At 34.7% G+C, this 72,089-nt stretch overlaps 1 protein-coding gene and 1 pseudogene across 1 annotated transcript in view; one reads left to right on the top strand and one right to left on the bottom strand.

The window, feature by feature from the left end:
* The first annotated feature begins 33,820 nt into the window (after positions 1-33,820).
* On the top strand, positions 33,821-34,248 carry LOC114036368 (annotated as a pseudogene).
* A 31,774-nt stretch (positions 34,249-66,022) lies between these two features.
* Positions 66,023-72,089, bottom strand: part of TINAG (tubulointerstitial nephritis antigen) — a 226,306-nt gene continuing 220,239 nt past the window's right edge. The window contains exon 11 of the mRNA XM_027852893.1: positions 66,023-66,157. Coding sequence (XP_027708694.1) covers positions 66,023-66,157 — 135 coding nt within the window. The remainder of the gene's footprint in view (positions 66,158-72,089) is intronic.

The following is a 72,089-nucleotide window of genomic DNA, read 5'->3' as shown; positions in this document are numbered from 1 at the left end:
TAATTCAGAACAAATATTTACAATGAATAGCAAGAAAAATGTAAACATTGATATTTGAAGTTCTCATTGTCAATTATGACATCAAGATTAATGCTGTAGTAAATTCATATTACAGAATTTTTACTTTAAAATAAACTATTTTTATAAATTGTAAAACAATAAGTACCTCAGTATCCTCATCTGTAAAATGTGAATAAAGATAACATCTACCTTCTTGGGTTGTTATGAGAATAAAATGAGATTAAAAAAAAGTAAAAACCAAAATAGACTTAAGTAAAAGAGGGAAGAAAACTACATCTTGCTAAAAAATAAAAAAAGATACCATAGACAATGAAGCAATATCCATACCTAACATACATGCACCAAGTGGTATAGCATCTGCATTCTTAAAGGAGAAGTTAGGTGAGTTACAGGAAGAAATAGAGAGCAAAACTATACTAGTTGGGGACCTCAACTGTTTCCTCTCAGAACTCAATAAATTCTGAGTTGCGCTTCTTGGAGCCAAGATGGGAAAATAGGGAGTAAGTTGCTCTCACCGTCCCTTATTAACCTCTGAAACCCCGGAAAATATTGCCCCAGGAAAAACCCTGGGAACAGCAGAACCAGCAGAAAAATGAGCTGCACCACTATAGTAGCCCAGGAAGTTTTGAGGAATTAATGGGAAAGACTCCTCTTGCCCTGGGGGAGGGGGAGCAGTACAGAATGGGAGGCATCCCAGCAAGCTAGCAGAAAGCCCAACTCAGCATACCAAGGGGAAATCTTAAAAACCGGGTGGTGGAGCAGGCAAGCACCAACACAAGGACCCCCAAGTGCATCAGAATGGGCAGAGGAATCACTGGAAACTGGATTAGAAAACCACCACATGCCAGGGCATTCTAAGGCAGCCAAGTCTCCCAGTGCCTCAGCAAAACTCTGGGAAGTGCAGCTCCAAGGGGGAAAGCTCCAGGCTGAGAAACATCCTGCAGTAGTGAAACATCCATCTGAAAGGAGCTAAAGAAGCAAAAGGAAAGGCCTGAGAGAACAGACAACCTCCAGAGACCAGACTACCCAATCCTACCCCTAGAGTTTCAGTGTTGCTAATTCCAGCCCAACACTGCCAGAACACTACAGCCTCCAACTGCCAGGATCAGAGACCCCAGTACACCAAGACCTAGGCTCCCAACACAAGAAGCTTGGGTCAGTGACCCCTGCTCCCCAGCAGGAGAGCTCAATCTTTTTAAAGGCCAGGAAACAAGCAAACACCATGAGCAAAAAGAAATGTACTATAGATTCTTATTATGGGGATGGTGAACATCAAGGCAGAAATTCTGAAGAGGACAATGTCAACAAACCCACATCTGGAACCTCAAAAGGGATTATGAACTAGTCTGAAGCCCAAAAAGCCTTCTTAGAAGAGCTCAAGAAGGACTTTAAAAGTCAAATAAGAGAGGTAGAAGAAAAATTAGGAAAAGAAATGAGAGGTATGCAAGAGAGAGTCAATACCTTGGAAAAAGAAGGACAAAAATTAACTGAAGAAAACAACTCCTTAAAAAGCAGAATTGGCCAAACAGAAAAGGAAATAAAAGAACTCACTGAGCAGAAGAATTCTTTAAAAATTAAAATGGGCCAAATGGAAAAGGAGGTGTAAAATCTAATATAAGAATACATTTTGTTAAAAATTAGAATTGGGCAAATGGAAGCTAATGACTCTATGAGAGAGTGAGAATGAGTCAAATAGAAATAAAAGATTGAAAAAAAAGATGAAAATATAAAATACCTAATTAGAAAAACAATTGACCTGAAAAATAGTTCCAGGAGAGACAATTTAAAAATTATTGGTCTACCTGGAAATCACAATGAAGAAAAAGAACCTGGAGAGAATCTTTTAAGAAATCATCAAGGAAAACTGCCCTGAGGTCCTAGAACCAGAGGGGAAAATAGCTTTAGAAAGAATTCACTGATCACCTCTTGAAAGAGATCCCAAATTGAAAACACCAAGGAATGTAGTAGCCAAATTAAAAAATTACCAGGTCAAAGGGAAAATAGTGCAAACAGCCAGAAAGAAACAATGTAAATATCATAGAACCACAGTCAGAATTACACAGGACCTTGCAGCTTCTGCATTAAAAGATCATAGGTCATGGAACATGATATTCCATAAGGCAAAGGAGCTTAGATTACAACCAAGGATCAATTACCCTGCAAAAATGAGCATAATCTTTCAAGGGAGGAGATGGACATTCAATGAAATAGGGGACTTCCAACCTTCCTGATAAAAAGACAGAGCTCTACAGAAAATTTGATCTTGAAATACAAGACTCAAGAGAGACATAAAAAGGTAAACAGGACAGAAAAAACCAAGAACATGTTATTAGTAAGGGCAAACTGTTTACATCCCTATAAGGGAACATTACACTTGTAATTCTTGAGAACTGTATTGCTATTACACCATTTTAAAGGGGTATACAGAGAGAGAGTGGGTATTAGTTGACTTTGATGTAATGATAAAAAAAATCTAATTAAGTGAGTTAAATGGATCTAAGTAAGTGGATTAATCTGATCTAACTAAGGGAATGTACTGGGAGAAAAAGAAAGGAGAAGGCAGACAAGGGTGAATTAAGTTACAGGAAAAGGCACAAAAATCTATTACAGTAGAAGGGAAGAAGGGAGGAAGATGAGTATTATTTGAATCCTACTCTCACCAGATTTGGCTCAAGAAGGGAATAACATAACCAGTTAGGTATAGAAATCTAACTTGTCCTATAGGCAGTAGAAGGGTAAAGGTGAAGAAAAGGAGGGGGCTAATAGAAGGGAGGGGGACTGAGGGAGGCTGTCATCAAAAGGAAAACACTAGTGAGGAGGGAAAGGGAGAAAGGAGAAATAAAAGCATAAATGCGGGGAAATAGGCTGGAGAGAAAGACACAGATAGTAATCATAACTGTGAATGTGAATGGGATGAATTCATTCATAAAATGAAAGCAGAGAGTAGAATGGATTAAAAACCATAATCCTACAATATGTTGTTTACAGGAAACTCATTTACTCATTTGAAACAGAGGAACACATACAGGGTAAAAGTCAAAGGCTGGAGTAGAATATATTATGCTTCAGCTTAAGCAAAAAAAAAAAAAACAAAAAAAAAAAAACAAAAACAAAACAAAAGCAGGGGAAGCAATCCTGATCTTATACAAAGTAAAAGCAAAAATAGATCTTATCAAAAGAGACAAAGAAGGAAACCAAATCCTGAAAAAAGTCACCATAGACAAAGAAGTAATATCATTACTAAACATACATGCACCAAATGGTATAGCATCCAAATTCTTAGAGGAAAAGTTCAGGGAGTTACAGGAAGAAGTAGACAGCAAAACTATACTAGTTGGAGACCTCAAATTCTCCCTTTCTGAACTAGATCAATCTAATCACAAAATAAACAAGAAGGAAGTTAAACAGGTGAACAGAATATTAGAAAAGTTAAGTATGGTAGACCTCTAGAAAAACTAAATGGGGATGGAAAGGAATATACTTTTGTTTCAGCAGTACATGGCACATACACAAAAATTGACCATGTACTAGGGCATAAAAATCTCACAATCCAATGCAGAAAGACAGAAACATTAAATGCATCCTTTTCAGATCATGATACAATAAAAATTATATGTAATAAAGGGCCATGGAAAGATAGACTAAAAATAATTGGAAACTAAATAGTCTAATCCTAAAAAATGAATGGGTCAAACAACAAATCATAGAAACAATCAATAATTTCATTCAAGAGAATGACAATAATAAGGCAACATACCAAAACTTATGGGATGCAATGAAAGCAGTTCTTAGGGGAAGTTTTATATCTCTAAATGGTTACATGAATAAAATAAAAAAAAAAGAAGAGATAAATGAATTGGGCATACAACTAAAAAACTAGAAAAATAACAAATTAAAAATCTTCAGTTAAATACCAAATTAGAAATACTGAAAACCAAATGACAAATTAAGAAAATTGAAATTAAGAAAACTATGGAACTAATAAATAAAACTAAGAGGTTTTTATTTAAAAAAATAAATAGATAAACCTTTGGTTAATTTAATTTAAAAAAAGAAAGAAGAAAACCAAATTACCAGTATCAAAAATGAAAAGGGTGAATCCACCACCAAGGAAGAGGAAATTAAAATAATAATTGGGAACTATTTTGACCAACTGTATGCCAATAAATTTGACAATCTTAGTGAAATGGATACATATTTACAAAAATATAAATTGCCCAGATTAGCAGAAGAAGAAGTAAAATACTTAAATAACCCCATCTCAGAAAAAGAAATTGAACAAGCCATTGATGAACTCCCTAAGAAAAAATCTCCAGGGCCAGATGGATTTACAAGCAAATTCTAGCAAACATTTAAAAAACAATTAATTCCAATACTATTTAGACTATTTGGGAAAATAAACAAAGAATAAGTCTTACCAAATTCTTTCTATGATATAAATATAGTGCCGATACCTAACCCAGGAAGAAATAAAACAGAGAAAGAAAATTACAGACCAATTTTCCTAATGAATATAGCTGCAAAAAAATTTAAATACAATATTAGCAAAGAGATTACAGTAACTTATCACAAGAAAAATACACTATGACCAGGTAGGATTTATACCAGGAATGCAGGGCTGGTTCAATATTAGGAAAACCATCAGCATAATTGATGATATCAACAACAAAACTTATAGAAAGCACATGATTATCTCAATAGATGTGGGAAAAGGTTTTGACAAAATACAACACCCATTCGTATTAAAAACACCAGAGAGCATAGAAATAAATGGACTCTTCCTTAAAATAATAAGTAGTATCTACCTAAAACCTTCAGCAAGCATCATATGTAATGGGTACAAGCTAGAAGCATTTCCAATAAGATCAGGGAGAGGGGATGGGGAGGGGAGAGATACAAGGATGTCCATTATCACCACTGTTATTCAGTATCGTACTGGAAACATTAGCTTTAGCAACAAGAGAAGAAAAAGAAATTGAAGGTATTAGAATAGGCAAAGAAGAAAGAAAGCTATCATTCTTTGCAGATGATATGATGATATTCTTACAGAATCCTCGAGAATCAAGGAAAAATCTACTTGAAAAAATAAACAACTTTGGCAAAGTTGAAGGCTATAAAATAAGCTCACATAAATCATTGGCATTTCTACATATTACCAACAAAACCCAACAGCAAGAGATAGAAAGATAAATTCCATTTAAAGTTACTGTAGACATTATAAAATATTTAGTAGTCTATCTGCTGAAACAAACCCAGGAATTATATGAACACAATTACAAAACAATTTTCTTTTTCTTTTTATTTTTTAGTTGGGCACTGGGGGTTAAGTGACTTGCCCAGGGTCACACAGCTAGTTAAGTTTTATGTGTCTGAGGTCGGATTTGAACTCAGGTCCTCCTGAATCCAGCACCAGTGCTCTATCCACTGCGCCACCTAGCTGCCTTCACAAAACAATTTTCAGAACTCAATAAATCCAACCAAAAATAAACAAGAAAAAATTAAGGAGATAAATAGAATATTAGGAAAGTTACCCATGACAGACCATTGTAGAAAACTGAATTGGACCATTTTTCACAGAACAAGGCATGTACACAAAAACTGGTCATATAATAGGGTCTAAAAACCTTAAATTCAAATGTAGAAAGGCAGAAATAATAGATGGATTCTTAATGAATTTTAATGCCATGAAATTACATTCAACAAAGGGCAATGGAAAGATAGAGTAAAATTAATTGGAAACTCATCTAATCCTAAAGAATGAATAGTTCAAAGAACAAATCATAGAAACAATCAATAATTGAATTAAAGAGAATGAAAACAATGAAACAACATGCATCCAAAGCAGTACTTATAGGAACATTTTTTTCTCTAAATTTTTAAATCAACAAAATGGAAAAAGAACAAATCAGTTATTTGGGGATGAAACAAAGAAACTAGAAAAAGAACAAATTAAACATCCCCAATTGAACACCAAATTGGAAACTGAAAAGCAAAAGTGAAATTAATAAGATGGAAATTAAAAAACAAAAACAAAACTGTTGAGCTAATACATGAACTTAGGAGCTGGTGTTGTGAAAAAATAGTAAAATAGAAAAGTCATAGTTTAATTTGATTTTTTTAAAAAGAAATACTTAGCATCAAAAATGAAAAGGGTGAAATCACCACCAATGAAGAAGAAATTAAAACAATCATTAGGAAATATTTTGCCCAATTATATGCCAATAAATATGACAATCTGAGTGAAATTTATGAATATTTATGAAAATATAAATTTTCCATATTAACAGATCAAGAAATAGAATGCCTAAATAACCCCATTTTACAAAAAGAAATTGAACAAGCCATTAATAAACTCCTAAGAAAAAATCCCCAGAACCAGACAGATTCACTAGCGAATTCTACCAAACACTGAAAAAACAATTAATTCCAATACTATAAAACTATATGGGAAAATAGGCAAAGAAGTTTTATCAGACTCCTTTTTTTAAAGATTCATTAAATTATTTATTTTTCATTTTCAACATTCACTTCCACAAGATTTTGAGTTCCAAATTTTCTCCCCAAAGTCAAAACAGCTTGCATTCTGAATACTCTTTCCCCTAATCTGCCCTCCCTTCTCACCCCCCCCATTTCTTTTGTCCCCTTCCTCTTCTATTTTTCTGTAGGGCAGGAGAGATTTCTATAACCGATTGCCTGTATGTCTTATTTCCCAGTTGCATGTGAAAACAATTTTTTAACATTTGTTTTTAAAACTTTGGGTTCCAAATTTTCTCCCTTCCTCCCTCCCCACCCACCCTCATTGAGAAGGCAAGCAACTTGGTACAGGTTATACTTGTATAGTCATGCAAAACACTTCCATAGCAGTCATGCTGTGGAAAACTAACTAAATTTCCCTTCATCTTATCCCACCTCCCATTTATTCTATTCTCTCTTATGACCCAGTTCCTCTTCAGAAGTGTTTGCTTCTGATTACCCCTCCCCCAATTTGGCCTCCCTCTACCATCCCCATGCTCCCTTATCCCATTGAGTGTGTATGTTATTCCCTCCTTAAGCCAAATCCAATGAGAATAAGATTTACTCATTCCATCTCACCTTCCCCAACTTCCCTCCATTGTCAAAGTCTTTTCTTGTATGTTTTATGTGAGTTAATTTACCCCATTCTACTTGTACCTTTCTCCTTCTCCCAGTATATTCATCTTTCACCACTTAATTTTATTCTCCAGATATTTCCTTTTCATCTTCAACTCACCCTGTGCCCTCTATCTATCAATCTATCTATACATATAATTTTTCCCCCTCCAACTACCCTAATACTGACAAAGGTCTCATGAGTTACAAATTTCATCTTTCCATGCAAGAATGGAAAGAGTTCAACCTTAATAAGTCCCTTATGATTTCTTTCCTGTTTACCTCTTCAAACTTTTCTTGAGTCTTGTATTTAAAATCAAATTTTCTATTCAGCTCTGGTCTTTTCATCAAGAATGCTTGAAAGTCCCCTATTTCACTGACTGTCAATTTTTTTCCCTGAAGGATTATACTCAGTTTTGCTGGAAAGGTGATTCTTGGCTGTAATCCTATCTCCTTTGCCTTCCAGAATATCATATTCCAAGCCCTGCCATCCTTTAATGTAGAAGCTGCTAAATTCTGTGTTATCCTGATTGTGTTTCCACAATACTTGAATTGTTTCTTTCTGGCTGCTTGCAATATTTTCTCCATCACCTGGGAACTCTGGAATTTGACTACAATATTCCTAGGAGTTTTCCTTTGGGGATCTCTTTCAATCTCTATTTTGCCCTCTGGTTGTAGAATATCAGGGCAATTTTCCTTGATAATTTCTTGAAAGACAATGTGTTGGTTCTTTTTTTGATCACGGTTTTCAGATAGTCCAATAAATTTTAAATTCTCTCTCCTGGATATATTTTCCACATCAGTTGTTGTTCCAATGAGATATTTCACATTGTTGTCTATTTTTTCCATTCTTTCAGTTTTGTTTTACAATGTCTTGATTTCTCATAAAGTCACTAGCTTCCAATTGCTCCATTTTAATTTTTTAGGAAGTATTTTCTTCAGCGAACTTTTAAACTTCTTTTTCTATTTGGCCAATTCTGCTGTTGAAGGCATTCTTCTCCTCATTGGCCTTTTGGACCTCTTTTGCCATTTGGGTTAGACCATTTTTTAAGGAGTTATTTTCTTCAGTATTTTTTGGACCTCCTTTTACAAACTGTTGACTTGCTTTTCATGATTTTCTTGTATCACTCTCATTTGTCTTCCCAGTTTTCCCTCTATTTCTCTTACTTGCTTCTCAAAATCCTTTTTGAGCTCTTCCATGGGCTGGGACCAATTCATATTTTTCTTGGAGGCTTTGGATGTAGGAACTTTGACTTTGTTATCCTTTTCTGGTTATATGTTTTGATCTTTGTTACCAAAGAAAGATTGTATGGTCTGACTTTTTTGAGCTTTTGTTTCTTCATGATCCCAGCCAATTACTTAAGTTTAAAACTCTTTGTTAAGGTAGGGGTCTGCTTTCAGTGTGGAGGATGTACTGTCTGAAGCATTGGGGATTTTGCGCAGCTGTTTTCAGAGATACTTTTAGGGACCTGGAAATTTTCAGATCTTCCAAAGTGATATAATCAAGAGTGAGGTGTTAATTCCTTTCCTGGCCTGTGCTCTAGTCTATGAGTGACCACAGGCTCTGTTTTCTGCCTTGGAATTGTGAGAAAGATTCCCTCTCTACTGCCACTACATGTTCCACCATGCCAGTACTCTTCCTTGCCCCAGGATCACCACCCAGAACTGTGACTCAGATCAAGCACAGGCAAAGCAAGAGAATCCTGCCTCATCACCAGCAAAGAGATCCCTGCAATCCCCCTCTGCTCAGTCACCCAATTCCCCCTCAGTCTGTGGGCCGAAAGCTCTGGAAGCAGCCTCTGCCATGGGGCTGTTCTGGGACTGGGACTAGGACTGAGTTTCTCTTTCACAGAGGTTACAGACTTTTCCTACTGACCTTTCAATTTGTCTTTGGCATTTGTGGGTTGAGAAGTCTGGAAACCACCACAGCTGCCCAAGATTCAATCTTCTGAGGTCTGCTTCAGGTTCACTGAGACCCCATCTTTGCCTGTGCAGCCCATGATGAACTGAGCTCCTCTCCCAGCCTTGTGTAACAAACTTTTCCAATCAACCATCTATGTTGTCTTGGGCTGGAAATTTGTTTTACTCTATCTTTTTGTGGGTTCTGCTGCTCTAGAATTTATTTAGAGTCCTTTTTTACAGGTAATTGGAGGGTTTTGGGGGGAGAGCTTAAGCAAGTCACTGCTTTTACTCCACCATTTTGGCTCAGCCCCAGACTCCTTTTATGACACAAATTTGGTACTGATACCTACACCAAGAAGAGCTAAAACAGAGAAAGAAAATCATAGACCAATTTTCATAATGAATATTGATGTAAAATTTTTGAACAAAATACTAGCAAGGTTATTACAACAATGTATCACAAGAATTATTTACTATGACCACACAGTATGTGTACCAGAAATGCAGTATAGGTATAATATTATGAAAACTATCAACATGTTGACCATACCAATAACAAACCCAGCTGAAATCATATTATTACCTCAATAGATGCTGAAAAACCTTTTCACAAAATATAGCACCCATTCCTATTAAAAGCATGAGAGAGCATAGAAATAAAGGGAGAACTTCTTAAAATGATAAGCAATATCTATCTAAAACCATCAGCAAGTATTATCTGTAATGGGGTATGCTAGAAGCCTTTCCCAACAATATCAAAGATGAAGCAAGGATGCATATTATAAACACTATTATTCAATATAGTACTAGAAATGTTAGCTATAGTAATAAGAGAAGAAAAAGTAATTGAGGGCATTAGAATAGGGAATGAGGAAACAAAACTATCACTCTTTGCAGATGATATGGTAGTAAACTTAGAGAATTCTAGAGAATCAACTAAAATTATTTGTAATAATTAACAACTTAAGAACAGTTGCAAAATATAAGCTAAATCCAAATAAATCATCAGCACTTTTATTTGACCAACAAAGTGCAGCAGTAAGAGATAGAAATAGAAATTTCATTTAAAATAATTGTAAATAAAGTAAAATACTTGAGAGTCTACCTGCCAGGACAAACATAGGAACTATAAGAACACAATTACAAAACACTTTTCACACAAATAAAGTCAGATTTAAACAATTGGGAAAATGTCAAATGCTCCCTAGGAGGATGAGCCAATAAAACAAAAATGACAATTCTAAGGTAATTTACTTATTCAGTGCTACACCAATCAAACTACCAAAAATTTATTTGATAGTTAGAAAAAAATAGCAAAATTTTAAAAAGGTCAGAAATATCAAGGGAATTAATGGGGGGGGGGGAAAGGAAGGTGGTCTAGCAATACCAGATTCCAAACTACATTGTAAAGCAGTAATCATCAAAACCACCTGGTACTGGCTAAGAAATACAATGGTGGATCAGTGGAATATATTAGGTACAAAAGACACAGTAGTCAATAACCATAGTAATCTCATGTTTGAGAAAACCAAAGACCCCAGTCTTTGGGATAAAAACTCACTATTAGGCAAACACTATTGGGAAAACTGGAAAAAGATAGGAAACAAACTAGATATAGATCAGTATCTCACACAGTATATAAAGATAAGGTCAAAATGGGTGCAAATTTAAACGTAAAAAGTAACACCATAAGTAAATTAAAAGAGCAAGGAAAAGTCTACCTGTCAGATCCATGGGGAAGGGTAGAATTCATGACCAAACAAAATATAAGAGCATTATGAAATATAAAATAGATAATTTTGATTATATTAAATTTAAAAACTTTTGCACAAACAAAAACAACACAACCAAGAGTAGAATGAAAGCAGAAAGCTGGGAAACAATCTTTACAGCAAGTGTCTCTGATGAAGACCTCATTAATTCTCAACTATATAGAGAATTGAGTCAAATTTATAAGGATACAAGCCATTCCCCAATTGATAAATAGTCAAAGGATATGAACAGGCAGTTTTCACATGAAGGAATCAAAGCTATCTATAGGCATATGAAGAAGTACTCTGAATCACTTGTGATTAGAGAAACACAAATTAAAACAACTCTGAGGTAGCACCTCACACCTATCAGATTGGCTAATATGACAGAAAAAAGAAAAATGATAAGTGTTGGAGAGGATGTGAGAAAATTGGGACACTGATAAACTGTTGGTGGATTTGGGAACTGATCCAACCATTCTTGAGAACAAATTGGAACTACATTCAAAGGGCAACCAAACTGTACATTTGATCAAGCAAAACCACTACTAGGTCTGTATCCCAAAATCAACAACAACAACAACAACAAAAAAGGGAAAGGACTTATATATGCAAAATATTTATAGTAACCCTTTCCATGGTGGCAAAATATTGGACATTGAGAGATGCCCATCAATTGGAAAATGGCTGAACAAGCTGTGGCGTGTGAATGTAATAGAGTATTGTGCATTTATTGTGCAATAAGAAATAATGAGGTCAGATTTCAGGAATACTTGGAAAGATATGTATAAACTGAGGCAAAGTGAATGAGCAGAATCAGGAAAACCTTGTACACAGTATTAGCAATATTGTGTGATGATCAACTAGGAAGGACTCAGCTCTTCTCAGCAACATAATGATCCAAAATAAGTAAAAGGACTCATGAAGAAAAATGCTATCCATATCCAGACAGATAAAGAACTGATGAACTCTGAATGTAGATTGAAGCTTTTTTTTCCACTTTATTCTTTTTTGTGTTTGTTTTTGTTTTATCTGTTTCTTCTTAAATAACTGTGACTAATAAGGAAATATGTTTTATATCATAGCGCATGTATAATTTACAACAAACTATCTATCACTTTTAGAAGCAGGGAGGGAAGGGAAGGAGGCACAAAAATTTGGAACTCAAAATCTTGTAAATATGAATGCTAGAAATTTTATTGACATGTAATTGGGGGAAAATAAAATACTATTAAAATGATGATGTTGATGATGATGAAGATTATTTCACAATATGGCATCAAAGGATGATTTTAGTAGGGGCAAACTTGTGGAAACTTCAGGTTTTTTTTTTTGGAAACTGAGTCCCTGGCTTTGAATCCTAACTTTGCTACTGGGTAAGCTACTTCTCCTCTCTGGATCTCAGTTTTCCAATGTGTAAAGGGAGGGAGTTTGACTCAGTGTCTTCTAATGTCTCTTCAGATTCTATATATTTTATCCTATGATGGTAACAATGACAAAAACATGATGTGAAATCCCACCATACATGTAAACTCTCTTCCTGACTTTAACATTCATAGTTGTGCCATTTTTCTTGTCCTGGACCTATAATTCCATTTCTATGGGAACTTAATGATGAATAAAATCCCTCTACCTATGTAGATTGAACTTGCTTCAAAACACACTCTTAGAAAGTTGCTTGGGGACACAGCCATTATATGTAAGGGGCAAATGAGAACTCAGGTCCTGACTTCTAGGTTGTAGTGGTAGAAATCATTTCAATAAATCAACAAATCAATCAACAACTATGTATTAAGTGTCTGCCTTTTAAAAAGCAGTATGCTAAGTGTCAGGCATACAAAAAAGGCAAAATCTCAAGCCATGCTGTCAGAGAGCTCATATTCTAATAGAAGAGAAAATATGCGAACAAATATCTACATACGAGTGTAAATGTGAGGAAATCTCAAGTCTCTTTTAGTTAGATGGTCTGTTAGTGTTGTATTGCATTGCATTTCTCAACCTGAAGCAGCAGACCATCCTGATTTAGTCTTGGCCTACAATGCCAGTCCCATAGACATTACAACACTTTTGCTCTCATGATGTCCATGATACAACATATTTGAAACTATTTTCTCTTTAAAATCATGCCCTTTAAATATTCCAGCAACCTTGAGGTGATTTCATTGTTTTGGATAATCGGATTACAAACCACAGATTAGTCCTTTACTGAGAAAGAAATGTAAAAAGCCTAAAAACTATGAAGTTTTTAGAATTAACATGAGAAAGTGGGGGAAAAAAAATTAGCTCTTGAGTTAGAAGGCCGACCTCTTACACAAACTACATATATGACCTTAGGCAAGTCACTTCTCCTCTTTAGTCTTATCTTATTGTCTCATTTTCCTCTTCTATAACATGAGATATTTAGATTAGAGGGCCTCTGAGGTAACTTCTATCTTGAGATCTAGGATCTTGTGATTTCTACAGGGAATTCTGAATATTCTTCTTTTATTGTTTACAAACTCTCATCCACTTAAAATAGAAATTAGTAAGATAATTTAAGAGTTTTTTGATTTCTAAATAGGCTACAAGGAAGTGTCTTTTCTTTAATCCTACTCAACTAAAATAGTTTCTATTTGGGAAACTTAAGGACAATTTCTAGTAAATGTCAAATAAGTAATGTGATTCAGATGTTATTTTAATAGGCCCTGTCAAATGTTTTTCAGGGATAAAACAGAATCTAATAATAATCACTAGTTAAAGTTTAACTTCATTAACCAGGACCAAAATAACTGAAAGCTTTAATTATTAAAATGTTTTTGTTTTGTTTTGTTTCACCTTTTTTTCTTGGCACTCAATGTTTTGAAGAAGGAAGCAAAACATAATTTAAAAACTCATATACTTGATGAAATAAAAATAGTTATGTAATATTTTATATTCAATGAAAACTACAGAGATAACTGTCAAACAAGTTTGTGATTCTAATGTTAAACAAAGCAGAAAACATACTATCCATTGTTAAAGGGGATCCCCTACCCAGAGTCAAAGAAGAAGAAAGGTTCTCTATAAATGGAGAGATTCTCTACACAAACCTATCAGTGAATGAGATTGTGCTGGTTACATCACATCCTAGAGCACTACTTCTTAGATCCCTAGAACTCAGAAGAAATCAGCCATCAATCCTCATAAAAGACTGTGGTCAGCTGCTTTACTAAGTCCTTCATGGGAATTTCTTCATACTTTGAAGGGTTAATGGATAGTACACATATTTTTGTCCTTACATTACATTTTGTACTTACATTACCTCTATTGTCTGTTACTTCTTTTCATCAACTTGCCTGGCTGGAGGAGGGGGAGTTTTCATGGGATTGGTTGAGGCCCCCTCCCTTCTATCTATAATCACCTACATTTCCCACACAAATCATTCAATTATCAAATCATTAACTATTAAATGTATCCTATTTGCAAGGAACTCTGCTACGTGCTGGGGTTACAAAGACAAAAATGAATTAGTTCTTGCTACAATCAACTTGCAATCTATCAGGGGTGGGGAGAGAGAATATGTTGCAGAATATAGAGATTTGACTTCAATTTTGATAAGATATTTAGTAACAGGATTTTAGTATTGGGAGGGAAATTGAGAGAATCTAGTTGAAAACTCTCATTTTCCAGAGAAAAAAATGAACAAGCAAAGAAATTAAATATCATGCCCATAGCTAATTAGAATTTAAGCTAGGATTAAAATCCAAAGTTCCTATTTTCCATGGCAGAGCTTTTTCCATTTTCCCCTGCTCCTTTTTGTCTAAATGATGTTTTAGGAAGAACTGTAAGAGTCTCAAACATTAAAGAAAAGTTTGATTTTGTAATGCATTTAGAGTCAAGAAAATGGACTGGTCCATTTTAGAAAGATTTTCAATAGCACGCATTGAAAAAAATTGCTTTTTTTCTTTTTTTTTTCTTTTTTTTTGATGCTTTCTCTGCTGACTGGAAAATCTGATTCACCAACCTGCATTATCCAAGCATTCCAGTTTATCAAGATGTCCCTATATTAGAGTTCTTTATTTTAAGGATGATAATATAAAATTTTAAACTAACATCAATATAACTCCACAACATACTTATAAAATATAAATAATGAGGGAAAGTCAGGAGAGCTCTGAAAATTTAACATATAGATATGATGTAGCTTAAGGTTTGACTACAAGTTGACAAAATTCTTCTAAGACAGGAATGTGCCATCCATCTTTGGTTCTTCCCAGCACTTATCACAGTGCATCTAGCGATCCATCTCTCCACCTGGATCATCTTCCCATCTGCCCTATCTCTGCTGCCTGACTTCTCCCAACTTGTACTAGCTTCCTACACACAGATGTCTTAACCCATTATTCAGTCCCTGAGGAAGTTAATTGTTAATGAAAATTAGTATCCATCCCATATGGACATGCCCCAAGCACTTGGGCCATGTTACCTTCTGCCCATCTGCAGATGGGATCCCTCCCTTGTTCTTTCAACCTCTTGTTTGTAGGCCCAGTAATGAAAATAATGATAACATTACTTCTGGAAAGGTCATGTCATTGAATATTCTTTGGTAACTTCATATTTCTTTGATCACTCCTCTGATCAAAACACCCCTGCCCCCAGATCCTATTGTTCTGTATATGTTGACTCTATTAGAACAAAAGCCCCTTGAGGGCAAGTACTATCTCTTTTTTTTTTGTATTTTTTTTTAGCTCTAGCACTCAGCACAAACCAGACATACAGTAAAAAAAACAAAAAACAAAAACAAAAAACAAAACAACAGATCTTCCTTTTTTTCTTCCTTCCCTCTTTCCTTCATCCCTCCCTCTCTCCCTTACTTTTTTCTTTCCTTCTCTCCTTCCTTCCTTCTTTTCCACTTTCCTTTCTTTGTTCATTTCTTCATTCCTCCTTTCTTTTTTTCCCTTCCTTTCCACTTTCCTTCCTATAGCATAGTTAGTACTTAATACATTTTGAGAATGTTCAATTAAGTTGCATAATAATGTACTTTGTGATAACAAGCAGAATATTATACTTCCAGTATTGTCTTAGCTAATAACTATGTACCTTCATATAATATACATATTAATGCAAATAAATCTGTGATATATTTTATTTTCAGTAACTTCTATGGGAATTCCTCCTATTAATTCAAATAGCAAAACATTTATGATTTGGTAGATAATTCTTGGGGAATTAACTGAGGCACACAATGGTAAAATGAATTGTCCAGGGTCACATAGATAGCTCTTAAGTGTCACTGGTGAAAAGTGAATCCCAGTTTTCCTGACTACAAGTCTAGAACTCTGTTATGCCAGATTGCCTTATAGATGTTCCTACTAAAGATGAAATTGGCAAAAATAAGGAATAGGTTAAATCATCCTACTTCCTATAAGAAATCACTTATGCTCTATTTCAATCTCCTCATTTATTTAAGAAATGCAGATAACAGTTAATGAAACTAATGTCTAACTAGGAAGCACATTATTTCTTATTCCTTCTTAATTGAATGTAGACTTTTTTTCTCATCCATTCTTTCCCACTGTCTCAAAACCAAAGTATATTATCTGAAACATTGGGGTAACAGTCCCTCCCATAAGAATTGCTTTGGGTGTTCATATCTTGGAAGGATGAAACATGAGAATAGAGACAACTGTTGGAGTTCCTAATAGAACCTAAATATAAAGTTCAGCTATTTCTGAATTGTCAGGAAATGAAGTTAATTCCAAATTCTGGTGTGTGTGTATGTGTGTGTGTGTGTGTGTGTGTGTATATATATATATATATATATATATATATATAAAATATGTGAATTACCAATTTTCAGCAATTCAAATATCTTTAAATATACTTAAAATCAAAATTGACCTGACCCTAATTTAATTTTTCTTTGATGATACAGAAGCTACTCACAATGCCTCAGGCTTATTATTATCAACATCAATTATCATTGTACAGTACTGGCAAGAAAATTCAGGTTATATGAGTTGAATAAGTAAGACTTCATTGTATAAATCCAATTAATTATTCTTGCTTGATTTGCAGTTCTGCAGATGATATTTTTTGCTTAACCTCATGAAAAAAAGGAGGCAGATGGATTTTTTGATATTTTAAAATTAAATGTAAGCTAATTATTATAAACAGTTGCATGGGCACCAATATTTTAAATACTTTATAAAACTTTAGAAGAAAGAATGATTGCCTGATGTGATTACAAGCCGGAAAAAGTGGTCACATCTTAATATTTTGGTGGACAAGACAATCGATAAAATAAATTCCTAGAATGATATTGAAATGAGCTAGCTTGTTTAGTCCCATTGATTTCTACTTTTCAATCTAATAATTATAATTATGGCATTATTTATTGAATAATAATTAATAATTTCAAAAGTGTAAGTATCTAGAGGCAGCTAGGTAGCACAATAGATAGAGCACTGGCCCTGAAGTCAGGAAGACTTGAATTCAAATCTGGCCTCAGACACTTACTATATGTGTGACCCTGGGCAATTGACTTAACCCTGTTTGCCTCAGTTTCCTCATTTGTAAAATGAGCTGGGAAAGGAAATAGCAGACCTTCCAATATCTTTGCCTAGAAAACCCCAAATGGGGTCACAAACAATTGGACATGACTGAAACATAAAAAATCTATCCATGGTTTTACTGTAATGGATATTCCCTTCACCAAGGCAAGTCAAAAACCCCTCCACATGTGAACCAGTAACACAGACCACCTTACTGTTCCTAGAAAAAGATATTCCATCTTCCAACTCCAGGCATTTTCAGTGGTTGCCCATCATGCTTCAAATGATCTGCCTCCCCATCCCCTTCTCTGGTCTTCTCTGGCTTTCTTCAAGTCCTAGGTCAAATCTCACCTTTTCCACAAAGTCTTTCTTGATACCCATTAATTCTAGCACCTTCCATCTTTTCATTATTTCTAATTTAACACACACATACCTATATCTGTATATGTATATATATATATATGTATATGCCTGTGCATATGAATAGGAATATGTATCTACACACACATAATTGTGCCTAATTATTTCTATATTGTTGGTCTCCCACATTAGACTGTGAATTCTTTCAGAGCACTGATTGCGCTTTTCCTTTCTTTGTATCCTCAGTGCGTAGCATGGTGCCTGACACATAGTAGGCACTTAATAAGTGTTTACTAACTGACTGGCTATTTCGTCAGATTGTTTCATGGGTTACTGGTATCTAAAGTGTTATTATTTGGAAGCCAGTCTCCTAGAGATGAGTTCACTGATTTTCACTATCCTTTCCAGCTCTTAATCCATGAGCTTATGATACTAAAATCTTAAAATGATTCATCATCTATTCAGTCAATCCAGCTTGGTGATCAAGACCTGTCAGAAGTTGTATTCCACTAGCATAAGTTGAGAACACAGAGTCATTTCTATCACATAATGAAGGCTTATAGAATAATAATTTATACTTATAAAATAGTTTACAAAGAGTTTTCTTCACATCAACCTTATTTAGTATATTTTGTTGCCCACTTTGAAGAAACTATTTCACAGAAGTTAAATCCACAATTACATAGCTAGAAGAAAGGAAGAATGGTTTAGTGGAAGGAAGGAAGGCAGGAAGGAAGATTGATTCTGTAGCTAGAGGATTTGCTTCAAATCTTACCTCTCTGATAGTTACTACTGGTATAGATGACTTTGGACAAGTCATGTGACCTCTGTGGGACTCATTTTCCCCATCTGTAAAATGAGGAAATTGGAATAGATAACCTCTGAGGTCCCTTCCAGCTCTGGAGATATGATTTGCTATGAACCAATGTCATGAACTGAGTCTTATGACCTCAAGTTTAGAGCTCTTCCTGCTACATCTTGATTTTTCTGCAAGAAGTGGTAATTGACAGACTGGTGGTGAAACAGTACAAAAAGCAGAAAGATAACTTTTAAAAAAAGCATAACCTTCTGGGACCATTTAGTGTCAAGGCAAATCACTGAAGAAACTATTGAGTTAATGCATAATACAATAATTTATATTGATCATAACTTTAGGTCATCATATTCAGTGTAAAGAGACTTGTAATTCAACATTTATCAAAACATTGGACTACAGATCTTCCTTTCTGCTAGGGGTGTGTTAAGATTCCCTTGTGTCTGTACTCTCTTACCACATTCACTGAGAGAAATGTGGTAAACAGAGAAGCCAAGTTCCTCATTGGAGCCATGACCATGACTACAGAAATGACCCTCTCTCACTTCCCTAGCAAAAAGGTACTCTCAAGAGTTGGTGGGAGGCTTCAGGGTTTTAATTCAGCAAGCAAGTTGTGGTAAAGTATATAGAAGAGAATGAAAGCTGCTTGAAGCAGAGGATATTTCTTTTTATTTTGGGGGGGGGGGGGAAGTTCTATCCCTAGAAGCTAATATAATGTGTAGCACATAGTAAGGGATTCTCAAATCTATTTATCCTGCCTTATCCTCTCTGATGACCTTCAGTTTCTCATTTCCAATTGCCCATTGGACATCTCAAACTGGACATCCCACAGACATCTTAAATTGAATTATTTCCAAAACTGAGTTCATTATCTTTCCCTTAAAACCTTCTTAGCTTCCCCATTATCTTTAATACTATTTAGAGCACTTCTGTCTTCCCAGTCTCCCAGGATGACAACCGAGATGTTATCCTGTATTTATTACTCTCAACAAATACTTGTTGGACTGACTGGATTTCATCTGGAAAACCCAAAATTTTCCACTTTATGTACTATGGGATAGGAATTACTCCAATTATTTCATTAGTATGCAGAATTTTGAAGTGAGAAAATTTTCTATCTAGTAATGCACCTTTAAAACTTGCAATCTTACACAGAAGAGCATTGAGAGGTTAGGTGACTTGCTCAAGATCACACAGTCTGCAAGTGTCAGAGACAGGTCCTGCAGGGAAAACCAGAGTTCAAGGTCATATCCTTATCCACCACACAAACTTTCTTTCTATGTGGAATCTTATTCACAAATGTAAGTAGACTTCAGATCAAAAATAAAGAGTATTTGAAGTCCAATCCAAAATCATTCATGCAGTTTTCAGTAAACATAATAGGAAGAAGCAGTAGCTTAAAACATTTTAATAGAATGACTTATACCTTGAATAACTGAGACATGGATTGAGTTGTTTGTTTTGCTTTGTTTTATTGTTTTTTGCTTTATTTTGTTATTAGCATTGTGGCTTAGCACCTATTTTTTTATACTGGCCTTTCAATTCCATGCTGAGCGACACCCAGTGGCATTGAGCATATATGAAAAATTTTTGCAAAGGAAGATGAGTTTGTACCTCATCTCCTATGATCACTTGCCTGACCCCCACCAACTCAATAAAGTTGGCCAGTGGAAGATATCATAGAATTTCAAGACTTGGAAGTATCTTAGAAATTATTTCAGAGTATTAAACAGTAGCGAAATCAACTAGCATTTATTCAGTGTCTCTTATGTGCCAGGTTTTGTGCTGAGTGCTGGGAATATAATAAAAGGCAAAAATAGTCTTTGCCATCAAGTAGTTCAGTGGATTAAGGAACAGCCATCTCTGATATTATTTCATCAGAGACAACATAAAACAACTATGTACAATAATATACAGAAAAAGTTAGAAGTAAACTTAGATGGAAGATTAGCATTAAAGGGGACTGGGAATGGATTTTTGAAAAAGGGGAGATTACATCCGAGATTTGAAATAAGTTGGAAAGCCTAGTGGTGTAAATGAGAATAAAGAGCATTCCTGGCATGGAGTCTATTCAGTGAAGAAGCATGGAGTCAGGAGATTGGAGTGTGTTCTTCAAGGAATGACATGGAGGCAAGTTTCATTGGCTGAGAATAAGTACATGGAGGGCAGTATCAGGGAACAGCAAGTAAGTCAGCTTGGCTGGAGAACAGTGTGTCAGAAGAAGTAATCTATATTTTTTTTTTCCTGAAAAGATAAGATGCAGTCAGATTTTGAAGCCCTCTAAATGACAAAGGAGTCTGAAATTTGTCCTAGAGGCAATGAAAAGTCACTTAAACATGTTGAGCTGAAAACGGATATTAGCAGACCTGATAGTTGGGAGTATCAATTTGATGACTGGGTTGAGGATAGACTAGAGAAGGGGAAAAGATATGAAGCAGAATGAACAATTCAGAGGCTATTAGTAGTCCAGGTGAGAGGTGAAGAAGTCCTGACCTAGGGCTATGGATTTGTGAATGGAGAGAACAGGATAAATAAATGTTATGGACATAAAATTGTCAAGACTTGGAAACTGATTGGCTGTATTGGGTATGGGAGAGTGAGGAGTTAAGCATGACTCCAAATTTGAGAACCCTGGTAACTAGTAGAATGATGTTTAAATGTGTTTAATGTGTTAGTTGGATTTTCTGAACTGTTTATTTTGTTGGAAAGTTGTTTTTTTTTAAATTTCCTGATCTTTTTTGTTTTCTAAAACAGATATCTCTCTCTAACTGATTATCTTTCCTTTCCATCTGTTCTAGCATTTTATTCTTTGATTTATAGTCCTTATGCTTACTCATATCTTCATTAGTTTCTCTGTTACTGATAGAATTAAAGCTTCTAAGGCATCTATTTTGAGTTTCCTTTTCCAGTGTCTAAAGTATGGCTTGGTAGATTTTTCCTTCTCCTTTCCTTCTTTCTGTTATGCCCAATTCTTAGAAAGATCAATTTCTAATGACTAGTATGGAAATATTTTATGGAATTTCACAATGTATAACCTATATCTGATTGCTTACCATCTCAGGAAAGGTTAAGAGGAGGGAGGGAGAGGAGGATAGAATTCAGAACTCGAAACTTTAAAAAAAGTTGAAATTGTTTTAACATGTAATTGGAGGGAAATAAAATATATTATTAAAAAGAATGATTAATTTCTGCAAGAGATAGAAATGATAGAAGTATTACCCCAAGGTAGTAATTTTATCCCTGAATGTGCAGTTCATTCCTATGTACTATCCTTCTCTTAAGCATTTTCTTCATTAGCCATGAAATATCTCCTTTCTGGGTGAATGTCCTCCAGCCATTTTATGTAATTAGCTCCCACTACTGCTGGTTCCTCTTTCCCTGACTCTGGATATTGTCCATGGAGTTACAACACACTCTGAGGCAGTGGGCTCTCTAAACACTCAATCCCTCCATAAGATGCCAATCATAAGGTCTCTATTTCCCATTATAAGATATCTATCTTCCCATGGTAGTGTTTTTATAGTGCATCACACATTCTCCTCTGTCTTTTCCTGTTCCTTTTATGTGTCCTCCAATTCTGTGGTTTAACCCCACTAAAAGCAATGATGTGGAGTGTTGTAAAGTTTATTGCATGGTGTTTCAGACCTGCTCCTATACTATCATTTCTATTTATTTCCTTTACCCTTCTCTCCTTTTGTACTTTTACAAAGACATATTTTAACTGTCCCTCTGTTGCTAGTTTATTGTTGTCTGTTGTGGTTTCTCTTTTTATTTTTCCCTTTTTTGTGATTTTTTTTTTCCTTCTGATTTCTTTGAATGTTGTATTTGTCTACTTTTCTTTTGTTTCTTTTATCTGAGGCACGATGAAATATAAAATTTCATATCTGGATCTTTTTTTTAGGAATGCTTCAAATTCCTCTTTTTATTTTGAACAATCATTTTTTTTATTGGTGATTAAGCTCATTTTGCTGGGTGTTTCTTTGGTTTGCATCTTGAGCTTCTTTGCTCAAAACATTATTCCATTCACAAGAACACTTTATTCCATTCCTTTCTTTGGTCTCTATTGGATGCAATATTCTTGAATTATTTTAATTTCCTTTCCTTAATATTTAAAAGTCTTTATCATTGTGGCCTGCAGATATTATTGTTTGTCATTAGAATTATTAAATTTAAATACTATGTGTCTTGGAGTTTGAAGTATAAGGATTCTTTTTTTTTTGAGATAATCTGTAGATTCTTTCAGTTGACACTGTTTGCTCAGAAGTTCCAGGCAATTTTTCTTGAACTATTATTTGCAACAAGGTGTCCAGAATTTTTTTATTTGCATTCTTTGGAAGACACCCTTAAGTAATCTCTATGCATCTTATCTTTGATATCATTATATTTTACTTTTATAAAGCATGTATTATTTTAAAGTTATTATTTATTGGTTATCTTCTTCCATATTGTTCTTCATTTTTTATGTATGTATTTTCAGTCAGTTGCCCCTCTTTTCTTTCTTTAGAGTAAAAGAAAACTTCTGTATTTGTGGAGAGAGATACTACCATGCATTTAATTTTTCCTCTAATAATTATTTCTCATATACAAGACATAACTTCTGTTTTAATGATTCTTATTTCCTTATTGAGGGCAGCTAATGGCACAATGGATAGAGCACTGGGTCTGGAGTCAGAAAGACCTGAGTTCAAATCTGGCTATGTAATCCTGGGCAAGTCACTTAACTTTGTTTGCCTCAACTATTTCTCAGTTTCTTAGTCCTCCTGTAATGGAAGACCCCGAGACAACTTATAAAACTTGTCTCAGTCTCCTCTCATGATGAGAATTCACTTTGTACATGACTCAGTTTCTGCTTTAAATGACTTCTGAGGGGGTAGAACTAGCCCTAGCTGGTTTCTAGTCCCCTTTTTTTGTCAGGCATGGTGCAACCTCACTCGCATTCTGTCACCTTGTCTTTCTCTTCTTTAGTTCTCTGAATGAGTACTGTTATGATGCAAGACATGACACTATGCCTTCAGGCAGAGCAAACATTAAATCCTTATATTTCTACCTCCTCTGTGTGTTGTAGGAGACAGGGCTTGAGGAAATCAGAGCTGAGCTCTGTTGCATGTTGCCAAAGAATGGTGGAGCGAGGCAAAGGGCAGGGGTCTATATGCTAGAAAAAATTCAGCAGCGAACTAATTACTGAGCAGATCACAGAGCCCAAATCTGTGGGCTCTATTGTGCAACCAACATGGAGTATTGGGAGTAGTAGGGGAGAAGTGTTCAGTGGATTAAGGAATAGCCATCTCTGATGTTATTTCATCAGGTTGTTACCTAGTTTGGTTTGTAGGTATCTTAGCTTGTGGAAACACCTGCAATTAATTTACCTCTTATGCATAATTCTTATTTTGGACAGTTTTGCGACACTGTTAAGATTGGAGAAAATGCCTATTTCTCCATTTACTTGACTATATTATCATTATCATTGTATTCTCAGAGATTCCAGGCTGCTTACTGATGCATGAGTTCATCTTTTTAGAACTAATATTCTCCAAATAATGCTGTAAGGTTATTAGTCATCAATCTCAAGAGATACAAACTTTAAAATGACCCATGTAGGAAAGATACAGAGGTTAGAAAGAGACTACAACATATTATCAGCAATGATTTCTTTGAAAGAAGTGGTATAACGTTTTTCATCAAAGACACTTGTGGTCACAAAAGGTCACAAATCATTCAGGAAGCAGAAGGACAACAGATGGATAGCCTGAGGCCTACGCTGGTACATCCCACATATTAGGAGAAGACAGAAATTCCCATTGGAAGCTGGGTGGAGTTTATATGGAGGATTTATGAGAGACACGAACAAGAATCATGTGGAACAAATGGGATAGAGGAGAAATAATTTGCAGAAATAGAATGAGTACACACCAGTGACATCATGAATCTATCTAAATTTTTCCTCTGATATTGAGTATATTCATTTGAAATGATGCTTTAGAATTATCAAAAAACACTTAACATTTCATGATTCTCCTGCAGATTTCTACTAATTAAAGTTAATATTCTGACCCAATGGTTTAACTATCAGGAACATTAAATCTGTACTTGTAAATTGAATTAAAATTTGTAATTGCATAGTTTTACATAAATATTATGTTGATCAATATTGATGCTTTATGAATATGGGGTCAGATCATTTCAAATCTATATGCATTCAAATTAGAGATTGTCTTTAAAAAAAAGAGTAATTTCATCAGCCCAGGTATAAATGCATTCACTATCAAAATGAATGTTTATTACATCACCAAACTTTGTGCACTAAATGTTGTACCTGACTTAGATTGTGTATAGAGAAAATAGCAATGGAAAAAGCATTGGAATAAAGTCAGAAAATCTAGATTTAAATGCTGAATATCCCTCTTATGAACTATATGACTTTGGGCAATTTCCTTAACTTTATGATATTCAGTTTCCAAATATACTAATGGGTATAATATTTCGTGTCTAATCTAATTCACAAGATTATTATGAGGCAAAAAGTAAAAACATACATGTAATACTGTTAAATCTGATACTACACATAGAACTTTAAAAGAATTGATAAAATTTATGAAATAAGATTTGCATTACCAGTATTATTCCTCTTGAGGTCACTAGATTCCCTTGGGCACAAAGCTCAAAGAATGGGAAGACAGGAGAAACACAAATTTAGGGGTAAGATTTTCTGACAAGATGAAAAAGGGATGAGAAGAAGATCAAACAGTAGTACTAAACTGCTAACCCTGGATTAAATTGTTGGACCCTCCACTTCTACATAATTAAGGTATCTAAGAAGTAAGTTCCATAGAAGATCCTTAAAGAGATAATAGGATTAGAGGGCCTGAGTATAATCTATAATCTGTATATCTTTACAGGATAATCTGCAGTCATTCTAATAGATAAGCTGGTGAGATGAAAGAACAAACTTCCTCAGACATGCCATCATGTTTAAGGACCAGAGAGGGAAGAAGAAATGGATAAGTACAAAGCTGATGAATTAAAGAGTAAATTAAATTACATATATGTTAGAAAATAAAAAAATAAGGAAGTGTGAACTGGTAAGAATAGGTTTCATAGATATGACCTCAGTTCATGAGAAAGTATGCATGCTAAAGCTAATAAACCCAGAGACCAGGCATTACCACTACCCCAGAACACTCTCACAGGATGGCACAGTTAGACTTGTTCCTGAAACCCTGCCCATTATTTCTCATCCCTTATTAGGCAATTCAGAAAATAGTCCAGATCCAATATTACTTTATAATACAGCAGTCTCCTGTGCTACAAAGTGCTATAAAGACTTTTATTTTTTTTCTAAAACTCAAAATAGGCATACCTCAGAGATTTTGTGAATTCAGTTCCAGAACACTACAATAAAGTGAATATTACAATAAAGCAAAGCACATGATTTTTTTAATTTCCCGGTACACATAAAACTTATGTTTCTATTATACTGTAGTCTATCAAGTATGCAATCATATTTATGTATAAAAATGTAGATACCTTAATTAAAAATATTTTATTGATTTTAAAAAAATGCCAAAACTTAGCCTTCATGGAATCATAATCTCATTTGCTGGTGGAGGGTCTTGCCTTGATGTTTATGGCTGCTGACTAATCAGGGTGATGTTTGCTAAAGGCTTGGGTGGCTGTGGTAAGTTCTTAAAATAACACAACAATGAAGTTTTCTCTATAAATTGACTTCCTTTCATGAAAGATTTCTCTGTAGCATGTGATGCTATTTGATAGCATTTTCTGAACAGTAGGACTTCTTTCAAAATTGTAGTCAATGATCTCAAACCTTACTGTTGCTTTATCAACTAAGCTTAAGCAATATTTTTCAATATTGTTGAGTCTCAGGGAATAGGGAGGCCTGAGGAGATGGAGAGAATGGAGGAACAGCCCATGGGAAGAGCAATCAGAACACCCAACATTAATTGACTAATTCCCCATTTTATATGGGCGTGATTTGTGGTGCCCCCAAAATAATCACAACAGTAACATCAAAGATCACTAATAACAGATCACTATAACATACAGATAATAATGAAAAAGCTTAAAATATTGAGAGAATTACCAAAATTTGACACAGAGACAACATGAGCATGTTTTTGGAAAAATCACACCAATAGACTTACTCAATGAATTGTTGCCACAAACCTTCAATTTGTAAAAAAAAAAAAAAAAAAAAAAAGCAATATCCATGAAGTGCAATAAAGTGAAACACAATAAAACAAGGTATGCCTGTACAAGTTTAATTTTTGAGAGACCCTAGGTCTTTGATCAGAGTGCAAATTGGAGGTTACATGTCCTGAGTCATCTCACTGCATGTTGTCTTTGGATTGAGGACAATGGGGGCTGTACACTGAGACCATTCTGCATTGTCATCTCTCCTTCTCTCCTTGTGAGTAGTAGTAAAGATTTGTTGACTACAATCCCTAGGTGGTACTGCTACTGTTCATCCCAACTCTCCAAAACTACAAAGTGGTATGAGAAATGGGAGGAAGAGTAAAGTTATCAAGATAGCATTTTGGAGGAAGAAATTCTTGAGGGATGTGCCATCGAATTGGAAATTTCTCCCATGGAGTAGAGCTCAGGTGACTTAGGTTACAAGAGCATAGAGTGGTCAAGAGTATGCTTCACTCTATTTAGGATCTCCAGTGATAAGTATTTGGGAATAAGAAGACATTTACCTGCTGTGTTCTGATTGCTCTTCACATGGGCTGTTCCTCCATCTCTGTCCCTCTCCTCAGGCCTCTCTATTCCCTGAGATTCAAAAATATTGAAGAATATTGCATAAACTTAGTTGGTAAAGCAGCAGCAGGGTTTGAGATGATTGATTCCAATTTTGAAAGAAGTTCCATTGTGGGGAAAATGCTATCAAACAGCATCTCATGCTACAGAGAAATATTTCATGAAAGGAAGCATCGGTTGATAGAACAAACTTCACTGTTATATTACTTTAAGAACTTACTACAGTCACCCAAACCTTCAGTAGCCATCCCCTAGATTAGTCAGCAATCATCAACATCAAGGCAAGAATCTCCACCAGCAAAAAGATTATGACTTAGTGAACGAGATGGGACTTTTCCACTATGCATTATGGTGGGCAAGAGGCCAGAAGATTAAGATTTCCCTTGAGGGGAAAGGAAAGGGCACTTGAACATTACCACATGAGAAGAGTTTTACATATATTACAACAGATGGGGACCTTTTAAAGCACTTCATGGAGGGGTGGGGAATTTGTGTGGTAGAAGAATGCTTTTTCTGAGAATCATAACTGCCTACACAAATATCCCATTCCAAGGGGATACATGAATACCCAAAGACAACTAATACCCAAAGTCATAAGAATGATATTGAAAAAATAATAACAATATATACAGAGACTGATCATGACATGATTGGGGACTCAGAGTATGACTAACGATTTGGGATAGAAAATGACTACCACCAAACAACAAGTCCATTTGACGTTGCTTCCTTCAAGCATTTTCTGCTTATTTTGAATAGGATTTCCCTTTCTCTTATTTCCTCCTGGAATCTATTATTGCTATGGAGAAATGCTATTGATGTCTATGTGTTTATTTTGTCTCCTTACTTCACTGGAACAGTTTCTTTGCCTATTCTCTACAGTAAAAGTCATGTTACCACCAAATAAGGATCATTGTGTTTCACCTTCATAGGGGTATCCCACATTATTTTGTATATTAGGGTTTCATTCTTGTTTACTCATTGCTTCAGTCTCTCTGCTGATTTTTCTGCAAGGTTTTCCTTGTGAGAATTCTTTCCCCATTCCCTATTTGATTGCTTTTTTTCTTTACTTTAATGTAGTATTTGTTCTACTTTTTGATGTGGTGAAGGAGCATTGAGCTTATATAGAACAACTCTGTCATTCTGAAACTCAAATATTCTTCATAGCATGTAGAATTGATATTTCATTCAACTGACAAAGAGGGCAATAACATATCTTTGTCTAGACACTATGGTGATCCCTGGTAAATTACATTAGAAGGTCAATTTCAGTGATTCATTCAAGTTCTTTAATGATCTTGGTATTTTTTTCCTCTCAGAACTATTTTAAGGCTGACATACAAAAAGGGGTGTAATTCAGTGAGTGGGCTATATTTGATAAAGTATTATCCAAACTTTCTCCCTGGCTTTCAACAACACAGTGTGAATTTTATCTGGGACCCAGCCATCTTGTCTATTTCAACTTCAGTGATTGCCAAAAAATGTAGTGATTAGTATCTGTGGACCTGATTTTGGTCTTACTGGTCTACAGGGTGCTAAGTGCCTCCACTTTCTCCCTTTGTACTGAATGGCTTAACTACAAAGGAGGCCTTTTAGTTCTGTATAAATCCTGAACCCTGCAAGAGCCAGAGCTTCATTAAAGGGCAAACCAGATACCATGCTGCTCCTCCTTCTCACATTTATGGGTAATCAATCCCCATTTAGTTGTGTCCTGTATAGTTACATAAAATGCAGAAAATTTGTGATATACATTAATAGTTTTTAATTGAATTTTTTTTGTTTTCTAATAAAAAAGAAAATATTTTTAAACTAGAGAAAGTGATGAAAATTTTATAGATATCAATGAATATTTCATATCAAACACAACTAAAAAGCACATACCATACTCCTAAATAAATACAGTCCTATTGTATCATGTACTCAGGAAATCTTAATGTTAGAGGAGTAACATTGGGGGACATGAAATATGGGATAGAGACTGCATTTGAAAGATACGTGAAAACCACAGAAGGCAGGCAGCCACTTCTTGTTTTTATACACACACACACACACACAGACATGTATACACATATGGAGTTTTCTGAGAAATTTCTTTACATATCCCTATATCCCCTCCCCCATTTGAATTGGTTCCATGATGCCACCATAAAGGTCCCTACTGCAAATAAGTAGTTCACAAATATGTGAGTATGCTGAGTAGATGGAGATCTAGGATTGAAGGTCTTAGATAAAAAAGTGGCTGGTCATTATTTACATCCTCTGACTCTATTTTGGAGGGAATCTGCCCAGTAATCTGAAAAAGGACTAAAAGGATTTATCATTGCATATGAGAAAATTGGAAGAAATGTAAAGGGTTAATTAAAAAAAAAGTTGACTTCCTTTCAGTCTTCTCTACCCATTTGTAATTACGCATTATGCATGAACAAGTGAGATATAGAAAATAAACCACATGACCTAGAGTTGAAATTGATCAATCACTCAATCAATAAGCATTATTATTAATATTAATAATTATTATATTAAATACTTCACCTACTCTATTCCAGACACTATGCAAAGTCCTGGGGATAAAAAGAAAGGCAAAACACAGTCCTTTGCCCTCACAATCTAATGTGAGGGACAACATTCAGACAAGTATGTAAAAACAAGCTATAAGCAGGATAAATAGAAGATAATCTCTTGATTGGTAAAGACATCTTATAGATTTAGTATTTTAGCTATTACTTAAAGGGAGACAAGGAATCCAGAGGGTAGAGATGAGGAAGGGAAGCATTCCACAGTTAGGGAAAGCCAGAAAAGATGCCTGGAACCAAAAACAAATTGCTCTAGGCTCAATTAATAAGTATGGGAGATAGAGTCAAGAAGGCAGAGTGAAAGGACACATTTTTGCCTAACATTCTCAACATAACTCCTCCACAACTTAGAAAATGTGCCAGGCCAATTTCTAATCAGGAAAGGTAAGAAAAAGTCACACTGAGTTATTTTCCTAGCCATGGACAGCTGAGGAAGAAAGATCTGCAGACACTGTGTTGGGGATTGTCCACGAAAGGCAGTTTGGTGGCCAGGCAGTTGAGGCAAGATAAAGAGCATTCATTCACCTAGGGATGCAAAGAGATCCCAAGGAATCACTGAACTAGCACTTGCCTTAGGAATGGGTGTCATCTGGCAGCTCTAAACACAATATCCAAGAAATCAGTTAAGGAGATCAACAAAATTTTAGAAAATTTATGTATGAAAAAAATCTGGATCATGTTGAATGGAAATAGAAAGGATTATATCTATTCATAGCCATGTATGGCACCTCCATAAAAAGTGGCTATGCATTAGGGCATAAAAATCTCACAAACAAATACAGAAACACAGAAATATTAAACATGAAACTTTTCTGGCTAAAATGCAATAAATTACATTTAATTAAGGTCTTTTGAAGCATCAATTAAAAATTAATTGGAAACTAACTAGCTTAATTTTCAAGAATGTATGGGAGAAAACATATCACACATACAGTCAATAATTTCATTAAAGATAATAAGAACAGTGAGACAATATACTAAAAATTGTGGGGTGCAGCTAAATAGCATCCAAAGGGAAAATTTACATTTCTGAATGTCTTATCAATAAAAGAGAGAAAGATCAGATCAACAAATTGGGCATGCAACTAAAAAAAATTAAACTAATAAAATTAAAGCCTCCAATTATACAAAAAATAAAATGTTAAAAACAAAAAAGATTAAAAGTAAAAAAAACTTAAAATCAGGAGCTTTTTTAAAAGAAAAAATAGATAAAACATTGTTTAATATGAGTTAAAGAAAGCAGGAGTAAAACAGGTCCAAAAAAATGAGAAGAATGCCTTAAAAAGCAGAATTAGCAAAATAGGAGGACCAAAAGCTGACTGAAGAAAGTAATTCCTTAAAAATTAGAATTGAGCAAATGGAAGTTAATGACTATGAAAAATCAAGAAAAAATAAAACAAAACCAAAAGAATGAAAAAAATGGAGGACAATGTGAACTATCTCCTTGGAAAAACAACTGACTTCGATCCAGGAGAGAAAATTAAAACAAATTATTGGGTTACTTGAAAGCCATGATCAAAAAAAAAAGAAGTCTAGACATGATATTTCAAGAAATTATCAAAGAAAACTGCCAGAAATATTATAGCCAAATCCCAGAGTTCCCAGGTCAAGATGAAAATATTGCAAGCAGAGAAAAACAATTCAAGTATCACGTAGTCATATTCAGGATAACACAAGATTTAGCAACTTCTACATTCAAGGATCTGAGGACCGGCAATATGATATTCCAGAAGGCAAAGGAGTTAGGATTATGATCAAGAATCACCTACCCAGCAAAACTGAGTATAATCCTTCAAGGGAAAAAAATTCACATTCAATGAAATAAAGGGTTTTCATTCATTCTTGATGAAAAGACCAGAGCTAAATAGAAAATTTGACTTTCAAATACGAGACTCAAGAGAGGCATAAAAAGGTAAAAAGGCAAGGGAAATCCCAAGGGACTCAATAAGCTTAAACTGTTTACATTCTACATGGGAAGATGATATTTGGAACTCATAAGACTTTTTCATTATTAGAGTAATTAGAAGGAGTATATGGAAAGAGGGCACATGTGTGAGTTGAATATGAAGGGATGATATTTAAAAATAAAACTAAAGGGTGAGAGGAATGTACTGGGGGAAAAGAAGAGGGGAAAATAAAATGAGGTAAATTATCTCACATAAAAGAGGCAAGAAAAAACTTTTATATTCGAGGGAAAGAGGAGGGAGGTGAGGATAAGTGAGTGAACCTTACTCTCAACAGAATTGGCTCAATGAATAACATACACACTCAACTGGGTATAGGAATTTATCTTTTAAAAAGTAGGAAGAGAAGGGGGCAAGAGAAAGAGGGTGATAGAAAAGAGGGTGGATTGGGAGAAAGAATAGAATAAAGAAGGGGGAAAACAGGATGGAGGGGAATACAGTTAGCAGTAGTAACTGAAAAAAACTGAAGCAAGTTCCTTAAACATATAGAGAACTGAGTCAAATTCATAAAAATAAAAGTCATTCTCCAACTGATAAATCATCAAAAGATATGATCAGTTTTCAGATGAAGTTATCAAAGCTATCTATAGCCACATGAAAAAATATTCTAACTCACTATTAATTGGAGAAATGCAAATTAAAACAATTCTGAGGTAGTATCTCATACCTATTAGATTGGCCAATATGACAGAAAAGATAAATGATAAACGTTGGAAGGGATGTGGGATAAATGAGACATTTATATACTTTTGGTGGAGTTATGAACTGATCCAACCATTCTGTAGATCAATTTGGAACTATGCCCAAAGGCCTACAAAACTGTGCATACCCTTTGACCTAGCAATACCAAAATAGGTTTTATGTATCCCCAAAGAGATTATCTGTATCCCAAAAGAGATTTAAAAATAAAAGGAAAATGACCTATATGTACAAAAATATTTCTAACAGCTCTTTTCTCAGGGCAAAGAATTGGAAACTGAGGGGCTGCTCATGAATAGGGGAATGGCATACATAATATACATTTATCTATATTACCAACAAAACCCATTAGGAAGAGACAGAGAAATTCTATTTAAAATAGCCACAGACAGTATAAAATACTTGGGAGTCTAGTAACCGAGGCACATAAAGAAATATGAACAAAATTACAATTCTTAACATAAATAAAGGCAGATCTAAATAATTAAAGCAGTATTGCAATATTGATTGTTTATTGATAGGCTAAGCCAATACAATAAAAATCATAATATTATATTAGTTACTTTACTTACTGAGAGTCATACCAACCAAATTATCAAAAAATTACTTTATAAAGTTAGATAAAATAACACAAAATTCATTAGGAGGAATAAACAATCAAGAATATTAAGTGAATCAATGGGGAAAAAAAGGAAGGAAGAGAGATTAGCTTTACCAGATCTCAAATTATACTACAGAATTGCATTCTCAAAACAATTTGGTGTTGGGAAAGAAATAGAGAGGTTGATGAGTGGAACAGATTAGGTACAATATCTACAGAAGCAAATGATCACAGTAGCTTAGGTGTTTGATAAACCCAAAATTTCCAGCTATTAAAACAAGAGCTCATTATTTGACAAAAATTGTTGGGAAAACAGGAAAGTAGTCTGGCATAAATTAGGCATAGAATAACATCTCATAGCATTTACTAAGATAAGCTGAAAACAGGTATATGATTTAGACTCAAAGGATAATATCATAAGCAAATTAGTGGAGTATAGAAGAAATTACCAGTCAAAAAATATGTGTATAGGGAGAGCTGTTCTTGGTTAAATAAGAGATAGAGAGCTTCATAGGAGATAAAATGGATAATTTTGATTACACAAAATTTAAAACCTTTTGCACAAACTAAACAAATTAAGGGAAAATTAGAAGATGAAGAGGAAACTGGGAAAATTATTGCAACAAATTTCTTTGATGAAAGTTTCATTTTGAAAATATATAATGGAGAGGAGCAGACCAGGATGAGGTTTAGCACAGTGGCAGTGGGCAGAGGGATCAAAGATGAATATCAGAGGACTTGGATCTCAACTAAAGGACAGTATTTCAGTTTCTGAACTTTCAGCTAGTGCTCCTTTTGGAAACCATGATATTCTTTGGAGAGGTTTTTCTTGTGTCAAAAATGAACTTTTGCCAAATCATCCTCTTGAATTATCAGAAAAAAATTTCCAGCTGAAACAAGATAAAATTAATTTTTCCGCACTGAGAAATATCCAAGGCCTATAAGATCCCTTGAAGTTACAGATGGAATTCAAGGCAGTGAAACAGGTCCAGTGTCTTCCATTTCTTCAGAGCTTGAACTTCTCCCTGGATATTTTGAGGGGTAATGATGAGACTATTGGATTTGAAGATATTCCCATTGATCCAACACAAAGTGAAATAATGGGAGAACCACACATGATGGTAGAATACAAACTTGGTTTACTGTAAGAGGAATATGTTGCTAATGAAAATAGAGAAACAGCATCCAATTTATAATTGTTTTTTATTATGGTTTGATGTTTATAACATTAAAAGTACTGCTATTTACTGTTTAAAAAAAGAAAATATATAATGAACTGAGACAAATTTACAAGAATAAAAACATTCTCCAATTGATAAATAATCAAAGGATATGAATAGGCAGTTGTCAGAGGAAGAACCACAAGTTATCAATAGCTAAATTTTTAAATGCTCTAAATCACTACTAATCAGAGAAATACAAATTAAAACAACTCTAAGGTACCACTTCACACCCATCTGATGGGCTAAGATGACCAAAAAAAAAGGAAAATAACAAATGGTGAATGGGATGTGGAACAATAGGCACACTAATGGACTGTTGATGGAGCTCTGATCTTGACCAGCCATTCTGGAAAACAAATTGGATCTATGGACAAAAAGCTATTTAGCTGCATATACATATATACACACATACACACACACACACACACACATATACATATATATGTGTGTATACATACATATATATATATATATATATATATCATGATACCCAGTGATAATGTTGCTATTTTCACACCCCAAAGAGATCAAAGAAAGAAAAAAAATAGTCAAAGGACCCATATATACACATATATTCATAGCAGCTCTTTTTTGTGGTAGCAAAGATTGAAAACTGAGGAGATTCTTATCCATTGGAAAATGGCTAAACACATTATGAAATATGAATATGATAACATTATTATGCTGTAAGAAATCATGAAGAGGATGGTTGAAGAAAAACATGAGATTTGTCTGAACTGCCTCAATCACAAGTGAGCAGAACCAAGAGAACAATTTATGCAGTAATAGCAACATCATAAAAATAATTAACTTTGAAAGACCTAGTAACTCTGATTAACACAATGACCAGTCACAATTCTAAAAAAACTCATGATAAAAGCATGTTGTCAGGGGCAGTTAGTTGGCATAGTGGATAGAGCACTGAGCCTGGAGTCAGGAGGACCTGAGTTCAAATCTGGCCTTAGACCAGACACTTGACACTTACTAGCTGTGTGACCCTGGGCAAGTTACTTAACACCAATTGCCAAAAAGAAAAAAAAGAGACATGTTGCCCACCTGTTGATGGAGAACTGGTGGGCTTACAGTGCAGACTGAAGCATATTTTTTCTCTCTTTCCATTTCTTGTTATTTTTTCCTTGGGGAAATGTGATACATGGCTAATATGGAAATTTGTATTCCATGTCTATACATATTTGCAATGGATTTTACTATTTTTACCTTCTCAACAGGTGAGCCAGTGATAGAAGATGAGAATTTGGAACTAAAATTTTATTTAAAAATTAATTTGGGAGCAGCTAGTTGGCACAGTCGATAAAGGACTGGCCCTGGATTCAGGAGGACCTGAGTTCAAATCTGGCCTCAGATACATAATACTTACTAGCTGTGTGACCCGGGGCAAGTCACTTAACCCCATTGCCTAGCCAAAAAAAATTAATTTAAAAATGAGGAAATATATATTAATATTTTTCCTTACAGGCCTATGTGCTAGAAACTATCCTTGGCACAGATGAAAATCCCTGACCTGTAAGACCTGTAATTCTATCAGGCAAAACATAAATATATGAATATACAAAAGGGTGCAAAATAAATTATAAGGTATTTATTGGTGGGAGCACTAGTAGCTAGAAGCATCCAAAACATCTTTATATAAAAGATGTCAGTTGAGCTGAACTTTGAAGAAAATTATGGATGCTAGGAGGTAGACATAAAGAGAGGATATATTCCATGCATGGGGGAAACATTATGCAAAGGCCAAGAGACAAGAGATGGAGTGTTACATGTGATGAACCGTAAGAAGCTCAATCTGACTGGAGCAAAAAGTGTGTTAAGAAGAGCATGATACAGTAACTCTGGAAAGATGTGATAGGGCCAGGCTATGGATGACTTGAAGTGCCAAATAGGTTTTGTATTTTATCTTAAAGATAATAGAAAATTATTCAGATTATTGAGTAAGGGAATGACATAGATCATTGACAGTTGTCTGGAGGATATATTGGAAAAGAGAGAGATGAGGAAAGGAGATCAATTCCAATGGACCAAGTGAGAGGTCATGAGAGCCTGAACTAAAGTGGTGTCTATAGGAGTATAAAGAAAAAGATGGATGTAATATGTTCTAGAGGTAGAAATGAGAAAATTTAGTAACTCATTTTTTGTGCAGTTTGGAGAAGAGTGAAGAGTTGAGGATGACTAAGTTTGTGAAGCTATTCGACTAGAAGAATCATAGTCTCAACAGAAATAGAAAAGTTTAAAAGAGTGAGGGGGAGAAGATAGTGAGGTCTATTTTATACAGGTTGAGTTTGAAATGTCTGCAGACAATAATTGAGGTATCTTAGAGATCATCTAATCAAATTCTATTATTGTACTAAGGAGGAAAGTGGGGAACAAGATTAAATGACTCGCCCATCACCACATATAAGTAGTAAGTAACAGGAAAAGGACTTCATTTAGAACCTCTGACTCTGAAAAACTACTTAGCTTCTCTGGACCTTAGTTTCTTCATGAGCAAGTTAGATAAGGTAACCTCTAAATTTCCTTCCTACTCAATTATATGGTTATATAATTGTATGATTCCAAATCCAATGTTCCTATATGATCTGCAAAAACTATAGATTGTAGAGGGGATGTCACTTAAATATAAACCCAGATGAGTGCAATAATCAGTAGATTTGACTTTAGCATCATACATTTTTCCTTGAATTAAATGAAACAGCATTTTTCTATCATCAAGTAAATAGTAAGTTGTATAATTTTTTTTATTTGTCTCACTAAAAATATATAGCTGTCTACTTATTAGCTGGTTCCTATTTTCCTCACTATGGGTTTTTTGCCCAGCAAAGAAAACACATCTCACACTTGCTTAGAGCTGGGTACTATGTGGAATCCTAGAGCTACGAATCTTTAAAATAATTCTAAGATGACTTATTTCTTTTGGATCCAGCATTTATTAAGCACCTATAATATGCAAGGCATTTTGGAGTCTGAGATTTTTTTTAAAAAGTGCATTTTCAGTGATCATCAGGTTCCAGAGTATGTTGAAGATTTTGGAATTAGATACAAAAAGTGTATTGATTGACAAAAGAGCAACGCCACTCAGTGTATCCAAATAGGTATTAAATAAAACTATTAAAATAGCTTCCCCAAATTATATTTCTCTGTGCCTTTATTTTTAATTTGCTGAACCAATAGTTTTGGAGCAAGTAACTATACTCAAATCCAAGTTAAAATGTATTAAAATGTCCCTGGAATCATATGCTATTTCACATACACCTATCCATAATACTCCTGTTATATTTGAATAATATTTTGAATCCTGACATGATGCAATTAACAATAGTTCTACACTTTTAACATTATTTTTTTTGGTTTTTCTATTGCTGAATGCTAAAGCTAATTTTCATGACTTTCTGGCATTATGTACATCAAAAGCTACTTATAATCATAATATTGCTATGTGAGGTTAAAAAAAATCAGTTTTTTATCCTCATTGTAGAGAGAAGGAAAATGAAGTTCAAAGGATAGAGGGCAGGAAGTGAACTACTAGGTCATCATGTCCTCCAGGACCATCATTTTACAAGTAAGGAGACAATGAGTGAGAGAAGTTAAATGACTTGTCTGACATCACACAGGAAGTAGCTAAGCTAGAATTCAAAGTCAAGTCCCTTTATTCAGGATCCACTGTATTTACTATGATTCAACATGGTCTCCCTAAAGTCCATAGACTAAGTGGTTTGACCTGAAGTCTGTTAACAGGTAATAAAATATAGAAAGTGTTTTATTCTAACCCCAATATGGGAGCCATTCAATTTTTCCCCCTTGTGACTCTTAGAGAACAAATAGCTTCTAAAGAACACTTTAATTCTATATTGTAATCTATGATAGATCATTAAATAAAAATTGATACAGCTAATGCTTTAAAATATGCAAATTATATGGATATAGATATAGATATAGATATAGAGACAGAACTTATACAATCATCACAAGGGTTCCACAAGGGAGATATGATAGGTATTACTATCCCTATTTTACAGATGAGGAAACTGAGTCTCAGAGAAGTAATTTTCCAATAATCACACATCTACTAAGTGTGCCAAGGTTCAAATACAGCCCTTTTCTGAATGCAACTTCAACACTTTTTCTCTTAGACCACAGGACCTGTCAACATTCAAGAATTACTGATCTAAGAAAATGAAGCATAATACCAAGGGAAAATTGTATTTTAATGAAACAGAAAGATTTCAAAGTTTCATGAGGAAAAGAACAGAACTAAAGCAAAAATTTGGCATCCAATATCAAGACCCAAAAGAAAAATAAATAGGTAAAAAGGTAAAAGAAGACATAAGATATCTAATACAGCTAACCTATTTACATCTCTGCAAGGGAAGATATTTGCAATTATTAAAAATTGTGTCAACTAATAGTACAGCTAGAAGGAATATACATAGATAGAGGGTATGAGTAAAGTGAATTTGATGGAATGACATAAAAAATGTAAGGGATGGGAAGGAGGAGTATAATGAGTGCAGAAAGAAGGGAGAGGTAGAATGTGGTAAATTATTTCACATGAAGAGGCACAGAAGATCTATTACAGTGGAGGGGAAGATAGGAACATGGGCAACGAGCATCACTTGAACCTTACTCTTATCAGTATTGGCTCAAGGAGGCAATAATATTCACAATCAGTTGAAAATAGAAATCTCTCTCACCTGACAGGGATGTAGCAGGGGAGGAGATTATGTAAAAGGGAGTTAAGGAATGGTAGAAGAGACAATATGTCAGGGGAGGTGGTAGACAGAAGCAGAACACTGGTGAGGAGGAAAAGGGTGAAAGGAGAGAGAGGACAGAAGAAAGAATAGGATGTAGGGAAATACACGATTAGTAATCATAACTGTGAATGTGAATGGGATGAACTCTCTCATAAAACAGAAGCAGATAGCAGGGTGGATCAAAGACCTGCATCTTACAATATGTCATTTACAAGACCATACTTGAAGCAGCAAGACACACACAGGGTAAAGGTAAGAGGCTGGAGCAGAATCTATTATGCTTCAGCTGAAGTAAAAAAAAAAAAAGCCAGGGGCAGCAATCCTTATCTCAGTCAAAGTAAAAGTAAAAATAGACCTAATTAAAAGAGATAAAGAAGGAAACTACATCTTGACAAAAGGTACTATAGACAATGAAGCAATATCAATACCTAACATATATGTGCCAAGTGGTATTGCATCCAAATTCTTAAAGTAGAAGTTAAATTAGTTACAGGAAGAAAGAGACAAAACAAACTATATTAGTAGGGGACCTTAACTGTCCCTCTCATAACTTAATAAATCCAATCAAAAAATAAATAAGAAAGAAGCTAAGGAGGTAAATAGAATGTTAGAAAACTTAGAGATGATAGACCTTTGGCACGATTTAGACATAAAAGGTAATACCACTAGCAAATTAGAATAGCAAGGAATAGTATACCTGTCAGATATATGAGGAGGGGAAGAATTCATGTCCAAAGAAGAGATAGAGAACATTACAAAATGTAAAATAGAGAATTTGATAATACTAAATTAAAAAGCTTTTGCCAAACAAAAGCAATGTAATCCAGATTAGAAGGAAAGCAGAAAGCTGGGAAACAATATTTACACCTATCAGATTGGTGTAAATTGGTTAATATGACAGGAAATGAAAATGATAAATTTTGGAGAAGATGTGGGAAAATTGGGACACTATGCATTATTGGTGAAGTTGGGAACTTATCCAACATTCTAGAGAGCAATTTTGAACTATGTCCAAAGGGCAACCAAACTGTGCATATCCTTTGATCCAGCAATACCACTACTAGTTCTGTATCCCAAAGAGAGCGTAAAAAAGGGAAAAGGACCTACATATGCAAAAAATATTAATAGCAGCCCTTTTGTGGTGGCAAAATATTTGACCCTGATGGGATGCCTACCAACTAGGGAATGCTGAACAAGAGATGGTATGTAAATGTAATAGAAAAGTATTGTGCAATAAGAAATGATGAACAAGCAGATTTCAGAAAAAAACCTGGAAAGACTTGTAGAAACTGATGCAAAGTGAAATGAGCAGAACCAGGAAAACATTGCACACAATATCAGCAACATTGTATGATAATCAAGTAGGAATGACTTGGCTCTTCTTAGCAACACAATGATCCAGGATAAGTACAAAGGATTCCTGAAAGAAAATGCTACCCTCATCCAGATAAAGAACCAATGGTTGCTGAATAAAAATTAAAGCATACTTACTTTATTCTTTCTTGTTTTTTTTCCTTTTGATCTGTTTCTTCTTTCACAACTGTGACTAATATGGAAATATTTTATATGATAACACATGTATAAACTATATCAAACTGCCTACCATTTTCAGAAGAGGAGAGGGAAGGGGAGGGAGTGAGGGAGAAAAATTTGGAAGTCAAAATCTTATAAAATGAATGCTAAAATTTTTCTTGACATGTAAGTGGGGAAAAAATAAAATACTATTTGAAAAACACTATGCTGAGAAGGGGTCCATAAGCATTATTAGTTTGAGAAAGGGGTCCATAATCCAAAAATTTTGGATTATAATATTATTTTTCTTTGTTCAACTTTGCTAAGGAATTTTTTTGGTTTTATTTCTGTTTTTTTTTTAAGAATCTCTTCTTCCAAAATATGAATAAGACTCTTGAAAACAGAAACACAGAGTATACAAATTTCTGAATTGGAAGTGACTTCAGCAACCTTAGTTCAACAATTCCCAAAAGTAACATCCACTATAATATATTCAATAAGTAATAATCTACCTTCTGATTGAATACTTCCCATGAGGAAAGATCTCTACTCTAGGGACAACCTATTCCATTTTTTGTAAAATGGCCTAAAATTGTTAGAGAAGTTTTTTTTTTCTTTTTTCTTGACCATGTTTGTGTTTTTGTAGTTCCCATTCATTATTTTTAGCTATACCCCCTCTTGCCTACTTAGTTCAATTTGTAATCTATCTTATTTTTACTTATTTACTGAAGCTATGTAATAATAAATAAGAAAAGTGAAAGCAGTAGGGGTTGATCAAGATATTTTCAAAATATTAGTGTGTTTACCATCAAATGGACCAAATATCCAGCTATACTTCTTTTTGAGAGATAACACATATGTAGCCCTAAACAGTCTTGTTTTTTTTATCACTTGATAAATAACCTAGAGCAAGTCATTTAACCTCTTTATGCTTAGTGATAAATGATAAAACTATTGATGCATATTAACTATTTTTCAAAAATGAATGTAGTACGAATTTGATGCTATCTAAAAATGTTCTGAGTTCTTTCAAGAAACACACTGTATAAATACATTGTTCTGTTGCAATCATTGATTTTATAGGAGAGGAATGGTAAGGTGCCTTGTCACATTGATCCAACTCATCTTGGGTTTGCTTTGCATACCACAATGATCTGCACACATCATTATGCATAAGGTGATAGAGAGAATCAGGTCACCTGTTATTGTCTCCATGAAAAATGATTTTTCAAAGGCATTGGTAATCCTATATGCAATGATATTTTACCCCAGCCACCGTATGTTCTGAGGCAACTTTCTTTAACTGGTTCTAGGTGATCCATAAAGTACAAATTTGACCAGAGAGATACATTTCCTTCCTAGATATTCATAGACTCACAGCCCTATTCATGCACATGCCCATATCAGGAGCCAAACATACATTTTTAGGGCATGATTTGAAGTATTTCCTTTATATTTCTTGAATTGACCACAAATAGAGAACAACTGCATTTCAGTGCTTTCTCAGAGATGTATGTGGGAAAAAGAAGGGAGGTAGGAGAACAGAACTGTACAGAGGAAGATAATGGGTTTTGACAGTTCTGCTTGGTAATTAACATGGCTCAAAATCCCTTCTTTGCATGAGCTTTCAGTTCTCCCACAAAGTCTAAATCAAAGTCTTTTCATTTCTTATTTCATGACCATTTCTAAGTATCTGTTCTTTATACTTCACTAAAAATAAATAAATAAACATAAATAAAAGGCTTTCATTCCTCATTAGTGCTTCAGGTACAAAGTTAGTTCCAAGGCTGATATAATTTTTCCCCAGACTAAATTAGGGTTCATACAAAGCAATATAAAGTCAAAAAGCAGAGCCCATGCTGCTCTGTCATTTTATCTACTTTTTAGACTAACAAAGAAATACAAGCTTAGGCAATTTTTACTCAACTTTTCAGCTGACTGCTTTTGCTAGACCTGTTTCCCTGTCCCCCTACTACAGAAAAAAATGACCAGTTGTTATTAAATCCATTATTAGCCCTTTAATTGATCATCATTGCCTATTTGCCAACAATATGATTCTATCAATAGTTAATGGATTAATTTGTATTTTGTGTTCAAGGAGTGGACAGTTAGAGGTAAAATATTTTTAACTGTTGAGAATCAGGAAGAACTCTAGGAAACTTGCATTGAAGATGACACTGCATACAAACATTTACTTTCTACATGACCTTGGCAAGTCACTCATCCTCTGCCTCAGTTTCCTTACCTGCAAAATGAAGATAATTGTACTCTCAGGGCTGTTGTGAGGATAAAATGAGACAAAGCTTGCTTAGTGCCTGATACATAGTAAATGTTATGCAAATATTAGCTATTATCACTGTTATTGTTATAATTATTATACAGTTAAATGTTAATTAGCTACTACTGCTGTTTTTATCATCATCACCATTACACATTTAAAATTGAACTATATGGGCTTTAAATGGTATTACAATTACTTTAAAGAAATCACAATTATATCAATTGGGTTCATATTTCACACACTAATACAGATCAAATGAGCTTGGGTTGCTTTCTTGAAGTTAAGAAATTGAAATGCATGCATTAAAGCAAAAACAAAGCAAAGCAAAGCAAAGAACAACAACAACAAGTATTTCACAGAATATTGTATGGGTCAAATGAAGGGAATGCCAATGATTAACACTTAAATGTCTCCTTAAAATTTAGAAACTCCTTTTTTAAATCTAATTTCTCTCATTAAAGTCTGTGAAGCAGATATTATTGTGCCCATTTCACAAAGAAAGAATATAAGGCTCAAAGAATGTAAGTGACTTGTTCATAGCTACTCCATTACTATCTGAGGCAGAACTGTACTCAGATTTTCTGTACACCACACTGCCATTGTACACATGAAAAAATTCTGTGGTTCAAAAAGAGGAAGAAGTCATTTGAAGATGTCGTGGAGAAGGGGAGATTTGAATTAAATCTTGAAAGGTGAACATGTCTAGAAAGTAAGAAAATTCATAGTAACAGATCAGGCACAGTGCTGGAGAAGTAAATGTTTTCCTTTCATTTCCTCAAGACAGTTATGATACTTGGTTTTCTAAAGGTAGAAACTGTATTTCAGAACAAATCTGTTTTTCATATGATCATTGAGTTTACAATGGGAAGGAACCTTAAAGCTTATTTAGTAGTACATATTTATTTTGTACATGGGAAACCTGAGGCATAGAGTTGAATTGACTTGCTCAAAGTCACATAGCTAATAGATAGGAGAACCAGGATTCAAATCTAAGTTGTCCTACTCAAAATTCAATATCCTTTCTATTGAATGATATAGCATATTCCTGAAAGTTTTCTCTGATCTACCAGATAATAATGATGGTTTCCCCCAAACACAGATCAGCACATTTTTTGCAACTTTTTGATTCACCTATCATATACCATTATATACAATAGTAATGAGGGTTTGTGCCATATCCCCCTACTAGATTGTAAAAACCAAAAAGGGCAGCAATTCTTGCATTACTTAGACTTTGTGTCACTTTCAGTATCTGCTACACTGTTCTGTTCACAGGACACAATTAGTAAATACTTGTTTAATTCTCATAAAATTGATTTATCTAGGTTGACTCAGTGGTACTTACTGGGCTCATGTTGAATAGGGTGTATTTTGCCCTGGTGGTACACACTGGTTACATCAAATCCCTGGGTAATAAAGAAAATTATCTTTCCCTCTCTTCAAAAGATTGTTGCCGTGACAAGTCTTAAAAACTCCAGTGCCATTGAAGTAGCATCCACATTGGCATCTCATAGATAATACAGATACTTTGGTGTCCCAACTGGCTTCAGTTTTTTTTTTTAATATTGTTAGTTGTAAGAAAGAGAAGTTGGGGGCTTTCAATGAAATATTTATTAAGCTAGATATAATAACTTAATGTAACGAGGTTGACAATTTAGCAGCTAGGTTGATGGACCTGGATTCAGGAAGTTCTGCATTCATATCCTGCCTCATAATAATTGATCCTGGAGAAGTCACTTAACCACTTTAATCTGCTTTGATCAGCTTCAGTTTTCTCATCTGTAAAATTGTTATAACAATGTTCATTATCTCTCAGGGCTGTTGTGAGGAAAAATTTGATAATATTTTAAAATTGCTTAGGAGAGTGCTTGGTATGTGTGAAGTATTTAACAATATATTTTCCTTCTATCCTTCCTTTAATGTTATGCTGAGCATTTTCAGATACGATTAATGCATTGCTTTATATTATTTGTTTATATGTATATGCATGTATAACACATATAAATATATGCATGTATACAAGTCATTTGAGAGGCTTCTTTTGGGGAATGAACTTGGTAGATTTGATAGAAAATTTTTAAAAGTAATAGAAAATAGTTTAAATGAAATATTTTTAAAATTCACAGAAGTGTCAGTCAGTTAATAAGCACCTATTAAGTAGCTATTATGTGCTGATCACTTTACTAAGCCCTGAGGATAAAAAAACAAAAAGAAAAAGAAAAAGGCAGTCCCTGCTGTGGAAGAGCTCATAATCTAATGGTGAAGAAAACATGCAAACTATGTGCAAACAAGCTATATTCAGGATAAACAGGAAACAATCAAGAGAAGGGAGAAACTATAATTGAGAGGGATTTCATAGAGGCTTCTTTTAGAATGTGGGGTTTTACCTAGGACTTGGTAGAGGCCAGTGAGAAGGAAGCTCAAAAGGGGACTGATACATGGGAGAATGATAGAAGTGCGTGGAACAGAGACCCCTACTCAAAATCGAGACAAGGACTTACATACCTTGAAAGCAGAAAGAAGTTTATTGCTTTCTCATGAGTAAGGGTACTGCCCCTGGTCACACTAATGGCACCTGCCAGGGAGTACTAGTTGGTTACAGAAAGCAAGGCTTTTTTATACCCTAACTCGAGCTCCTTCTCCCTAACCCCCTTTCCCTTATCCCATTGGCTGGGCTTCAGAGGGCACAATCTATTCACAGAAATCTCCCCCAGCAACAAAAAGGTGGGAAGTTTTGCATGGGTAAACACTTTAGGTTGGGGGTAGGGCTATTCTTTCTGTTATGTGCTTAAAAAAAAAACAGTGTGGGGGGGGTTTGACAAGCTGAAAAGGGAGTGTGTTTCAACAATACAACTAAATTCCTTGAGAAGGCCATCTACAACAGGTGCCTCCAATTTCTCTCCTCTCACTCTCTTCTTAACCTCTTACTATCTGGCTTCTGACCTTATCATTTAACTGAGACAGCTCAAATGACCAGTGATCTCCTAATTGCTGCCCTTTGTGAGAACTATTAACAAGAACTATTAACCCTTTGAGGAGCCTTCACTTCTGAGAGATCATTTCTCACAGAAGGAAGGGAGAAAAGCACTCTGCTCTTCCAGTGCTAGCCATCTCTCCCTACCTTGAGGAGTATTATCTATGATTTAGGCTACCTCTCCTACTACTAATCCCTGTTGGGCTCTATAGGATATGTCTTAGCTTCCAGCTATGCAGACTAACAGTCTGCCTCAGTTCCAGACCTGTTTTGTTTGTTTGTTTGTTTTACAACTTGTCTGTAATGTAATCTTCTCAGAAGTATCCCCTGGGTCATTTTAGCTTAAAGTGCAGTATCTATCTGAAAGAGGAATTTAATCTAATCATCTAAATTGGAGTCCTTGTTTCCTTCTCTCTGAGATGTAGAGGTCTTTAAACTTTCACTCATTTACCAGCTTCATCTCTTCTACTGAATCTCAGGTGGTTAGGGGGTACAGTGGGTAAATTACTAGGCCTGGAGTCAAGAAGGGCTGGATTCAAATTCAGCCTTGTACATTCATGCTTGATGTTGGGCAAGTTAATTAACCTGTATCTGCCTCATCTCTTCAAATGTAATTGAGAATAAATATAACACAGGACTTACTATTCTGGGTTGTTGAAAGGACAAAAGGAGAAAATACTTCTAAAGCATTTAGCATAATGTCTGGCACTCAGTAGGCACTTAATAAATGCTTATTCTCTTCTTCCTCTAATGTGGCTTTTTAAATATTTAATTTAATTTAAATTTCATTAATTCATAATGCTGGAAAGTATACAGATAATCTTATCAGATGAGAAAACTCTGGCATAGTGAGACCAAGAAACTTAGAAACATGCAACAAATTAACCTTAAATAAGCACCAGAAATCAGGCCTCCTGAGAGCAAACAGTATGGTCTTCAGAGCATATCTCAATATATTATATTAATACTTCCCAGGTACTTATAAAATGTAATAATGTTATTATTGGGTAGGTACAAGTAATATAGTGGACAAAGTGCTGGTCTTGGAGTCAGGTAGACAAATTAAAATCTTGCTTTAGATATTAGCTGTGTGGTCTATAAAATGAATATAATGATAGAAGCTACTTCACAGAGTTCTTGTGAAAATCAAATAACATAACATAAGTAAAATGCTTTACAAATTAAAATTTTATGTGAATGTTAAAGATTTATTATTGTCATTGTTTCTGTTAATATTTTACATTGTCTAATCACCTTTTTTACCTCCTCCTCTTCTAGCTGCTTCTTCTTCTCTTTCCCTTTCCATTTCCTCTCTTTTTCCTCAAGATTCTCCATCAATAACAATTATTACTTCATGATCCTTTTAAAAGCCAATAAGACATATGTCTTATTCTTCACCACTGTATAGAATACCATGGAATAGTTCACATTCTAATCTTTTGTTTTATTATTTCAAATATAATATTTTATTATCCCCCAATTACACACTGAAACAATTTTTCAAACTTTTTTTTTAAAGTTTTCAGTTCCAAATTCTATACCATCCTCTGTCCCTACCTTTATTTTACCCTTCCTGAGATGGTGGACAATCTGATATAGTTTATACATATGGAGTCATGTTAAACCTTTCCATAGTAGTCATTTCATACAAGAGGATTCAAATAATAAAAGAATGAAAGAAAGTGAAAAATGGCATGCTTCAGTCTATATTCAGGTAGTATCACTTCTTTGTAGGCAAATATCATTATCCCTTTGGGGTTGTTTTGGATCAATGTATTGCTGAGATTAGCTAAGTCAATTGCATTTCTTCATCATACACTATTGCTGTTACTGTGTGCAATGGTCTGCTGGTTCTGCTTATTTGACTTTACATTAGTTCATGTAAATCTTTCCAGGTTTTTCTGAAGTCTGCCTGCTCATCATTTCTTATAGCATGATAGTATTCCATTACATTCATATACCACAAGTTGTTCAGTCATTCCCCAATCAATGGGCATTCTCTCAATTTCCAATTCTTTGTTTTCAGTACCACAAAAAAAGGCTGCTATAAATATTTTTTGTACAAATAGCCCCCCCCCTTTTTTGTAATGTCTTTGGGAAATAGACCTAGCAAGGATGTTGCTAAATCAAAGGGTATGAACAGTTTTATAGCCCTTTGGGCATAGTTCCAAATTGCTCTCCAGAATGGTTGGATCATTTCACAACTTCAACAACACTGCTGAATGTGTTGCAATTTTTTCACATCTTCTCCAACATTTATCAGTTTTCTGTTTTATCTTGTTGGCCAATCTGATAGGTGTGATGTGGTACCTGAGAGTTGTTTTGATTTGCATTTCTCTAATCAGTGATTTAGAGCATTTTTTTCATATGACTATAAAGCATTTTAATTTCTTCATTTGAGAACTGCCTGTTTATATCCTTTGACTATTTATCAATTGGGTAATGACTTGTATTCTTATAAATTTGACTTAATTCTCTTTATATTTTAGAAATGAGGCCCTTATCAGAGAGTTGTAAAAATTCTTTCTCAATTTTCTACTTTCTTTCTAATCTTAGTTGCATTGGTCTTGTTTGTGCAAACTCTTTTCAATTTAATGTAGTCAAAATTATCCATTTTGCATTTTGTAATGTTCTCTATCTCTTGTTTGGTCATGAATTCTTCTGTTCTCCATAAATATGATAGGTAATCTATTGCTTGCTCTTCCAGTTTGCTTACAGTATCAGCCTTTATATCTAAATCATGAACCCATTTTGACTATTTTGGTATATCATGTAAGATTTTGGTCCATGCCTAGTTTCTGCCATACTCTTTTCTAGTTTTCCCAGCAGTTTTTGTCAAAGAGTGAGTTCTTATCCCAGAAACTGGGGTCATTGGGTTTATCAAATAGTAGATTACTATAGTTATTGACTACTGTGTCTTGCATACCTAACCTATTCCACTGATCCACCACTCTATTTCTTAGCCAGTACCAAGTAGTTTTGATGATTGCTGCTTTATAATACAATTTAAGATCTGGAACAGCTAGGCCACCTTCCCCTGCATTTCTTTTCATTAGTTCCCTTGATATTATGGATCTTTTGTTATTTCAAATGAATCTTGTTATTATTTTTTCTAGCTCTATAAAATATTTTTGGTAGTTTGATTGGTATGACACTGAATAAGTAAATTAGCTTAGGTAGAATTGTCATTTTTATTATATTAGCTCAACCTACCCATGATCAACTGATGTTTTTCAAATTATTTAGATCTGATTTTATTTGTGTGGAAAGTGTTTTGTAATTGCCTGCTTGTCATTTCTTATAACACAATAATATTCCATTATAATAATACACCACATCTTGTTTAGCCATTCCCCAACTGATGATCATTCCCTCAATTTCCAATTCTTTGTTTTTAATACCACAAAAAAGAGCTGTTATAAATATTTTTTTCTACAAATAGGTCCTCTCCCTCCCCTCCTTTTTAATGTCTTTGGGATATAGATGTAGCAATGATATTGCTGGATCAAAGGGTATGCACAGTTTTATAGCCCTTTGGGCATAGTTCCAAATTGCTCTCCAGAAAGGTTATGTCAGTTCACAACTCTACCAAGAGTACCTTAGTGTCCCAGTTTTCCCACATCCCCTCCATTTTCCTCTTTTTGTCACTTGGCCAATCTGATTCATGTGAGGTGGTACCTCAGAACTCTTTTCATTTGCATTTCTCTAATCAATAGTGATTCTGATTTTTTTTCTATGAATATAGATAGCGTTGATTTCTTTGTCTGAAAACTACCTGTTCATATCCTTTGACCATTTAGCAATTGGGGAATGACTTGTATTTTTATAAATTTGACCCAGTTTAAGAAATGAGGCCTTTATCAGAGATACTTGTTGAAAAAAATTTCCCTAGTTTTCTGCTTTACTATTAATTTTTGTTGCATTGGTTTTGTTTGTGCAAAACCATTTTAATTTTATATAATCAAAAGTTTCTATTTTACATTTTGTAATGCTCTCTATATTTTCTTTGGTCCTAAAATCTTCTCTTATCCATAGATTTGACAAATAAACTATTCAATGCTCTCCTAATTTGTTTATGGTATCACCCTTTATGTGTAAATCATGCACCTGTTTTGGTCTTATTTTGGTATATGGCATAACATAGTGGTCTATACATAGATTTTTTTTCCATATTCACATTCTAATCTAAGTGTGATATCATAATCTGACACTATAATAACCCATTTGCTTTTTTTGTGGGGGTGGACAAGGAAAAACTGGTGATTTTATTGATATAGGTACCTTCCACAGAGGAAATTCCCTCTATAGATGCTAATAAGCACCTGCTTTGTAATATGTAGTCTTGAGAAGGTACCTGGGTCACTTAGAGATTAAATTTCTTTTTCTGCATCACACAGCCAATATGTGTCAAAGGTGGGATTTGAATCCAAGACTTTCTGACTCAGGCCCACTGAAAATCAATTATTCTGTGCTAACTCCACTAAAAGCATGGACTGAACACTTAAATTAATCAATACCAGCATTGTGTTTTGTAAGGAGAAGTAGCAATTATTAGCATTAATAATGATTGTATGATTAAACTTTGCTTTGTCAAGTCATTTTCTCTCTCCCAGAAGGGAAATTTAGTAGTTAATTCAAGACACCCATGAGAAAAGACATTAAGCAGCAATAAAATATCTTGTAGCATCTAAGATTTGCAAATAATTTTTTTGTTTGTTTTTAAATGGTAAAGGTTCCACAATCCTGTCTCTGCTGACTTTCTGAGCTTCATTATAATTTGCCTCTGAGGGAACTTACAGAAGCTAACGTGGGAGTGATCAATCAGCTACAAATCTTCAAAGTTTAAGTATTGTCACCTGAATGTAATGAAGTGGCATTTAATACCATGGTCACAAATTTTGGTATTCTCTTTTATTGAACTGTCCATGGTGCTATCCATGAGTGTCTATGCCAGAGGCATGAGCTTGTTTTAACCTTTTCTACTTCAAATAATGTTATCTGGTTTATAGAGAAATTAGTGTGTGCATATTTGTGATATACATGTAAGATAAAGGTATGTGTATATATAATACAAAACAGAGCCAAATGACTAAAAACATAAGAATTACAACAAATGATTGCATCAGTACTACTAAGAATAGAATGACATTATCTGTATATTAATTATGTCAAACAATTTCTATTTCTTCTATGTAACTTCACTGGCACTGAGAATGTGAAATCAAAAGTACCCAGGATCAAAGAGAAATAAGATCTCTTTCTGTATTCAGTTGTCAAAGAAATATTTTCCTCAGGGGAAAAACTGGTAATATTGAATAATTGCAGTGAAATCAAGAAACCAACAAATACAATTAGAGTGAGCAAGCCCAGAGAATATGGATGGTATCTCTGATTCTTTCTTGTAATTTCAAGATTCTTGTGACCTTGATGATGTCTGGCTACCCCTGTTTCCTGTAACACTTCCCAGAGAGCAGAATACCTCTTTACAGTGTCTATTTCCCAGAAAGCTTTTAAAAATGCATCTGTCTAATCAGCAGGGAAAAATCATGCTGTTTTAATTTGTTTTCATGTAATTAATAAGATTGCAGCAGACTCATTGGAGCTCCTAATATCTGGTCTTCTGAATTTTTATCTGACTTTATTTTGTCATAACTGTAGAGGAAGAAATGAATAATAGAGGACATTGGGCCTAGATGTTTGCGTCAGCTGAAGAAAAGAGAAATTTTACATAAATTACATGATTTGCCCATGCTTACAGACAAAGCCAATGAAAGAACTAGGATTTGAACCTAGATTCTCTGACTTCAAAATTAAATGCTATTTGTGCTGTGCCACATGATATAGAATAGCTAAAAACTTTATCATAATTTGCTTTGAACCTTGTATAAGATTTGAACATCTCAAAAGTAGTTATTGGTTCATGAATACTAAAATTTACAAGTCTGTCAGTCAGGAAATCAATATTCTATGTAGCAGGAACTGTGCTAAAAGCTGGGAATAAGTGCAAAAACATGACCCTACCTTCAAAATATTATTAATCGAATTCAATTTTCCATATAGTACTGCCACTTTACTCTTTCCTTTTAAAATCAGTGCTAAGGAAAACAGAAAAGTCACTGAATTCCCTTGGAGCTCATGTTGACTTCATTAAAAATAAACCCTTTTCTCCCAGCAAATTTGTAAATCAAGGTATCATAGCCCCTGACATGATTATTAGTATATTAATATAGCTGGTGTTTCTACCCCAGCTTATTTTACTTCAGTTGAAGCATAATATGTTCTACTCCAGCCTTTTACCTTTATGCTGTGTATGTTCCTCTGTTTCAAATGTGCTTCCTGTAAACAACATATTGTAGGATTATGGTTTTTAATCCATTCTCCTATCCACTTCTGTTTTATGGGACAGTTCATCCAATTCATATTCACAGTTATGATTACTATCTGTGTCTTTCTCTAAATCCTATTCCCCCCATTTATGCTTTTCTTTCTCCTTTCTCTCTTTCCCTCCTCATAAGTGTTTTGCTTTTAACTACCACCTACTTCAGTTCTGCCTCCCTTCTATTATTCCCCTCCCTTGTCTTCCCCTTTACCTTTACTACTTCTTCCCTCCCTTCTATCCCCCCTCCTTTTTTCTTTCCCCTTTTCCCTCCTACTGCCTATAGGGCAAGTTAGATTTCTATACCTAATTGATTATGTTATTCCCTCCATGAGCCAAATCTGACAAGAGTAAGGTTCAAACAATGCTCATCTCTCTCCCTTCTTCCCTCTGCTTTAATAGGTTTTTGTGCATTTTCCTGTAATTTGCCCTTGTCTGCCTCCTCCTATCCTTTTCTCCCAGTATATTCCCTTAGTTAGATCAGATTAATCCACTTACTTAGATCCTTTTAACCAACTTAATTAGATTTATTTTATCATTACATCAAAGTCAACTTATACCATCCCCCTCTATGTATACCCCTTTAACATGGTGCAATAACAATACAGTTCTCAAGAGTTACAAGTGTCATCTTCCCTTGTTGGGATGCAAATAGTTTGCCCTTATTAATAACGTGTTCTTGGTTTGTTTGTTTGTTTTTTTTCTTTCCTGTCTACCTTTATATGTCTCTCTTGAGTATTGTATTTGAAGATCAAATTTTCTGTTGAGCTCTGGTCTTTTTATCAAGAAGGTTTGGAAGTCCCCTATTTCATTGAATATCCATCTCATCCCCTGAAAAATCACACTCATTTTCACTGGGTAGTTGATCCTTGGTTGTAATCCAAGTTTATTTGCTTTATGGAATATTGTATTCCATGCCCTGTGATCTTTTAATATAGAAGTTGCAAGGTCCTGCGTAATCCTGACTGTGGTTCCATGATATTTAAATTGATTCTTTCTGGCTGCTTGCAGTATTTTCTTTTTGACCTGATAATTTTGTAATTTGGCTACTATATTCCTTGGCACTTTCAATTTGGGAGCTTTTTCAGGAGGTGATTAGTGAATTCTTTCTATGACTATTTTACCCTCTTGTTCTAGGATCTCAGGGTAGTGTTCCTTGATGATTTCCTGAAAGATGCTGTCCAGGCTCTTTTTTTCATTGTGATTTTTAGGTAAACCAATAATTTTTAAATTGTCTCTCTTGGATTTATTTTCCTGGTCAGTTGTTTTACTAATGAGGTATTTTATGCTTTCATGTATTTTTTCATTCTTTTATTTCTGTTTGACTGATTCTCTGTCTCTCATAGAGGCATTAGCTTACACTTGCCCAATTCTAATTTTTAACAAATTGATTTCTTCTATTAGATTTTGTACCTCCTTTTCCATTAGGCCCATTTTGTTTTTTAAGGAGTTCTTCTCCTCAACTAGTTTTTGTGTCTCCTTTTCCATTTGGCCAATTCTGCTTTTTAAGGAGTTGTTTTCTTCAGTGTACATTTTTTTTCCAGTTGGCCAATTGTATTTTGGGGGGATTTGTTTTCTTCAGGGTACTTTTTTTTTTTCTATTTGGCCAATTGTATTTTTTGAGACTTGTTTTCTATAGTTAATTTTTGTCCTTCCTTTTCCGAGCTATTGACTCTCTCTTGCATACCTCTAGTTTATTTTCTTTTTTTCTTTTTTTAAGATTCACAATATTTTTATTTTTATTTTTTTTATATTTTTTGATGCCAATTCTTTTTTTTAACTTTTGTTTTTAAAATTTTGTGTTCAAAATGTCCTCCCGTCCTCCCTCCCCACCCATCCTCATTGAGAAGGCAAGCAACGCGGTACAGGTTATACATGTGTAGTCACGTAACACACTTCCATAGTAGTCATGCTGTGAAAAACTAAGTATATTTCCCTTAATCCTATCCTGCCCTCCATTTATTCTATTCTCTCTTTTGACCCTGTCCCTCCTCAGAAGAGTTTGCTTCTCATTACCCCTTCCCCCAATGTGCCCTCCCCTCTATCATCCTCCTACTCTCTTGTCCCCCCCCCATTTTCCTGTAGGGTAATATGGATTTCCATACCCAATTGAGTGTGTATGTTATTCTCTCCTTAAGCCAAATCCAATGAGAATAAGATTCACTCATTTCCTCTCACCTTCCCCCTTTTCTTCTTCACTGTAAAAACTTTTCTTCTCTTTTTTATGTGAGATAATTTATCCCTTTCTACCTCTCCCTTTCTCTTTCTCTCCTTATGATCCTCTCTCCTCTTTTAATCTTATTCTGTAGATATCACTCTTGCATCTTCAACTCACCCTATGCCCTCTATCTATCTATCTATCTATCTATCTATCTATCTATCTATCTATCTATCTATCTATACACACATAGAGAGACATACACATATACATAAATATAATTTTTTCCCCTCCAACTACTCTAATGCTGACAAAGGACTTATGAGTTACAAATATCATCTATCCATGCAAAATGTCACCAGTTCAACCTTAATTAGTCTCTTATGATTTCTCCTGTTTACCTCTTCATGTTTCTCTTGAGTCTTGTATCTGAAAGTCAAATTTTCTATTCAGCTCTGGTCTTTTCATCAAGAATGCTTGAAAGTCCTCTATTTCACTGAATGTTCATTTTTCCCCCTGAAGGATTATGCTCAGTTTTGCTGAGTAGGTCATTCTTGGCTGTAATCCTATGTCCTTTGCCCTCTGGAATATTATATTCCAAGCCCTGCAGTCCCTTAATGTAGAAGTTGCTAAATCCTGTATTATCCTGATTGTGTTTCCACGATACTTGAATTCTTTCTTTCTGACTGCTTGCAATATTATCTCCTTGACCTGGGAACTCTGGGATTTGGCTACAATATTCCTAGGGGTTTTCCATTGGGGATCTCTTTCAGGAAGAGATTGGTGGATTCTTTCAATTTCTATTTTGCCCTCTGGTTCTAAAATATCAGGGCAATTTTCCTTGTTAATTTCTTGAAAGATGATGTCTAGGCTCTTTTTTTGATCATGACTTTCAGATAGTCCAATAATTTTTAAGTTATCTCTCCTGGAACTATTGTCCAGGTCAGTTGTTTTTCTAATGAGGAATCTCACATTGTTTTCTATTTTTTCATTCCTTTGATTTTATTTTACAATGTCTTGATTTCTCATAAAGTCACTAGCTTCCAATTGCTCCATTCTAATTTTTAAGAAAGCATTTTCTTCAGTAAGCTTTTGAACTTCTTCCCATTTGGCCAATTTTGCTTTTTAGGGCATTCTTCTCCTCATTAGCTTTTTCATACTCTTTTGTCATTTGCATTATACTATTTTTTAAGGTGCTATTTTCTTCAGGTTTTTTTAGTTCCTTTCAGCAAGCTGTTGACTTGTTTTTCATGATTTTCTTGCATCACTCTTAGTTTTTCCTCCACTTTTGTTACTTGCTTCTCAAAATCATTTTTTGAGCTCTTCCATCACCTGGAACCAATTCATATTTTTCTTGGAGGCTTTGGAGGTAGGAGCTTTGAGTTTGTTGTCTTCTTCTTGTTGTATATTTTGATCTTCTGTGTCACCAAAGTAAGATTCTGTGGTCTGACTCTTTTTGGACTTCTTGCTCGTGATCCCAGCCAATTTCTTGAGTTATAAACTTTATATCAAGGTAGGTGTCTGCTTGCAGTGTGGATAATGTGCTGTCCCAAGCTTCAGGGGTTTTGTGCAGCTGTTTTCAGAGATATTTCTAGGGACTTGTAAATTTTCAGTTCTTCCAAGGTGGTATGATCAAGGGCAAGGTGGTTATTCTTTCCTGGCCTGTGCTTTGGTCTATGAGTGACCACAAGCACTCTTTTCTGTCTTGGAACTGTGAGGAGGATTCTCTCCCCACAGCTACTACAAGCTCCACCATGCCAGTGCTCATCTTTGCCCCAGGATCTCCACCCAGATCTATGATCCAAATCTAAACACAGGCAAAGCAAGAGAATCCTGCACCAGCAAAGAGATCCCTAAAATCCCCCTCTGATCAATTCCTCCTCAGTCTGTGAATCAGAAGCTCCAGAAGCAGCCACCACGCTGGGGCCATGCTCAAGGACTGGGGCTGGGACCCTGTGCTTCTCTCTCTCACTGCAGATGCAGACATTTCCTAATAACCTTCTAAGTTGTCTTTGGCATTTGTGGGTTGAGAAGTCTGGAAACCACCAGAGCTGTCAGTGATTCAGTCCTCTGAGTGCTGCTTCAGGTTTGCTGAGGCCTACACACCCATGCCAAACTGTGTTCCTCTCCCAGCCCGACATGATATACCTTTCCAATCAACCATCCAGGCTCTCCTGGGCTGTAAATATGTTTCACTCTGTCTTTTCATGGGTATTTTATGTTTTCATCTTTTTTTTTCATTCTTTTATTTCTGTTTGACTCATTCTCACTCTCTCATAGAGTCATTAGCTTCCATTTGCCCAATTCTAATTTTTAACAAAATGTATTCTTATATTAGATTTTATACCTCCTTTTCTATTTGGTCCATTTTATTTTTTAAAGAATTCTTCTCCTCAGTGAGTTCTTTTATTTCCTTTTCTGTTTGGCCAATTCTGCTTTTTAAGGAGTTGTTTTCTTCAGTTAATTTTTGTCCTTTTTCCAAGGTATTGACTCTCTCTTGCATACCTCTCATTTCTTTTCCCAATTTTTTTCTACATCTCTTATTTGACTTTTAAAATCCTTTTTGAGCTCCCCCAAGAAGATTTTTTAAGCTTCAGACCAGTTAATATTCCCTTTTGAGGTTTCAGATGTGGGTTTGTTAATAATGTTGTCCTCTTCAGAAGTTCTGCCTTGATCTTCACTTTCCCCATAATAAGAATCTGTGATATGTTTATTTTTGCTCATTGTGTTTGCCTATTTCCTGGCCTTTAAAAAAATTAAGCTCTCTTGCTGGGGAGCAGGGTGCACTGACCCAAGCTTCTTATGTTGGGAACCTAGGGTCTGGTCACTGGCTTTATGTGCTGGAGCCTCTGATACTGGCAGTTGGAGGCTGTAGTGTTCTGGTAACTTACCTGGTGTTGGGCTGAAATCAGCAACACTGGAGCCCGAGGGGTAAGGATGGGTAGTCTAGTGCCTGGAGGTTGCCTGCTCACCTGGGCCTTTCCTTTCACTTTCTTTGGCTCATTGCAGATAGATGTTTCACTTCTGTAGGATGTTTTTCCACCTGGGGCTTTCCCTCTTGGAGTTGTGTTTCCCAGAGTTTTGCTGAGGCACCAGGAGACTTGTCTGCTGGAGAACTCCCTGGCACATGGTGGTTTTCTGAGCTGGTTTCCACTTGTTCCCCCTGCCCATACTGAGGCACTTGGGGATCCTGGTGTTGATGCTTGCCTGCTCCACCACCTGGGGTTCAGGATCTCCCCCTGATATGTTTAGGCAGGGCTTTCTGCTAGCTTGCTGGGTTGTCTCCCATTCTGTACTGCTCCCCTCCCCGAGGGCAAGAGGGGACTTCCCTATTAATCCCCCAAGCTTCCTGGGCTACAGGAGTGCTGCACCCCATCTTTCTGCAGGTTCAGCTCTTCCAGGGTTCTTCCTGGGGAATATATTCTGGACTTGCAGAGGTTAATAAGGGAAGATGAGAGCAACTTACTTCTTACTCTGCCATCTTGGCTCACAGAAGCAGAACTTCTGTTTGTCTTTCCCTGAACCAATGAGTTGTCAAAACTTTTCTAACTCATAGATTTTGAATAGACATTTGAGTTTAGCTAGTCTGATCATGCAGTGAAATGGTTATACTAGCTGAACTCTGATATTCAGAGTAAGTGACTTGATAGTAAGTGGAAGAAATAGATTTGGATCTATTTCCCCTAACTGCAAATACAGCATTCATTTCGCTGCATTGTGCTGTTCTCCATTGACTTATAACAACATGAAAAACTCAACCTGAAATCATGCCAATGCTTATACAGCCCAGTTCTTAATTCTAACAGTGATGCTAGTAGATGTTTTCTGGCAAGACCCTGGTAGTTACTTTCTATGACATCAATCTCAAATACTTTTGAGTGTGCTTGAGTCTAAACATCCCTACTTCCCCTTGAAATCCTATTGTGGATATGGCCTGTATCTGTAACATGACAGTCAGCTCATATTAAGAAAAACTGGGTTGGTGTGACCAACCTCTCACTTCTCTGAGTTTTGTCTTCTAAACAAAGTAAATATTTTTTTTCAGTTGCTTGTGTTTGAGATCCCTTTGTTGAGTTAATTTTGGTTCAGTTCCTTGTTTCTAGGCTTCTTAGTCATTTTTATCCTAAACTGAGTCCTTGTGTACTCCCTCATCTCCTGGTTCTGCTTTTGACTCTCTGGACTTCATCATTCTCCAGCAGTCTTCTCAATATGGAAAACTTTTCTTCCCTTGTGGATCCATTCTCCCATTTGTGAGTTCCTTCTAGAACCTCCATTTTGATGAAGTACCTAGGCTAACCATGCTCACTTCATTCCTCTCCCAGTTCTCCTCCTGACTCTCCAGACTTTTCCATCATGCTTCCATGTGGATATCTTCTTCCTTCTACTTGTCATCTCCCTCTTGTGTGTCATTTTCCTCCATTTAAATGTAAACTCTTTTGAGTTAAAGACTATCTCTCTCTCTCTGTCCCTGGTATTTATATTCCCCATGCTTAGCACAGTACCTGGCACATATTAAGTGTTCAATAAATGTTTGTTGGCTAGAATTAATGCAGACATTGTTCAGTAATGTGCTCACTTTGTTGAATTTTTGACAAAAACACTTACCTCAATTCCAAAAGCTTATTATGGGGCACTTAACTTTTCAGTCATGGCCTAGTACTGAGGATACGACTATGGTTCAATTGTGCATTAACCTATCTGAATCTACCTTTAGCATATTTATTTGTTCTGTGGATACAACTGGAGTTCTATATTATCACTAAATTTTCTGTAAAGTAACTTATACAGTTGGTTTTTTTTCTGATTTATCTCAATTGAATGTAAAAGTAGAATTTCATGTTCTCATTAATTAAAACAGAATCATAATTCTGAGAGCTAGAAGTGACCAGAGAAACAACATTGTGTAGTGGAAAGAATGATGGATTTGAGTTCTGAAGACCTTGGTTTGAATCTCAGCCCTAGATTGAATCCCAGGTCTACAACTTGCTGGCTGCATAACCTTGAACAAGTCACTTAAAATCTCTAGGCTTTAGTTTCTACATCTATAAAAAGGGGGGTTTGAACTAAAGGGTCTCACAATTCCCAGTTCTAAATCTATAGTGCTGGGCCCTTTTACTTTACATACAAGGAAACTGAAGCTCAGAGAGGGAAAATGGCCTGAACAAAGGCTCTCAGTTAATATACGGTGAAGTTAGAGATGGATTCCAGGTCTCTGATTCCAATCTGGTACACCATGCTCTTTTGGGAGCATTTGTGATGACCTGCTTTCATGATTCTGATACACAGGGGCTACAATTAGAAATAAATATTCTTTTACATGAAGTTTTGGAAGTTCTCATAAAACACCATTCATATTACCATATAGGAAAGAAATCAGAATTTCATTGAATGTTCCAGTTGAATATTAAATTGGAATTTTTTAGCTTCTTGATGATATCATTTCATTTTTTCCTCAATGATTTCCATCTAGGTAACAAAGCATTTGTTTTACCTGAGCTCTATACAGAAATCAGAAACCATCTTGAAAAGTGTGAAAAAAAAAGTTTATTTTTTCAATTGAGTAAAAGAGAGAACTAAGAGAATATATTGCAGATCATTTAAGAACTGATAGCATTCTTACTCACAGTCTCTGGAATCCCACCAAATAGAATTATCAGAGCAAGAAAGAATTAATGGAACTTTAAACATTCCCAGTAGAGCTAGTATCAAAATGATGTATGGCAGCCTTTAGAGCTGAAGGGAGAAATAGATATTTCTCTTCTACTTCATTCAATTTTCTTTTGCTTGACATTGGCAGAGGATTACTTTCTCTCCTTTGTTTAATTTTTCTGAGAAAAATCTGTAGGTGTGGCCCTTAGGATCTTTTTCTCTGATATACTTAGACGTGTTGAAGGTTTCATAAAATATATATGCATAAAGAAAAAAAATCACTTCTTTTTGTGCATTTTGAAGATTGAATCAATCTCCTCTCAAATAAAAAAAAAGTAAAATGAATGCACTGAGCTCCAATCATCACTAACCTTTATCAGCACCATGAGGAAACTGAGCCAATGTCTTACCAAAGTGAAGAAAGTGGATGCAGATTGGAAGGGACAATGCACATCATGATCTTCCCCTAAAGACTTGTAGTAGTCTTTGTGCTAAAGAGTATACAGACTCAATGAATAAATCACAATAGTAAGCAGCATATTCTGTGGGACTGTAGACTACCTTACTAATCAAAAGCTTCACTCAGTGTGTTAGAGTAATTCTACCACTGACTCAATGTGACCTGAGCTAAGATATAAAAAAAAAATAATTCCCCCTCTTCAAATTCAATGAAGCAAATTATTTGTTATCTCATTCAAACCTATCCACATTCCAAGGGATTGGTGAGAATTAGACAAAATGATGAAGATAATGAGGATGATGATGATAATAACTCATCTGTTATTTATAATAATCCATCTGCTGCAAAACGTTCAAGTAGTGTTTTGTTAACTTTTTTTTCCCTTTCACAAGAAGCCTATTGTGAAAAAAAAATTTGCATCAAGTATTTTTAAACCCATTTTAAAATGAGGAAATGGAGATTGTGAAGGCCCAAGGTCATAGTCAACTAGCATTAAATACCTCATATGTGTTAGGCAGCATGCTAAGTTGGGGACACAAAGAAAAGCAAAAGACAGTCCTCGATCTCAAGAGGAAGGTCTGCCCTATTTTTTTCCTCAGGTAGGGCTCTTCTTAACATCTAGGAAAAAAAGGAAGAAAAATCCTCTACTGTCTTGTTTCAGAAGCTACTTGGAATGACCAGATTAAATGGAAACCCTCCAGGCAACAATCATGATTTGAACTGGGTGAGAAAAAACAGGGCAGGCAACTTCAATTCTTGCTGTTCACTTCAGAGCCAGAGCCAGAACTAGCAGGGAATTATTGAGGAAAGTCACTAATAATGGTGTGAATATCCCCCCACCCTACATCCTTCCTCACACAGAGTACCAGGTGTTTCACTGATCCTTTTCCTTTGCTGATCCCTAGCTGCCACTCCCTAGAGTTTCATGCCTATTACATCTTCTCCCCAAGCCACACTCCTACCAGAGCAGACTTCCTTCCTTGCTCCAAATGACTTGAGGACCCATGCCACAGAGAAGTAGCAGGATAAATAAACCACAGTAACACAGGGTTAAAGGTTGTCTCTCACACCTTCTCTCAGTCTGTCTAGCACTAAGCACAATACTCTGCATGGGAATAAGCACTCAAGAAATGGCAGCCAATGATTATGATTAGAGGAGGTATGATCTCTGTCAAACAAATAATCCACCACACTCCCACCCTGCTATAACCAGCTGAGGGACAGCATCAAATTTGACAGAGGCATTTGCAGACTATCTTAATTGGAACCTGGAATCTAATTTAGCTTCTCTCTACTCCCCATGCATGTCCTGCTGTTCCACACTTTGTGATTCAGATTTGCCTTTTGCCTAGGCAGAAATACTCTCCCCACCACTTTTTTTTTCCCTGCCAAGCTCAGCCATAGAGCTATCCTCTGCTTTCTTTCTCCACTGAGCCTTTTAGAGCTAGTGTTAACTAGCTTCCCTTCTTCCCAGATATCATCTTCTCACATTTTTTTCTGTCTCCTGAAGACATTAAATCTCTTGGCACTGTCTCAAAGGCTGGCAAAAACTTCCCCTGCAGTCTCTAAGCTGGGAGGAGATAGCACTTTATACCTTCCCTTTGCCATTACCACTCAGCAACCACCTTTCTGCTTTAAAGTTTGCTATATCCTGCTTAGATCTTTGTTGCTATAATTTATGGTTATACTAGTCACTCTCTTTTTCTCCCCATGACTTCAGTACTTGGCCCTCATTGTTCTGAAATCCAGTCATATTCCCTTCAAAACACTAGCCTTGAAGTTATTTAAACTTTTTAACTCAACCTATAATAGGTTGAGTTAATAGGTTGATAATGATAATAGTCTCCAGACTACCTCAACCACACACGGGAGTTGTCATACCTTAGATGGTCACCCTAGTGAATTTTCACTAGGTGTTTGATTACAGCTGTTACAAGCCCTTGAAAAGTACTTTTAGGTCAAGTAGCCTCATCCAAACTGAAAAGCAATTTAATAGGATTGAATTAGAACTTCTGGGTATTTGAATCCTGAAATGGCAAAAGAGAATGTTTTAGCTCTGTAAAACCATTCTTATGAAAGCCTAGAAAGGCATCATGGAATAGAGGACAGAATTGGTCTCAGAGACAGGAAGACCTAGGTTCAAGGTCTGTCTTTAATATGTACTGGCTTTGGAATTGTGGACAAGTTGCTTAAACTCTCAGTGACCCAAGCAACTCTAAGATTACAAGTTACAGAGTAAGTACTATTGTGCATGAAGGAGTTTCCAATATCAATGAAATTATTAATCTAGTCAGAAAAAAATCAAAGAGGAAAGGTCTATTAGCACCTCAGTGTTGAATTTTGCACTTATTTTCCAGGAAATAATAAGATTTAGAGATAGAAGAATGTGTTTTAGAGAATGTGGCCCAGTGAAACAAATGCTGTGTCTGAGGCTGGAAGACAAGGGGTTCAAATAGTAGATCTGGTATTTATTACTTTTGTGATCTTGGATCTGATGCTTTGTCTTTCTGGGCCTCAGTTTCCCCAGCTCTAAAATGAGGCTTTTGAATTAGATAATCTATCAGGTCCCATTCCAATTCAATGATCTCCCTAATATACTCAAAAAACTTCCAGTTCTTCAGTAAAATTATACTGTATATTCTCTGGTTTCATGAGTTCCCTTTTATATTATTATTACCCGGATATAAAATTATTTTTGAAATCTTAACTATTATCCTTCTGAATGGTAGGGAAAGATTTACCCAAATCTATCTCCAAGATTTTTATGGAACAAATGCCACCTTATAATTACAGTGTAGATTATATCTTATATCACCTGTGAAACATCACAAAATACATTTAACACCAAGTTCTTTTTACTTTTCTGGAAGTTGAATGGCTCATTTCATATATTCTTTGTGGGGCAATGACAAATAAATTATGACATAGATAATCATTTAAGAAGATGATGTGTGAGAACTTGTTTTGAATTTCTATAACATCACTTAAAATATGGGAAAGAAGAGCTGTCGGCCAAATATGGAGTATATCTAATAGATGTTGTAAAAAAATGTATTTTCTCAGTCATGCAAATATAACCAAAAGGGCTTTAAAGCCAAAGAGGAAGAGAGAAGTGACAGAAAACTAATGTACACATTCTTACCAAGCAAGAGTGTTGCAATGTAAGAAGGATATCTGCAAAAATTCAGAATAGATTAAAATATACAAAAGGATTAATTTAAAAAGCTCAGGGCCTTAGATTTACATACATATATGTATAGATCATGGGTAACAAATAAGGAAATACTTGTCTAGGGTGACAAATTTAACCTCAGACTTATTATTGAGATTTCTTGGCATAGGACCTATGGCCTGGACTATAGCTCTGGTAACATATAATTAATTCAAAAGGAATAGAACAGTTAAAAAGGTGTGCATCAGCTTTGTATGCTAAAAGAATGTACTCATTCAAAATAATCTAGCAGCAAGAGCATGAAGTATAGTAGAGGATATTTTGGTAAAGATCAACAGACTAGAACATGTGGTCAAATCTAGGAAAATGCAATTTAATAGGGATAAATATAAATTCTTACACAGGTTAAATAACTCAACTTCACAAGTACAAGATGGAGGAGGCATAGACAGAAAGCATTTGGTATGAAAAGATCTGGGGGATGTAAGAGGATGTAAGTGCAACATGAATTAACAGTGTTGAAGAAGAAATTGTTACTTAGGCCTTGATTATATTAGTTAGCTCCTGGGGCCTCTTATACCTCTGATATGGTCCAGTTCTGTGAATCAAATCTCCTTCTGATTAGGGAGCTGTTAAATCTTTTCTTAGAACAGTGACTCTCAAAGGTTGTTTTTTGGGGGAGTTGTTTTTGGCTTTGCTCATGGCACCCCATTATTTTTTGCTGTAAGGAACCACAGCTCAAAATGGTACAGTCAAGAGTCTCAAACATGTGCATGTCATTGCAAAAGTTCCATACAATTCACCAAACACCAGGCAGGGTCCAGCAGCAAACTCTTTGAGATCCATTATCTTAAAATTATCAAATATTACAGGTGTAAGGGGACTTAGGGATCATTCGGTTTATATTTTATGGATAAAGAAACTGGGGACCCTGTAAATCAAAGTAGTTAAAGAGGATTGATCAAAGCAATAAAGTAAGTCAGTGACAGAATCTGGGATAGAACTGAAATCTCCTAATTTCCAATTTAATATTCTTTCCCCTACGCCATGTCTTTGCACAATACCTTTCTCTATCTCATATTATCCACATCCTGATCAGAATAAGTTCTTACCAATCTAATTGGGAAATTTTAACCCTATACAAAAATTAAGCTGAAAAATGTTAAATGTTAAGAATCAAGCTCTTGTATATCAAAGAAATAAGCTAAGCAACATAGCAAAGTTTAACTCCTCTCTTTACCTCCACCCATTCAAGTCACTGCAATTCACCATTGTCATTTGTATAATGATCAGCTTTGTGTCTTCATTTATTAGTTTGCCATTTCAAGATGTCAGTAAATTATTAGATTATCTCCTTGCCCAGTGATTATGATGAGGCTATGTTTGTGTCTATAACTGTTGAAAACTGAAATCAAGATTAGATGCAAATTAGTGCCAATTAAGCTTACTTTTCAGAAACTCAAGCAGTGAACTGTGAAATGACTGTGATAAAGGGATATTTATTCTTTCTGACTCAAGGCATCATGTTGCTGTTTTCAGAAGGAAAAAATATAATCTTTCCAATTACAGTTGTGTAACTAATTTTAATAGACTTCAAAGAAGTTTTAGAAGCGTTGAAAGCAGGACAAGAGTAGGCTTTCTATTCCTACACTCCACCTTTTCATATTACATGACATCTATTTCATATCATATTTTGTTATGTACTGAACTGCAGCAGCTGTTGTTTCCTGTGTAGGGATTTTACTGTTAATCATGTCATGTAAGTCAGTGATGTGCTAGAAAAAAAATCTGCTACTTCCAAAGGAAATGAGTGATAACTGCCAGGTCATTGGGAGAAAAAAAAATCTGATTTCATTGTTTTCAGTGGCACATGGGCCATATTTGGATTGAGGAAAGTATCACCATGAAAACAAATGACACAGCTATAAAAGGATAGGATCTCTCCTTCATTTTTTTCTGCTCTTGAGGCTTGTACCACTGAAGAAATGAACTACCATTTCTGTTAATGGGTGTTCTCATCCTTTAAGGCAAATGATGCTGAGAAATGATGTCTTATCACAGATGGTGAATCATTAAAGCCCCTAACACTAAAGAAGGAAGATGAGATGAGACACTTTAAAAGAGCTTTGTGTAGCTTACACTACTGCCGTGCTGTATTAGTGTTTTTGTATAACTCAGTGGAATAAAGAAAGGAGCGGTCTAGAGCTGAGTTAAAACAAAACAAAAAACAGGTATGAATTAATCACAAGTTAGGACACATACATTCCATTGTTAGAGGGACCCTCAAGTTGCAAAACCTCATTTTAAGAGGCTTACTTAAATGCAGGGCATCAGGCAAATTTAATGATATGTTATGATTCATCTGAACTCGTCAAATGGCCCCAAGCAGCAATAATCAACTTTTCAATGTCAGACTCATTCACACCGCGAAGAATCCTGAAATATCCATTCTCTCCCCATGACTTTCCCCAGGAATTGGCAGCAATCTACAGAATAAAAACAGAAGTGGAAAAATCCAGGTAGATTATTTGTGAACTGATATAATCCTGCATATAAAAATAAAGCACTTAAATCTAATTGATTGATTAGAAAAATTAGCTCTTACAAAACAAAATATTTCTAAAGCATCATGTCTATTTTAATTTTCATCATTTATAATATTATTTATTTGGGCCCAGTGATACAACCAAACTTTGGCTGTAATCTCCATTTTAATAATGTGTAGAGTCAACTAATAGCAGGTGTTCTCTTTTATTACTCAATTTTTACCAATCTACTTATTTTGCCCAATTGCAATGAGTAAATATGCCTATATTAAATGGTTTCAGTGATGGTAAATGAACAAACAGAACAGCTAGCCAGCCTTATTTTGCAAACAGTAAAATTAAGAACACATTTACACCTTTTAAAGAATCCTAAATTCGCCATCATCTTCCCTAGATTTTCCTTATGGATTGGGCACAATAGCGAAAACCAAGAGTAGCTGGAGTCTGGGCTTGCTGAGTACCAATCCTTTGCTCTACCCACCACATCACTCTGTGTTGAACAGCAAAAGGTTTGGGAAATTATATTTTCAAAATCTCTTTATAATATTTGTACTCTTTTCTCTCAGAGTAAAGTCTGATTCAGATCTTAATTCTAATGTGTAACATTAATATGATCGTTCAAGCATGGAATGAACATGTAATTACCTAGAAATAAGACAATAGCAAACTTTGTGACTGCAATTTTAAATTATATTATCCCTTAGGTCTTAATCATCTAAGAACATCAGGAAATTCAGAAGAGCTAGGTATTAAAAGTAAATTAACATAGAACAGAAGAAATGAGGAAGGAGACAAGAATTTTACTAGGTCAATAATTCCAGGATCCATAATTTCACAAGTTTGAGGACTCCCTCAACTAATCTACTAGGAAAGCCTCAGAAGACTTTACTAGAGGAATAATTTGAATCAAATTTTAAAATATTACATAGATTTTGAAGGTTTCTGAAGTTCATTACCATCAGAAACATGCCCTTAAACACAGGTAAAAATGGAGAAGAGTTAGTGAAAAGCTGGTATTCAGAAAATGTTTTTTGGTGCAGCCAGATTAAAAGGAAAAGATCTTTAAAATTGTTAAATTGCAATTGTACTGCTTTGCATTAGAATATTGCATGAAAATTCCCTGTTGAATTATATATACATATATACATATATACATATGTACATATGTTCATATGTACATATATACATATATATAGGTTTTTTTCAATTATGTGTAAAAACAATTTCAACACCCACTTTCTTAAATTTGAGTTCCAAATTCTCTCCCTTAATCCTTCCCTAACTCCTTATTGAGAAGACAGGCAATTTGATGTAGACTGTACATGCAAAACGTATTTCCATCTTAGACATGCAGTGAAAGAAAACACAGATATCCAAAACAACAACAACAAAGAAAACAAAGACAATTTTTTAAAAGTATGCTTCAATTTGCATTCAGACTATATCAGTTCTGTCTCTGGAGGTGGATAGCATTTTTTTATCCTTAGTCCTTCAGAATTGTCTTGGATCATTATATTGCTGAGAATAGCTAAGTCTTTCATGGTTGATAGTACAATATTGTTAATCAGTGTGTACAATATTATCCTGTTTCTGCTCACTTCACTTTGCATCAGTTCATGCAAGTCTTTCCAGGTTTTTCTGAAACCATCCTGTCCATCATTACTTATAGCACAATAATAATCCATCGCAATCATACACCACAGCTTGTTTAGCCATTCCTCAACTGATAGGCATCCCCTCAATTTCCAATTCTTCACCATCACAATAATGTAAATATTTTTGTACGTATACATCCTTTTCCTTTTTCTTTGATCTCTTTGGGGTACAGACCTAGTAGTGGAATTGCTGAGTCAAAGAGTGTGCACAATTTTATCAGCCTTTGAGCACAGTTCCACATTACTCTCCAGAATGATATGATCATGTCACAACTCCACCAATAGCATATTAATGTCTCATTTTCCCAAATCCTCTCCAAAAGTTGTCATTTTCCTTTTCTGTCATATTAGCCATTCTAATAGGTATGAGGTAGTACCTTAGAGTTGTTTTAATTTGCATTTCTCTAATCAATAGTAATTTAGAGAATTTTATATGACTATAGATAATTTTGATGTCTTCTTCTGAAAACTGTCTGATCATATCCTTTGACCATTTATCAATTGGGGAATGACTCATATTCTTATAAATTTGACTTATTTCTCTATACATTTGAGAAATTAGGCCTTTATCAGATTCACTTGCTGTAAATTTTTCCCAGTTTCCTGTTTTTATTCTAACCTTGGTTGTATTGGATTTGTTTTTGCAGAACCTTTTTAATTTAAAGTAATCAAAATTGTCATTTTTTTTTTGCATCCTGTGATCTTCTCTGTGCTGTATTTGGTCATAAATTCTTCTCTTATCCACAGATCTGATAACGAAGCTATTCCACGCTGCCCTAACTTGATTATGGTATCAACTTTTATGTCTAAATCCTATACTCATTTTGACCCTATCTGGTGTGAGATTTCAGTCTGTGCTTCATTTCTGCCAAACTATTTTACCGTTTTCCCTGTAGTTTTTATCAAATAGTGAGTCAATATCCCTAAAATTTGGATCTTTGCATTTATCAAATACTGGATTATTCTGGTCATTTATTACTGTGTATTGTATACTTAATCTACTCCACTGATCTACCACTCTATTTCTTAACCAGTACCAGATTATTTTGATCTGCTTCATAGTACACTTTGAGATCTGGTACAGGTAGGCCAGTTTCCTTTAAATTTTTTTTCATTTATTTCCTTGATATTTTTGACCTTTTGTTCTTCTAGATGAATTTTGTTACTATTTTTCCTAGCTCTATAATTTTTGATAGTTTGATTGTTGTGGCACTGAACAAGTAAATTAATTTAAGTAGAATTGTTATTTTATTATTTTGACTCAGTGTGCCCATGAGCAATTAATATTTTACCAATCACTTGGATCTGACTCATATGAAAAGTATTTTATAATTGTGTTCATATAATTCATGGGTTTCTATTAGCAGGTAGATTCCCAAGTAATTTTTATTGTCTATAGTTATTTTAAATGGAATTTTTATTTCTATTTCTTGCTGCTGGACTTTGTTGGTAATAGAAATGCTCATAATTTAGGTGGGTTTACTTTGTATCTAACAACTGTGCTAAAGTTGTTAATAAGTTCAAGTAGGTATTTTATTAGTTGATTCTTTAGGATTCTCAAAGTATACCATCATATCATCTGAAAAGAATTGTAGTTTTGTTTTCTCATTTCTTATTCTAATTCCTTGAATTTCTTTTTCTTCTCTTATTGCTGTAGCTAGCATTTCTAGTATAGTATTAAATAAGAATAGTGGGGATGGGCATTCTTGCTTCACCACTGATCTTATTGTGAAAGTTTCTAGCTCATTCCCACCATTACAGATGATATTTGCTGATGGTTTTTGGATAGATATTACTTATTAAAGAAAGCTCCATTTATTTCTCTGCTTTCTAGTGTTTTTAATAGGAATTAATGTTGCATTTTGTCAAAAGATTTTTTGTTCATTTTGTTATTAATATGGTCAATGATGTTGATAGTTTTCATAATATTAGACCAGTACTGAATTACTGGTATAAATCCCACCTGGTCATCATGTATGATTTTTGTTGTATGTATGTGACATATTGCTGTCATCACCTTCCTGTTATTTTATTTAGATTTTTTTTGCATTAGTAGTCATTAAAAATATTGCTCTATAGTTTGCTTTCACTCTTTTGTGCTTCCTGGCTTAGGTATCATCACCATATTTGTGTCGTAGAAGGAATTTGCAGGTCTTTCTTTTTTTGCTTTCTTTTCCAAATCACTTCTATAGTATTGGAATTAATGGTCCTTTAAATGTTTGATAGAATTCACTTTTGAATCCATTTTGTCCGGGAATTTTTTTCTTAGGGAGCTCATTGATGGCTCATGCAATTCCTTTTTCTATGATAGGGTTATTCAAGTATTCTATTTCCTCTTCAGTTAATTTGGGAAATTAACATTATAGTAAATATTCATTCATTTCACTTACTTGGATTTATTGACGTACAAGTGGACAAAATAGCTTCTAACAACTGCTTTAATTTCATTTTCAATGGAGTTTTATTTACTCTTAATTTTTGATACTGGTAATTTGGTTCTCTTTCTTTTTTTTTACATAAAATTAACCAATGGTTTATCTATTTTATTATTTTTTCATAAAACAAGCTCCAACTTTTATTTATTAGTTTAATGGTTTTCTTCCTTTCAATTTCATTAATTTCTACCTTAATTTTTAAGATTTCCAATTTGTTGTTTTAATTGGGAATATTTAATTTGTTCTTTTCTAGTTTTTTTTTTTTTCCCCAAACCTCTGGTCTACTCTTTCTTTGTTATTGAAGTAAGCACTTAGACATATGATTTTTCCACTAAGTACTGCTTTGAACAATTCTTATGAAATTTGGTACATTATCTCATGGTTGTAATTCTCTTTAATGAAATTGTTGATTGATTTTATGATTTGTTCCTTGACCCATTTATTCTTTAGAATTAGATTATTTAGTTTCCAATTAGTTTCTAATCTATGTTTCCAAAGATGTATTTTTATTTTGTTGAACTACATTTTGAAAGGGATGCATTTGCTATTTTTGATTTTATGCATTTGTTTGTGAGGTTGTAATGCCCTAATACATGGCTAATTTTGTGTACATATCCACTGAGAAAGTATATTCCTTTTTATTTCCATTCAGTTTTGTCCACATATCTCTCATATGTAACTTTTCTAAAATTCTATTATCTTAATTTCTTTTTTTTATATTAATCTATTTCTGATAGGGGAAAATGAGGTTCCCCATTAGTATAGTCTTACTATCTCTTTCTTTCTGTAACTCACTTAATTTTTTTCTTTAAGAATTTGGATGTAATACCATTTGATGCATTTATTTTTAATATTGATATTACTTATTTAATATTGATATTCCTTCATTGTCCATGGTACCTTTTAGATGTATTTTTGCTCTGTCTGATATCATGATTGGTACTTCAGGTTTTTGTTTTAGTTTGTTTTATTTTTGTACTTCAACTAAGGCATAAGAGATTTTGCTTCAGTCACTTACCTTTACTCTGCATGTACTGTACTGTACTGCTTCAACTATTTTTTGTTTGTTTGTTTTTGTAAACACCATTATTGGATTCTGGTTGCTAATCAACTCAGCTATCCAATTCCATTTTATGGGTAAACTTTCATATATATATATGTGTGTGTGTGTGTGTGTGTGTGTGTGTGTGTGTGTGTGTGTGTGTATGTGTGTGTATGTGTGTGTGTGTATGGATATATATGTGTGTCTGTGTATATATGTGTGAGTACACATATATATCTGTGTGTGTATGTGTGTGTGTGTATGTATACATATATCATTCAGAACCTTGATTCCATCACCTCTCTGTAAAAAGGTTATGTAGCATATTTCATCAAGGGTTCTCTAGCATTTTGGCTGGTTAATTTAGTTATCAGATTTCTTATATCTTTCAGAAGTGTTTGTCTTTATAGTGCAGTTACTATATAAATTGTGCTCCAGGTTCTGCTCACTTCAATCTGTATCAATTCATATAAGGCTTTTCAGGTTTCTCTGAGAGCATGCCTTTCTTTTTTTCTATATTTTCCCATTACATTCATATAGCATAATTTGTTCAGCCATTCCATAAATTATAGTCATCCCCTCAGTTTCCAGTCCCTTTCTACTGTAAAAAAGAGTTATTGCAAATATTTTTTTGCATATGTGTACTTTTTCTCTTAATTTGGTATCTTTGGAGTATAGACCTAGTAGTAGTATGAGAAGATTAAAGAGTGCACATTTTACTAATTTTTAATGCAGGATTC

This window comes from Vombatus ursinus, unplaced genomic scaffold (assembly GCF_900497805.2).
Source record: "Vombatus ursinus unplaced genomic scaffold, bare-nosed wombat genome assembly UNPS02009835.1, whole genome shotgun sequence".
NCBI lineage: Eukaryota > Metazoa > Chordata > Mammalia > Diprotodontia > Vombatidae > Vombatus > Vombatus ursinus.
The sequence above is the reverse complement of the archived record's forward strand: the minus strand, read 5'-3'. Positions and strand labels throughout refer to the sequence as shown.